The sequence below is a fragment of the Siphateles boraxobius genome, unplaced genomic scaffold (genome assembly GCF_051911475.1).
Source record: "Siphateles boraxobius isolate OS27281-9 unplaced genomic scaffold, OSU_SipBor_1 2, whole genome shotgun sequence".
Classification (NCBI taxonomy): domain Eukaryota; kingdom Metazoa; phylum Chordata; class Actinopteri; order Cypriniformes; family Leuciscidae; genus Siphateles; species Siphateles boraxobius.
This window is the reverse complement of record NW_027508810.1, coordinates 180,598-252,686: the sequence shown is the minus strand read 5'-3', so window position 1 is coordinate 252,686 and position 72,089 is coordinate 180,598. Positions and strand designations below refer to the sequence as shown.

Here is a 72,089-nt window from a genome sequence, read left to right as displayed (position 1 = left end):
CCAGGGGGCCCTAACTCTCAAAAATGATTTGGAAGATGGCGGAGAACACAGGTCACATGTCACGCAGCCACTCCAGACCAAAACGTCCACAAGATAAAAAAATCTAAAAACATTTCATTGTTGATTCTTGTTAAGTTATGCAGAAGAGTTGTATGATTAAAATGATATGCACATTTGACAAACTTTTGTAACAATAAAGATTATGCTGCTAAAGTTGATGTCCACATATGAGGACAATGGGACTTAGCTTTGTTGAAATTGTATAAGATGTTAGCAAAAAAAAAAAAAATTTAGTTGCATTGAGCTTCGTGACGCACACTGGCTCACTCACTCGACGCGCACACACACACACACACACTCAACGGGGCTTCAGTTCACTCACGATCGCACGCGTGCGCGCGCACACACACAGACACACACATACATACACACACACACACACACTCTCTCTGTCTCTCTCTCTCTTGCTCGTCGCTCGCTCGCGACACACACACACACACACACACTCACTTTGCTCACTCACTCGGACACACACACACACTCTCTCTCTCTCTCTTTCTCTCTCTCTTGCTCACTCACTCGCGATCGCGCTCGCACACACACACTCTCTCTTGCTCGATCGCGATCTCACACACACACACACACACACACACACACACACACACACACACACACACACACACACACACACACACACACACAGGATATGAATTGTTGATATCAACAATTCAATTGTTGATATCAACAATTACATTTTTGATATCAGCAATTTAATTATTGAAATCTAGAATTATTGATATCAACAATTGAATTATTGATATCAACAATTGAATTGTTGATATCAAGAATTGATTTCTTACTTGTAGAAATATAATTTTTGATATCAATAATTACATTGTTAGGCTACTAGTAAAATGTGAATTCCTGATTTCAATAATTCAATTGTCACTAGTTGAAATGTCTATTCTTGATATCAACAATTAAATGCTACTAGTAAAAATGTTAATTTTTGATATCTGAAAATGTATTTCTGATATCAATATAATTTCAGATATCTAAAATGGCTTTCTTACTAGTAAAAATTACATTCATGATATCAGAAATTAACATAGTCACTAGTGAAAATGGAATTATTGATATCATAAATGAACATTGTTACTAGTAGCAATTCAATTGTTGATATCAAGAATAGACATTTCAACTAGTGACAATTGAATTCTTGATACCAAAAATAAAGGTTTTTACTATAAGAATTGTATTTCTGATATGTGAAATTGGAATTTCAACTAGTAAAAAATCAATTCTTGATATCAACAATTGATTTTGACTGGCAGCCTATGGTGACATTTCACTAGTGAAAATACAATTACAGATATCAAGAATTATAGTTTTAGTAGTTGAAATTCAGTTGCTGATATCAAGAATTATAATTTTAACTATAGTGAAAATTTAATTGTGGATATCAAGAATTAGCATTGTTACTAGTGGAAATGTAATTTCTGATATCAAAAATTGCCATTGTTACTAGTAGAAATCTAATTCCTGATATCAATAACTATTATTTTAACTAGTGAAAATTGAATTGTTGATATCAAGAATTCATATCCTGAAAATGAATAAAAGTTAAGACGGCTTGCCATAAACCCCAAAAAGCTAGAATAAATCTAAAATGTACGCCAAACCAAAACTCAGGTCTCAGGAGGATAAAGTTAAGATAGACCCACTGTCCTTGCATGAGGACATCATTTTATGCAAAAACTACTTCCTGTACAAAAACAAATTTTAGTTATTATACTTATTAGGTCCTACTTATACCAAATAGCAAGAACAATTATAAAATGCACCAGGCAAACTCTCGGGTCTCAGGAGGTTAAACACATTCAGTTAGGTCTTCAGTGAACATAACAGCTGGGAAAGTAACCGAATGTTTGTCAGTGTATTAGGTCTGTGCATTCGGTCTTAAAGTGACAGCAGCCTAATAAACCCGCTGCTCTCTCTGTCACTAATGTTAATCAAACAACAAAAGAAAACTAGAGATTCATTCACTGCTCTTCACTGAACAGCATTAGAAACTTTAATAAGAATCAATGTATATGTAATTCATACACGGATGACTATGCAATGTTCTATTTATTTTATTTTATTTTTACAGTTGATTATTTAATTTCTGTATAGTAAGCTATTATTAGTACTCGGCTGAATGGTTAATTTCATGCATATCTTTTTTGTTGTATTTATCCTACTGTTTTTTATTGTATTATTGAACATGTTTTAGTCACAGTTGTTGGTTGACTGTGAAATTGCTCTGAAAGAACAGATTAAGGGGTTTGGGGGTTTTGGGGGACCCCCAGAAGTCTAGAACCAGCACTGGTGTTCAGAATACTATTTTTGATTTTAATTATCTATTGCTCATGCACACAAATGTCTCCTCATGGTCAAAAATATAGCAGAAACATTTTAGGTTTTATATTGCTTTGTCTGGACCTGTTAATATAGAGATACAAAACGGTGTTTCATTCAATTTATCCCTCGTCAGGGTAAGAAACAATAGCAATTATCTTCCATATTAGTGCATGCACGTAATATGGAGGCTTGTTTACGCCACTGAATAAAAAATACAAAAGGTTATTGCAACTTTTTATCTCACAATTCAAACTTTTTTCTCAGAATTGCAAGTTTATATCTAGCATTTCCAAATGTATTTTTTCACAATTGCAAGTTTATATCTCCCTCAAGTCTCTCTGATGTTCCGGTCTCTAGATATGACTTGGATCCTCCTTCAATTTAAAGATAAAATAAGGGGATTTCACTCATCAGTTGTATTGTCAACCAAGTGGAAATGAAATCTCAGAATGCTAATATTACGTCTCCCATCAGCAATCCATGTCATTTCAGGTTTCATTTGTGTCCATTGGACGAACCTGTGCAGGCATGTTTAATTTAGGTATAGGGGTCTGTTCAAATCACTGACTTCGAGTATGTGCGATAATAATAGCGATAGTCATCTTGGAAAGCACCACTTAAAGATTTTGTTGCTTTTAAAAGCTTATAGTTTTCACTTGATGATTGGAAATTTTACTGCAGCTGCAGCTAGAGAGGTCAGAGATTTATTATTTTCTTGTACTTGAATTTTTTTTAAATGAACTATGATTAATTTAGTGAATAATAGTTAATTTTTAGAAATTAATACAAAGTTGGACTGGGGAGTATAGATGGTCTGCACTCGCTTTTGGACTTGAGGGCCTTAACTGGAAGGATTGGAGCATTTGAGCATATGCATTACTCTCTTTCTTCCCTCCCTCCCTCTCACTCATAAAATAGTTTTAAAGATTATTAGCTGCAGTATTGCTTTGAGGGCTACAGTATCCACTGAACAGACATACAGGAGATACACAGTAATTGTGCCCACAAGGTAACACACATTAAATAGAGCTAATAGCACATGCTCTAAGGTGTTAGGAAGCGATCTCAACCATGACAAGCTAACGGCGCATTTTAATCTTATTAACCTTATGTACTGTGCCAACCCAACTGCGACGACTGCACACAAACAATAAAATGATCTTGCAGGTAATTGCATGCAAAGGAAGGGAAATAACTGCATGTTTGAATGTTACATATTAATTGAAGACACCGAAGCGGTCATATAGAACTAATATGTGTTGAGTGATGCGTGGATTTAATAATTGTGAATGACTTCCCATGAGACAAAGGCTTGGGTTTGAATGTTATCTTCATTTGAAAAGAGCTGGGGTTTTAAGATTAATGCATCTATCCACCTCACCAGAACGTATCAGCACTCATTATTTTTAGGGGCCAAGTACCGTAGGTGTGTAGGCACCTATTGTAATTGTTAGTGTTATTATCATTATTATTCCACTTGCAGAAAAGTTATCAAATTTGGCACAAAGATAGAGGACAGTCTGAACATTAACCACTGCAAATTTGGATTATCCACATCAATCCCTCTAGCGCCACCAACTGTCCAAATTTGATCTCACATTTATGCTAGTAACTTTTGAGCCATAAGGACTAGAACAAACATATTTTTCCTCTGATTCCTTTGACGCCAATATGAATGTGAGGCTATATCTCTGCAATGCTTTAGCGTATTCAGACCAAACTTGGTGTGTGTCATGAAAACCATGACCTGAGTATACCTGCACAGTTTGGGCACAGTGTCACCTAGTGGTCAGGAGATATGAAAAATGGTTATGTTTGCTTAAACCTTTTGAAAGATTTGGTAAAAAAAAAAAAAAAAAAGGTCTTCAGATTTGGTGCAGCGTGCCGGGTCAAATGATTCCCAATTTCCCATATTGACCATTTTGGGCATTGACAATTTATAATTTAGTTGAAAATACTATTTTTTACGAATGAAAAATAGAAAATAGAAAAGAAAGTGTCCTAACAAAATGTTTAGGACAGTTCCACACTTTGATCAAAGATTATAATGAAATTTTGAAAAATGCTAATAGGTTTTGATTTATTTTGCCTATTTTATTGAATCTGGTCGTTCTTGATTCCTTGAATCATGATATCAATTATGCCATAGTCGGTCTAACATTCTGTCCATCATTTTAATTTATTTGAAAACATACTTTTTCTTATTCCTCTTAGACCGATGCCAGCAAAAAAGTTATAGATTTTGTGTTGATAGACAAAACTGTTGTCGTTTAACATATCAAAGAATTTGATGGCGGGATGCCAAACAGAATCTGAGGCTGTTTCTCTGCAAAGCTTTGCTGTATTGACTTCAAACTTTGTGTATGTCATTGTCACCGGTGATAGTGCCACCTATTGGTCAAAAGTGATAAGCTATGAAATCCTATTACAAGTGATTTATTCATGATTTTCAGCCATTTTGCCTAAAATAATCTACAAATGTCTTGAATTAGTAAGTTTTGCATGTTCTTAGCCCCTTAATCACTGCTTTCCTGTTATATTTGTTATTATTATTATTAAATAATTGTTCAATTTTGTTACGTTCTGAAGTGTTCAGAAGAATTGAATAACAATTTCCACTTAAATCCTTTCTCCATTAGTTGTGTAGTGTGTATATCTCTGACCAGGCCTCTTCAGCAGTCTCCTGCTCTTTCTTTCATTACCTTCAGATGGTGTTCTCTTTTTTCTTCAAAGTAAATGGAGTGAGATTTAATACCTTGAACAGACGGTCCTAACCTCAGTGCTATTATGCTAAAGAACAAATATCATTATCATCATGTCATTATCTCTAATTTCAGGCGCCTTAGAGCTGATTTGAGAAAGTCTTCCCTAAATGAAATCCATAGAGTGTGCCACTGAAAAGAAATGAATTTGGCCCTAAGTAAAGCTACATTTTCAAGCATTGCTCTCTTGATTCATTTTAATCTTTATTTTTTTGTTTGTTTGTTTGTTTTTCAAAAGAGTAATAAGTGCTTTTAATATGCATTCTTTGTGTTTTGAACAATCCAGGCTCATTGGAAAAACGTGCCTGTGGCAACATTTCAGCAAAATGAATCATGAATCAATGAATCAATGAATCATTGAATGTTGCTTGTTGCACATTTGGTGACACTTTCAAATATCCAGAAAGTGGGGCTAAAAGCATGTGCTTTTATTACATTGGTTGTTGTACGTATCACTGCAGTTCAGAAATGAAATGCCCGGTGAGTGGCAATTAAAGGTTATAGCTTAAATTAAAGGTTATCACATTTGAAAATGACTTATCACCTCTAAACCTAACCAATGGTTTTAAAAACTGCCATTGCACCAGGTAAGCTAACAAGCTAGTTTACTTGGCCTATATCAGAAAAGCAATATGTTAGGAGCTGATTATGTGATGCAAACGTAAAAATGTGTTAGGCTGAACCCGAAATCGCCCCATAAACCCTCATTAACTATTCCCTACGTTAGTCCACTAATACCGTTCACTTGAAGGAGTGAATGAAAATGAGTGAGTAAATTCGGACAGGCATTAAGCGTACATCGGTTCTACACACGTTATTGCATGTGGGATTGAATATTTGTACTCAATAACGTCCACTATGGTTTCGGACACAACCACAAATGGCTGTCCTCTCAAATGGGTATAGGGGGCAATTTCATATTCAGCCTTAGTTTACAAATCACGCACTATGGTGTTTTGAGGTCATAACATAGTATTGTGTGGAATCACGAAAAAAATAAATCTTTATTAATTGATCATTTACCCCGTCATCATAATTTGTGTGTACAGGACTGAAAGTTGTTGGTGTTTTACTGTCTATAGTGTTCAGTTCAGCTTTTCAGTTCAGTTTTTGCAGTATTGCGAAAAAGGTAGACACTTTGTTCCAGTGAAACTTAGTTTTTTTGTCAGTAGTCAACTAGAAAAATGTTGTTGTTAGTTGAGTCGCATCTGCACATTATGTTTCTGTATTATATATTGTTTTGTTCAAGCTCAAGATTTGATACGGTATGATTTACTCACTTTCCTCAGGGATGATGAAACCCATAAATCATGAGTACAGTCTGTTCGACTTACATTACACATGCATTTTTTGTTCTATTTTTTCAGGGTATACATTCTCACAAAGTCTTAATTTTATTGCAGGTTTTTAAGAGGTTTAAGATCAGTTCAGTCATCCTCAGAAGCCAAAATCAGCTTTCTTTTGCTTTTCAGTTATTTTGGATGCATCTAAATTTGGAATCGGAGCAAGGTTAGCATGCAAAAATAACATCCCTGTGCTTTTTATTCCAGAATATAATCTGCTACAGAACAGATTGTATAAGTATGCTCCCAGCTATTTGAAGTGTTTAAATAATGACTAAATGAGCACTACATTTGTTGTCATCGATCACAGAAGTATTCTATAAAATCATAATGGCTGAATGCACATAAATCCATGACTGACATTATTTACTAGGTTTAAATTCATGCTTACAATTTGTCCTTGTTGAAAGAACTCAGAACAGCTGCTCTCTGAAATACATGACCCCCGGCAATCAAAAAGGTCTAATAAATTATACATGATAGCCTCTTGTACCTCCAGTAATATGGTATGGATTGAAGAAAAATAGCAAGCTGGCCTCTAACCGCACAACTGAAAACTAGCCCCAATTTAAAATATGTCTCCTAATCTGGAAATGCATTTGTGTGGCCCTCGAGCATGGGCTGGATATGAGTCAAGATCATCCAGACTTTCTACGACCCAAGCCATTATTTTCACACTGTGTCACACATTGCAGTGCACTTTCAGAGTCTCCGGCATCGTATGTAAAGGGATAGATCACACAAAAATTATTTTGTCATCATTTACTCACCTTCATGACGTTCCAAACCCGTACGAATTTTGTGTTTCAAACTTTGAAACACAAATGAAGATATTTAAATTAAATCTGATAGATTTCTGTCCCTCAATTGACAGCTGCGCAACTACCACTTTGTATCTTCAAAAAGTTCATTATATTATTAGTTGAGCGGTTTAGTCCTCATTTTCTGAAGAGAATCTATCGCTTCATATGATGAACAGATTTCATTTCGATTTTATTCACATATAAACATTCATCAAAGCGCGCATCAGGTATGGTGAATGGAAGAACAAGCATGTTCGCTTGGCGTGTGAGAACCAATGAGCTTCTCTCTCTCTCTCTCTCTCTCTCTCTCTCTCTCTCTCTCTCTCTCTCTCCACGACAGCTGGTGTGTGTGTGAGCGCACAGGCCCGTTGTACTGCGGCTGCCGTCGCATCATCCAAGTGGATGCTCACACGGTGGTGGTTGAGGAGAGATCCCCCGATATGATTGTAAAGCACTTTTGGTGTACAGTAGTACATGAAAGTGCTTTATAAATGCTTCATTCATTCATTCATTCATTGTAATGTTACGCATCACGTTTGAGCTTCCTCAAGAACCAATGAGGTTCACTCTTCTGTTACGCATCACATTTGAGCTTCAGGAAGAACCAGTGAGGTTCATTCTCGTGTTACGCATCACGTTTGAGCTTCAGGAAGAACCAATGAGGTTCTCGTTAATCAGGTATGGTTCAGCTTCTGTTTTTGCAGATCAAGGTTTATATGAGAATAAAAGCCTAACATATGTTTATCATATACAGTGATCAAGTCTGTGTGTGTGTGTGTGTGTGTGTGTGTGTGTGTGTGTGTGTGTGTGTGTGTGTGTGTGTGTGTGTGTGTGTGTGTGTGTGTGTGTGTGTGTGTGTGTGTGTGTGTGGGTGCGTGTTTGTGTACTTGCGTGTGCTTATTTTTCTATCGCGGTGGGAACTTAAACCTGAATGCATTCTCATTAGGACTTCTGTCACCGTGGGGACCTAAACTGAAGACAACATAAGGAAACAAGCTTATAAATCATACGTAATTATTTTATTTTATTTATTTTATTTTATTTAATGTAAAAATGCAGAAAGTTTAGTCTAGAAATCATACTTTTAAATATGTTTCTAGGCATTGGGAATCTTAGTTCATTGACGAAAGTTGAGAGAGACATGCAGTTAGAATAATAAATATCTTGATTTGTAGTTAGTTTGCAGACTTATTTTAATTCATTTTAAGTCATCTTGAGGCCCCTAGTGGGCCCTAGACCCCTGCTATAGTGCCACTGCTCTAGACTCTCCTGCAACTGAGAAACAGGAATATTTTCATTAAAATCGTTTTATTAGTATTCAGAAAATCCTTTTTATTTTTTATAAAATACAGCTTTTTAGAACTGCATTGGCAAGTTTTGGCCATCAGATGGCAGTGATACAAATGTTTTAAGAATCTAATACGTATCAACTGTAGTCACTACAGGAAATATTTAAGGGGAAAAATTATTCTGGCCTGTATTAGATTATTTAATAGTATAATTTTGAAAATATTTTATTAATTTTATAGCTATCAAAATGAGTAACCTTAACTAATTGGTTAAAATCTTAAGGATAACATAATGAGTACAAAAGACCAACATTCTTTTGCAGTGAAGTTTACACAAACGATTTCCTTGCTCTTTCTTGTTCTTCCTGTTCCAGATAAAAGCCTTTGTGGAAGAGTGATTAAACATTTGTTGATACATTTATCTGTTCTCAGAGTAGTATTTCGTGCCATATACCAATTCTGTTAACACTGGAGTGTTGACAGATCGGATCAGGACTTGTGTGCACTTCATTCCAGGAAAAGAAAAAAGAGTTTGTACTGTTTGTTTGAGAGTTACCTAGGCTTCCGTGGGGCCAATAATTGGTTTTGTTGCCATAAACCGAGTGTAGAACCTTGTTTCTTGGTCTACTTCTTTAATCTTTTGTTGCATAAGCAGTATGTGTAGCGTAGTGTTGCCCTATCTTAATGCAATCATTGCACACTGCATCTCTCTAGGGTGTACTTCATCTTCAGCAAAGCATTGCATCAAACAGATGCCAAGCCACTGTAAACAGAGACACCTGAGGGGGAGGGGGGGGGGTGTATCTTGTGCATCCAAGATGCACAAACCACGCACACTTGCATACATTCTAATTAGGCAATCAGCGGAAGGATGCTTGAAAGCACCTGTTTTCTTCTGCTCAACATGCTGTCGAATCCATCCCTTATGTGTCTATTTGAAATGCAAAACAGCAGAGGAGCAAATATGTCTGTTTTTTATCAACAGAGGTGGACATTGTCACAGCAGTAGAGGGTCTATTCGTGCTGCAATCCTCAACTGTCCCTTCCAGACAAATCTCTTTGTATATTCAGAGATGTGATGCAAGAGACCCAAGGCTTCATCTGGGACTGTCAGCTGTCAAACTGTTCATTTAAGAACCAGATTAGAATGAACACACACTGTGTGCCATAAATCTGTGTATGGACTACTTAACCATCTGACTGAAGGTTATATTTATATTTTGCTAAGACGATCTGACTTACAATTTTAGAATGGTGGACAAAAGAGAGGGGTAAAAAATCCCACAGATTTAAGCCATATCTAGGGATCAGAATATTACAGAGACCTTTATGTCCACAGCAATGTGCAAACACTACTCATAATTTTGCAAGAGGAAGACGTTTTTCTTGAGAAAATGTAAACTTTGGATACTCTTACACCGGAGATACTGCCCTATTAAACCTGTAAAAAAGTACTATAAATGTTTTAATGGATATATACAATTAGAAGATGTTCTATATGGAACCTTGAAGGGTTCTTTCAGGGTTCTGTGTGTCAAGCCCATCTTGTCCTCCTGATTATTGGTTGATTTGGCCCACCTGTCCTCCCTCGTTCCCTGCTTTGTGTGTGCTCCCTATTTATCCTCCATGTGTTTGCAGTCCTGTGCTGGTTCGTCGTCGTATGTACACCGTGTGTTTCCCTGCTGTCAAGTCATGTTTTCCCCTCGGGGTACTTTTTCTCTGTTTGTTTTATTTCTATGATCATTAAATACCCACTGTCCTGCACTTGAGTCCTCGCTCCTTTCACCTACCCAAAACCTGACAGCTTCATATACAGAAACTTTTTGAGGTTCCCATCATGGGATTCTTTTATGGACCAATTTTTTAATTACAGTTTTCTTCGATTACTAAACGACACTGAGCACAACTGGAGCTACATGTGCAACACTCTAACTACAGTCTGCACTACAAACAGTCACCTGAGCTAAACAGTTCACATCACCTGCAAAACTCATTCCAAGCAACATAAGTCTTAACACATGGCTCAAAACAGGCTCTGTGCAGCCAAACACTACACAACCCTCACTGAGATAACAGACACTGTCACTCAGAACACACTGAGAGTAAAAACACTACACAACCCTCACTGAGATAACACACACTGTCACTCAGAACACACTGAGAGTAAAAACACTACACAACCCTCACTGAGATAACACACACTGTCACTCAGAACACACTGAGAGTAAAAACACTACACAACCCTCACTGAGATAACACACACTGTCACTCAGAACACACTGAGAGTAAAAACACTACACAACCCTCACTGAGATAACACACACTGTCACTGAGAACACACATAGAGTAAAAACACTAGGATCAAATACCAATACAGAAAATACAAACTTTTCATCTTTACAGTTTGAACAATTTCAGTGACTTCCATACAAAGTAAACTTTTCTTCAAGGAAAAGAGTGACATTCTTTCACAATGCTTCAATAGTATGTAGTAATTTATGGATTTACAGTAATGAGGAAAAAAAAGGTAGAAACCAAAAGTACATACTGTAATTCGAACAAATAATTGAGGAGCTAATCTAGCATCAGGCCACAGGTTTTCATCAACATCACATCTAATGTTCTCTCTTGCCATGCACCTGGGGAAGAAGCTTCTGGAGTGTCTTATCCATCCCTGGCAGTCCTCTGGACTCGTGTCCTCACATCCGGCACGCATGGCTTCCAAAAGAGACATTTGGTCATGTGGGTGGTGATCAAACACTTTCCACCTTCCAGGCAGAGAAAAACTCCTCTATTGGGTTGAGAAAGGGTGAATATGCAGGCAGGAATATGCAGGCAACTGTGATACTTTTTATTCTCATATATTTATATTTATATTCTTTATTCTTATGATTTGTAGTATTATGTTTCATGTTTCTTGTTGTATTTGTATAGTCCACTGGAAGCCTCAGCACCAAAACAAATTCCTTGTGTGTGCAAGCACACTTGGCAATAAAGGTCTTTTTGATTCTGATTTCTGATTCTGATTCTGAGGTACAAAACCATAAATGTGCGATGTGCTGCAAACCAATCTGTGACAGCTGCAGAGTGGTGAAAACGTCTCAGGTTACGTATGTAACCCTGGTTCCCTGAGAGGGAACGAGACGCTGCGTTGAGACGCGGTGGGAACGCTCTGCGTGATTGCGTCGTGAAGCACGTGTATAATCAGTCCAATGGAAGAGCGAGACGTCATAGGCGGTGACGTCATAGACCAGGAAGCTATAAAGCACACCAGAAAACAGACCGCGACAGCTTCTGAAAAAGCCTGAAGCAAGTTGATCAGGGCATGCAGGAAGTATGGCGGGAGAACGCAGCGTCTCGTTCCCTCTCAGGGAACTAGGGTTACATACGTAACCTGAGACGTTCCCTTTCAAGGGAACTCGAGCTGCGTTGAGACGCGGTGGGAACCCCATACCCACTACGCCATAAGACAAATGCCCGTTCTGTGTGAAGTCCTTGCGCACACTAGAAGCAAGCAACCTAGCCCCGGGAGTGGAGAGGTGTAGGTCATAAAATCTGACAAATGTATGAGGTGAGGACCAGCCTGCCGCATTACAAATATCCTGAAGGGAAACACCCGAAATTAAAGCCTAGAGGCAGCCATACTCCTAGTAGAATGGGCCTGAACAGCCACAGGTGAACGCTGTCCGGCCGCTTCATAAGCAAGTGAGATAGCCTCAACTACCCACTTGCTCATTATCTGTTTAGATGCAGGGCAACCTGTCTTGGGTTACCCGAAGCAGACAAATAATTGTTCTGATAAACGCCACTGAGCAGCTCTGTGGACCTAAGCATCCAAAGCCCGGACAGGGCATACCAGATTTAAGATTTTCCTGATCTGGGGTATTAAAGGTGGAGGACAGAAGGCCTGGAGCACAAATGACCGCACATTTAGTAGGGACCTAGAAATACAACCCGATCTGGGGTGAAGAAATACTACCACCAACCAGGTGCAAATCCAAGTACGTGCAGGCCTCAGCCTCATGTACCACGGAGAAGACGAAATTAGGGATCTCTCCTCAGAGATAGCCCAGCAAAGAAACATTCATTACAGAAATCAAGTACTGTACCAAAAAGGGCAGAAACGAGATTCAGAAGGCGTTCTCTGCACCAGGCAGAGAACAGCATATTAGTCTTCTCGTGGAGGGAGCTCTAGACTGGAGTATGGTCTCCACGACCTCGGTCGAGAAACCTGAATCTATGAGCTGGGCCCCCTCAGAGGCCGAGCCCACAGTATCCACAACTCCAGAGCTCCCAGGAGCAAAGATATCGGGAAAAGCGTATAGGTGTAGTGGCAACCACACCTATTACATTACATCCAGTCCAAGCGGAGCTGGATGCGTGAGGGAGAAACACAAGGGCAATGCATTGTACAAGCGATGCGAAAGGTCGACTTGTAGTTTGACCGAAGTTCTCCCTAAGAAGCTCCACCACCTCGGGGTGAAGTCTCCATTCCCCGGGCCACAGCCCCTGCCTCAACAGGATATCTGCTCTGATATACGAGACCATCAGTGTGTTGTCCGGACCCTTCGTCGACCAACCACTCATGATTGCCCCCGACTTGTGAGGGAAACATCCGTCGAAATTATGCGTCGACAAGAAGCCCCCAACACTGGGCCTGGGCGAGGAACCAAGGTTCTTCCACATGACCGAGGCACGAAGGCATAGCCGCGTGACCTTGATCATGCGAAAACGGATTTCCCCTCGGAGAAAGCCCCTTGGTCCCGAGCCACCACTGCAGGGGTCTCATGTACAGAAGGCCAAAAGTAACTACGTTGGACGCAACTGCCATGAGCCCCAGCCAAAGACCGTTCACCGAGCGGCCACTCATGACCGCCCCCCATCCTGTGAGGGAAGCATCCGTCGATAGCGTGACGCGTCGACAAGAAGCACCCAGCACTGGGCCCTGGGCGAGGAACCAAGGTTTCTTCCACATGACCGAGGCACGAAGGCATAGCCGCGTGACCTTGATCATGCGAAAAACGGATTTCCCCTCGGAGAAAACCCCTTGGTCCCGAGCCACCACTGCAGGGGTCTCATGTACAGAAGGCCAAAAGTAACGTCTACGGTTACGTATGTAACCCTCGTTCCCTGAGTAGGGAACGGAGACGTTACGTCGGATGACGACGAATGGGGTTTCGCTTAGAAAGCCTATCAACTTCGAGTATTACAAAACGAGCCAATGGCAAAGAAATGCCATGGGTCTGCGGAATTTGCATGGCGTAACTCCGCCCCACCTCGTGGGTATAAAAGGAGGAAGCCGGCAGCAAGCAGATATGTTTCTTCGCTGAGGAGCCAAGACTGAGCTCAGGCGATCCCCGCGGTACAGCGGAAAGTGGCAGGCAGACGTAACGTCTCCGTTCCCTACTCAGGGAACGAGGGTTACATACGTAACCGTAGACGTTCCCTTTCGTTGTCACTCCGAGTTACGTCGGATGACGACGAATGGGGTTACCAGTCTAATCACGCCACCTTCTCAGCTGTCTTCCAGTGCCCTGCGTAAATCGAGATCCCTGTCAGCCTGGACAAAGGACTCCATATAACACAGGAATACCAAGGTACACTGGGAAGCATATCCCAAGCTAGGGGAAGTATGCAATTAATGCCAGCCCGGAGGGGGGGGACTTAGAGAATACACATATGACCCGAAGGAAGCATATGGGAAACACTGGGGTGTCCAGCCGCAGGTGGAATATTTCAACCCCAGGGGTGGCAAGGTGGCTTGCCAAGGGAAAGACACACGCTCAGAGAGGCTTACAGTGGAAATACACATGTGGGGGTCGCTCAGAGGAGGGACCATGCACACGGGAGGCACCTAGCCGACGCACAGGCAATAGACACTGGCGCCGACGTCAGGAGTGCTGGAGGAGCTCAGGGCTTTCGGAGAAGCTCACCTGAGAAAAATATCGCACGTATCCAGTCCGTGGAGTGGAATGGCGAGCAAGCGAAGACACCTGAGCGGGTCCGGTACTAGCTGGTTGAAGCGAGTACACGAGAGGACACAGGCTCCACTCGGAGATTATAGAATCTGGCGAATCTGTTAGGTGTCGCCCAGCCTGCAGCTCTGCAGATGTCTGTTAGCGAGGCGCCATGCGCTAGAGCCCAAGAGGACGCCACACTCCGGGTGGAGTGGGCAGTCACACCAAGGGGGCACGGTCGACCTTGCTGCTGGTAAGCCAAAGCAATGGTGTCCACTATCCAGTGAGACAACCTTTGCTTGGAGAGAGCCTTTCCCATCAGCTTCCCACCATAACAGACAAAGAGCTGGTCTGAGGTCCTGAAACACTGCGTTCTGTCTACATAGGCGCGGAGAGCGCGTACTGGACAGAGCAGTGCCAAGGCTGGGTCTGCCTCCTCCGAGGGCAGCGCTTGCAGGTTCACCACCTGGTCCCGAAAGGGAGTGGTAGGAACCTTGGGCACATATCCAGGCCGGGGTCTCAGGATCACGTGAGAGGAAGCCGGCCCAAATTCCAGGCACGCTTCGTCAACGGAGAATGCGTGCAGGTCCCCAACCCTCTTGATGGAGGCCAGTGCAACCAGGAGCGCTGTCTTCATAGACAGGAACTTAAGCTCGACTGATTGCAGGGGCTCAAAGGGAGCACTCTTCAGGGCAGTTAGAACCACTGAGAGGTCCCAAGAGGGAACGAGAGGAGGACGAGGAGGATTTAGTCTCCTCGCTCCTCTCAGGAACCTGATGATCAGGTCGTGCTTCCCTACCGACTTACCTTCGATGAGGTCATGATGTGCGGCAATGGCGGCAACATAGACCTTCAGGGTGGAGGGAGACAGCCTTCGCTCCAGCCCCTGTTGAAGGAAGGAAAGCAAAACACTGATCGAGCATCTCCGGGGGTCTTCTCGGTGAGAAGAGCACCAGTTGACGAAGAGGTTCCACTTCAACGCATAGACGTGTCTCGTGGACGACGCTCTAGCGGAAGTGATGGTAGCCACCACCGCTGGTGGTAGGGTACTCAAACCTGCCTCGTCCCATCCAGGAGCCACACGTGGAGGTTCCAAAGATCGGGACGAGGGTGCCATAGGGTGCCCCGTCCCTGAGAAAGAAGGTTCTTCCTCAGAGGGATCGGCCAGGGAGGTGCTGTCGCGAGGAGTACTAGTTCGGGGAACCAGGTCCGGTTGGGCCAGTAAGGGGCAACCAGAATGACCTGCTCCTCGTCCTCCCTGACCTTGCGCAAAGTGTGCGCAAGAAGGCTCACTGGGGGAAACGCATACTTGCGGCCCTGCGGCCAGCTGTGCGCCAGAGCATCCGTGCCGAGCGTGCCCTCGGTCAGGGAATAGAACTGGGCGCAATGGGTCGAGTCGTGAGAGGCAAACAGATCTATCTGCGCGTCCCCGAACTGGTCCCAAATCAGCTGAACCGACTGGGGATGGAGTCGCCATTCTCCAGGGAGGGGCTGAAGCCGTGAGAGCTCGTCGGCTGCACAGTTCAGCGCTCCGGGAATGAAGATGGCTCGAAGCGACCTCAGATGCTTCTGACTCCATAGGAGGAGGTGGCGAGCGAGTTGTGACATACGGCGGGAGCGTAGACCACCTTGATGGTTGATGTACGCTACAGTGGCGGTATTGTCTGAGCGGACTAGTACGTGTTGACCCCTGAGCAACGCCCGGAAGCGGTGCAGGGCAAGGCGTACTGCCAACAACTCGAGGCAATTGACATGCCACAGCCGCTGGGGTCCTGTCCAGGAGCCCGCAGCAGCATGTCCATTGCACATGGCGCCCCAGCCCGTGGTGGAGGCATCTGTTGAGACAACAACATGCCGGGAAGCTCGTGCCAGGGGGACACCGGCCCTGAGAAAATCGAGGTTCGACCACGGGGTGAAGAACTGACGGCAGGTCGGAGTAACTGGTACTCGGAACGTGCCGTGTTGCCATGCCCACCTCGGGACTCGGTCGCGAAGCCAAAGCTGAAGCGGTCTCATATGAAGCAATCCGAGCGGCGTGACCGCGGCTGCAGATGCCATATGCCCCAGGAGCCTCTGAAAAAGTTTCAGTGGAACCGCACTCTTGCCCTCGAATTGTCTTAGGCAAGTCAGCAGTGACTGCGCGCGCTCGCTCGTAAGCTGCGCGGACATGGCGACCGAGTCGATGTCCATACCGAGAAAAGAGATCCTCTGCACGGGGCAAAGTTTGCTCTTCTCCCAGTTGACCCGAAGGCCCAGACGGGCTAGGTGCCGGAGCACTAGGTCCCTGTGTTCGCAAACCTGATCTCGAGAGTGAGCTAGGATCAGCCAGTCGTCGATATAACTCAGGATGCGAACCCCTTGCTCTCGAAGGGGAACAAGGGCCGCCTCGACGACCTTCGTGAAGATGCGAGGAGACAGGGCTAGCCCGAAAGGGAGAACCGCGTACTGGTATGCCTGCCCCTCGAAAGCAAACCGGAGGAACGGTCTGTGTCGAGGAAGAATGGAGACATGAAAGTAGGCGTCCTTCAGGTCGATCGCTGCAAACCAATCCTGGGGCCGTATGCATTCGAAAACGCGTTTGGCGGTGAGCATCTTGAACGGCATCCGGTGAAGGGAGCGGTTCAGCACGCGCAAGTCCAGGATTGGCCGTAACCCACCGGTTTTCTTGGGGACAATGAAGTAGGGGCTGTAGAAGCCGGACCACATCTCGGCTGGAGGGACAGTCTCGATTGCACCCTTCGCCAGCAGGGTGGCAATCTCTGCTCTCATGATAGGGGCATTGCCACCGACCAAAGTGGAGCGGACTCCCCTGAAGCGGGGAGGAGACCGTGCGAACTGAATCGCATAGCCGAGCCTGACGGTACGCGCGATCCAGTGGGACAGACGGGGAAGCTCTAGCCAGGCTCCCAGGAACTGAACCAACGGGATCATGCGAGCCACAGGCGTCCCCCCGGAGGGGCAGCGAGGCGGAGTAACTGGCCCAGATGTGGACGGCATAGCGGCCCGGAGAGGGGGCACAGTTAGCAACCGCACCCTGGCAGAGGGGGCCAGGGGAGGACCAGGCTGGTCGTCCCGCGGGGGCCTGCTCTGCCAGGGGTCTGGCGACAGAGGGGGACAGGGGCGAAGCGGTCCGTGGACGGCACGCCGTGTCAACCGCCTCTGGGACAGAGGGGGGCGAGGAGAGCACGGCTTGTGGGCGGCGCTCTGTGTCGCCCGAGAACTCTGTGAGCTCAGGGAAGAGGGGATTGTTTCTGTCTTTAACCACATTAGGGTGCTGCCCACCCGTGGGTGAGCAGCGGGGAGTGGAGAACAAAAGATTCTCCCCCGGCCCTCCACCGGGGGAAGGAGTGGTCCTGCTACCACCTCCTGAGAAACAATCATCATCCCTGAGCAGCCCGTCTCAGGAGCGCCGCTTGGCCCGGCGTTTAGCGGGGGGCGGGGCAGGAGAGGGCTGTGGCGCCTTCTTACGGCTTCCTCCGCGACCGGCCCTGGGTGGAGGCTGCTGCGTGGTCCGGGCGGGAGGGGCGGGAGCCGCAGGAGGGCGCCCTCGGCGGGAAACAGGTCGAGGCGTCTGCCCGGCCGGCAAGGTGGAGGCAGCAGCGGGCCGGCGGGGCAGAATGTGTTTGATGGCCTCGGTCTGTTTCTGGGCAGTTGAAAACTGTTGGGCAAAGTCTTCAACTGCACCGCCGAAGAGGCCGGCCTGGGACAAGGGGGCGTTAAGCAGACGGGTCCGCTCAGCGTCCCGCATGTCAGCCAGGTTCAGCCACAGATGTCGCTCCTGGACCACAGCTGTGGACATCACCAAACCCAGGGAGCGCGCGGTAACCTTCGTCGCCCGGAGAGCAAGGTCGGTCGCGGCGCGCAGCTCATCAAAGAGCCCTGGGTTTGTCCTACCCTCGTGCATGTCTCTGAGCATCTGGGCCTGGTAGACCTGCAGAGTGGCCATAGCATGCAGTGAAGCAGCCGCCTGTCCCGCCGCTCTGTAAGATTTCGCCACCAGGGTCGACGAAAATCTACAGGCTTTGGATGGGTGCTTAGGCTCGCCCCGAGAAGAAGCACTCTGAGGACATAGTTGCATGGCAACAGAGCGTTCAACCGGGGGAAGCCCAGTGTACCCACGGGCAGCTGCCTCATCGAGGGGAGGAAAGGCGGATGAGACCAGCGAGCGGTCCCGAGAAGACAGGGGGGTCTTCCAGGACTTCGAGATCTCATCATGCACATCCGGGAAGAAAGGTATTGGGGTTTGCCGAGGACGAGGGTCGGCGGCCTTACCCAAAAACCAATCGTCCAGCCGCGAGCGCTCAGGACAGGGTGGAGGCCTCCACTCAAGTCCGATGCTCGCGGCTGCCCGGGAAAGCATGGCCGTCATCTCCGGATCAGACTCGAGCACAGCCGTATGCACACCGGAAGGTGGCAGCTGTGACGAGCCCTCACTTCCAGAAGAGTCAAACCCGCCTAGTGATGCTGCAACAGACATGGCATCTTCCTCTGTAGCTTCAACTGAAGCCCGCGGGCCACCAGAGGGTAGACCCGCGGGAATCAGCAGTTCACTAGCGGGCACCGTCATTGAAGAGGGGGGCTGGGGTCGCGGACACATAGTCGGCGCCTTGTTCCAGACCGTAACCCTCAGATCACCCTGGCCACCAGCCGCAGGACGGGGGGTGGATGAGGGGACTCTCACTCTTGCGAGTTCACGGAGTCTCGACCGTAATGACGCGATGGTCATGTTCCCACAGAGAGAACATGAGTCATCCACGAGCGCTGCTCTAGCATGATCAATGCCCAAACATACTATGCAACGCTCGTGCCCATCAGAGTCCGATACCAATCTGCCGCAACCAGAAGTACACGGGCGAGACATCTTTAAAAAGACGTGCCACGTGTAAGCTCTTTTAGTGAGAGAAAACTCAAGTGTTGAAGCACCCGGGGAGAAACGCACCGACTGGCAGACCACTGCAACAGATCAGCAGGAAGCACGCTCTCGCCGTAGATCGCCGTCACACCAACACTCGAGGTACTCGTTTGTAAAGCTGACAATTCAGAGATGGCTTGTGGAGAGAAGAATACACTTGGCTCCGAAGCGAAAACATATCTGCTTGCTGCCGGCTTCCTCCTTTTATACCCACGAGGTGGGGCGGAGTTACGCCATGCAAATTCCGCAGACCCATGGCATTTCTTTGCCATTGGCTCGTTTTGTAATACTCGAAGTTGATAGGCTTTCTAAGCGAAACCCCATTCGTCGTCATCCGACGTAACTCGGAGTGACAACGAAAGGGAACTACGTTAGACGCAACTACCATGAGCCCCAACAGTCTCAGAGACTGTTTGCAGTGAGTGACTGACCTAGTTTTACATTCTTTACGGCTGTGAGAATCGCAGAAATACGTGCAGGAGACAGACGTGCTTGCATTGTTGTCGAATCCCATAATACACCTAGAAAGTGGTCCTCAAGCTGGGAGGAGTACACTCTTTTTGGTGTTGAGCCGCAACCCCAACCTCCTTATGTGGGACAGAACGACATCTCGATGTTGAACTGCCAAAAGCTCGGACTGAGCTAAAAATCAACCAATCGTCGATATAATTTAATACGCGAATGCCCTGGAATCTCAGAGGAGCCAGAGCTGCATCCACGCATATTGTAAAAGGTGTGGGGTGATAACCTAGGCCGAATGGAAGAACCCGATACTGGTATGCTTCGCCCCTGAAAGCAAACCTCAGGAACCTCCTGTGATGAGGATGGATAGATAAGTAAGCGTCCTTTAACTCTATTGTGACAAACCAGTCCTCGGACTGAATCTGTGACACAATCATATTTAGCGTAAGCATAATATGCTGTTTAATTGACGCAGGTCTAGAGTAGGACGCAACCCCTCATCCTCTTTCGGAACAATGAAGTAATGGCAGTAAAACCCTGACTGTCTGCCGGGAGGAGGAACCCCTTCTACAGCTCCTTTTGCAGAAGTGTCAGTACTTCCTGCTCCATAACCAAAGCCTGCTCGGGGTCCACCACAGTGGGGAGGACCCCTAGAAATCTGGGCGGACAAGAACCGAATTCTGAACCCCTTTCTATAGTGTGCAGGACCCACCGAGAAATATGTGGCAGTAGTTTCCACGCTGCCAGAAATTCTACTAGGGGAACCAGTCTCTCAAGACTGGCCTCTGGATTTGGTTGAACAGTCAGTACGGTGCCCTGAAGCGGCGAACCGGCAGGGAACAACCGAACTGACCGTTCTACGACCCTCCTCGGAGGATCGTATGGGGACGCTGACACCTCGGTGCCCTGAACGGCGAACCGGCAGGGAACAACCGAACTGGCAGCGCTGCGACCCTCCTCAGAGAGTCGCACCCCAGAGGGCGCCGAGGAGAAACGATTTCTCAAAACCGTCCCTGCCCCGGAGGAGCCCTAAGAAGCTTTATTAGAGATGACAGTCCTCAGATCTTGCCTCCCTTTAAATAACTTAGTTCCAATGACCCTCCTCGGAGGATCATTGGAAAAAGCAGGCACCTCGGCACCCTGAAACGGCGAACCGGTAGGGAAACCGAACTGACTGCTCTACGACCCCCCTCGGAGGATCGTTTGGGGACACTGACACCTTGGTGTCCTGAACGGCGAACCGGCAGGAAAACCGAACTGGCAGCGCTGCGACCCTCCTCAGAGAGTCGCACCCCAGAGGGCGCCGAGGAGAAACGATTTTCTCAAAAACCATCCCTACCCCGGAGGGAACCACCCTTTAGAAGCCTGATAGCCTCGGCATCAGGGCTTCCTATTGTCCAAGCTTTTTTAGAGATAAAATAGTCCTCAGATCTTGCATATCTCTAACTGGTTAGACTGCTACCGCCACCCAAGTCCCCTTTGATTGTGGAGGAGCCCAAATGGCGATGCTCGCTGTGCTGCGAGGAGCTTAGTAGACTGAGACTGCTCCGCCCAGCAGTCTCAGGAACATAGATTGGTGAGGAAGAAACCTCTGGAACGCCGCTGAACGGTTTATTCTTAGTTTCTTGAAAGCGGAGCATCCAGATGAACAGACATAATTTTATCTTATTTTTCTTTACTTTTAAATCAGAAAAACGAATATATATATATATATATATATATATATATATATATATATATATATCAGTCCGTGACCACCAGCAGGAAAACAACCGAACTGGCTGTGTGCGACCCTCCTCAGAGAGTCGCCACCCAGAGGACGCAGAGGAGAAACGATTTCTCGAAACCGTCCCTCCCCAGTATAGTTTATCTGTTTTTGCACGACGCAATTCTCGAATAGCTTCAGTGCTGACAACCTCACATTCATCCATGTCTTTATAATTTACCCACCAGCGTTGCCTAAAAATTTTTTTATTTAGATGGCTGGTGGGTAACGTCGGGGTTAAAAATTATGACGCCGACTCGGGAGAGAGAAAGCTAGCAAGCGTCTCTTTAACCCGAGGCACTGTCATACCATGATACTTAATACCCATAGCATTACTATAGTTAGACGTAGGGCATTAAACACATAAAATAGAAACCGACTTATTCCACGATCTTGACACCTCAGTGTGGTGTGGAGATAGGGAAAAACGGCAGTCCCCGACGAGGAGGCTGAGATACAGAGTTCTTCTGTTTTTAGATTTATTTCATCTAATAAACTCCTTATCACTCTCATAAAGTTCAGCTGGCCAGAAAATATTTAACTAGCAACAACACTAGATAAACCTCCTTTTAAAGCTCCTCTTTATTCAACAGAGTTATGAGCTGACTTATTTATTCATTTATTGAAAACTCAAACATCTGCCTTTTCTTAATATCTTTATTTGTTTTGTTCTCTTTTTCTAAACAAAACACTAACGATACCAATTCCTCGGAACTGGAAATCGCCAGCACTGGATCTGGCAGGTGAAAGCTGAGATAGGGCAGAGCCCGTCCCAACCCCCGCTGTCAGATCCGTTTGCGAACCCCAAAATGCGAGTCGCCGCCGTGCATCGGCAACAGCGGGACCCGCGCGGGGAGCGCGAACCGAACCGTCCTCCTCGAAGAACGCCCGGCGGGAGCGGAGCGTCCTCACGGACAGTTTCTCGCATTGCTCACAGTCAGCCCCCTCGAGAACTGACTGTGGCATGCTCCACTCCCAAATAGTAACAAAAAGCTGATGTGTGTGTCCCCAACCGTGATATAACGTGGGCAGGGAACAACACAAAAGCTGCTTGCTCTCTTTTGCCATAATATATATATATATTGCAACTTGACAGACAACAATAAATATGACAAGGACAGAATACACAGATCGCTTGCTGAAGGCAACAGAAGCTGTCGCGGTCTGTTTTCTGGTGTGCTTTATAGCTTCCTGGTCTATGACGTCACCGCCTATGACGTCTCGCTCTTCCATTGGACTGATTATACACGTGCTTCACGACGCAATCACGCAGAGCGTTCCCACCGCATCTCAACGCAGCTCGAGTTCCCTTGAAAGGGAAGCAACGTTATCGCAAACTATGACAAAAACTTGGGGGCTCCCCCTGTTCTGCTGGCACTAGCTGAGCATAGAGCTGCTCTAGGAAAGCTATGAGCCTTTCTGTGTTGTATGAGTCAATGATTGGTGTGTTGAGAAGCAAAGCATCATTGGCCATTGCAGCACACATGGTGATATTTCCCCCCCTTCGGCCTGGAACCTCCACAGTGGCCTTTTGACATAACATTCCTTCGTCTGCGCCGTGTTTTGGCAAGGTTAAATCCAGCTTCATCGATAAATACAAATGAATGTGGTGTTTCCAGTGCTTCCACCTCCATTACTCTCTGAAAAACAGTAAGTGCACAGTTTTACTGTAGTAATTCTAGTTTTTTTTTTACTGTAAATATTTTTTATAGCTGTGTATATAACCTCAGACGTCTTACCTGGACATATTTGTATCTTTGCTCTTTTACTCGTTCACTGTTTCTCTCGAACGGTACAGTGTATAACTGTTTCATTGTAACTTGGTGTTTCTGTAGGACTCGAGCAATAGTTGTTGTGCTGACAGAATAACATTTTCAAATATATCATTATCAGCCAGCACTCTATCTTGAATCTCCCGCAGTTCTCTTACGAGAGGTTCTCTCGTATTGCGTAAGTTTAGCTTACGCTACGGGAAAGATTCATCTTCTCGAGATACTGAAGCCAAAAAATTATCCTTAATTTTGTATTCCTTGTCAACGCAGTGCAGCAGCTAGCAGACCTAGAGCAGGCCATCTCGCGTGCTCATTGGCTGCCCTGCGGGCAACTGCTGCAGCCTACCAGTGAGCCCGGCGTGACGTCACGCCCAATGAAGGGCGCCCGCGCCTTCATAGCGTCACAGCCCGCCAGAATGGGCGTGGCTTAGCGTATAACACTAGGGGCTGTAGGCTGACTTCCCTGATTTTCGTCTCTTCAGCGAGCTCTTCGCATCGCTGGATCTGAGAGAAGCCACCGCCGCCGTCGAACAGCGGACAGCCAGCTTAGGAGAGCGCTGAGGAAGCCGGCCATCTTCGCCACCTTCAGCCATCCGTGCGAGCTACGCTATACGGCGACGTATCCTTTACCTTGCTAAAACCTATTCTAAAACCTATTCTAAAAGAGCAGCGAGTGTCTTTTTTAAGACGCCTCGCACTTCCGGCTGTGAAGCGCTTCCGCTGTCGACCCTGCGGGCTCGACTCGAAGCCTTCAACACCCCCCGCCTCTCCTCACCGACGCGCAGCTGCCGCTCACGAGCCTCACTGCCGTCGCATCTGAGAATGAGGCAGAGGGACACGTACGAGCACGCGGCTAGCTCTCTTTACGTTACAAGAGAGCTACCCCGCCCTCGTGTCCCCGTTCGCGCGTCATGCAGAGCCCTCTCGAGCTCTCTGCATGACCCGGACGGGCATCATCTGTGTTACATGTAGGTCCCTTGCCCACTACTCGTGCGCGCGCCCTCGTACAAACACTGTTCCAGTTCTACTCGACCACCGAGCACGCGGCTAGCTCTCTTTCCGTTACAAGAGAGCTACCCCGCCCTCGCGTCCCCGTTCGCGCGTCATGCAGAGCCCTCTCGAGCTCTCTGCATGACCCGGACGGGCTTGCGCGCCGCCGTCGAAATGTCTCGCCATGTCAGTCCCCTTAGATAAGGCTACTGCAGTGGTGTATTTGGCAGCCAACGAGCCGGTAATGCAACCCGCTCGCCTGCACACATCCGCCGTTCTCGCGGCGACCCAGAGAAATCTCAAGTGAGTATAATGTCAGATTAAGAATGTAAGTTACGTGCCCGCTCACGAGCGCTCACGCTTACTAACAGACACATCGCCTCCGAAAAGACGTGCGTGTTTAAGTTTATTCCCTGTCAGTCCCCTTCAAACAGGCTACTGCAGTGGTTCAATTAGCAGCCAACGAGCCGGTTTGTTGACCCTCTCGCCTGCACACAAACGCCGTTTTCACAGCGACCCAGAAAAATCTCAAAAAGAGTATTTAATGTCTGGTCCGGCTCATGCCGTCGGTGTTGTAAATGTAATGAAAGTGCCCACGCCCCAGTGTTCACCACTACACATAAGCACTCCGAACCTCGCAGAGCACACTCTCATGAAGCGCAGAAAAGCCGCTCGAGTGTTGAATGTAAGAAATGTGTCCACAAGTCTGTGCCCACTATCTGCCCGCTCTGTTACACGATCAAGAAAGCAGGTTATGAATGTAAGTCTCGTGCCCGCCAGAGTGCTTTCACGCTTGCTAACACAAACCTCCCCCCGGACTCCGCCCGCGCGTTTAAGTGTTATCACAAAACGCAAGGCATTAATAAAACGCTTCCCATCCATTATGATCGGGGCGTCAAATACACTTGTAAGTCTAGTGCCCGCGCTCACGCTTGCAGGAAGCTTTTCCGCCCGGAGCGCTGCTCGCGCGTCAAAGAGTGAAAAAAAAGAATGTTCCCCATCCCTTATGATTGGGACATCTCACATAAATCAACCGGTCTCGGTTTTCAGCTAGCCGCCATTGCCCAGAACCGAGAGCGCGCACGCCACGCTTTCGGCTCCGGGTCAGTTTCACAAAAGAAAGCAGGTTATGGATGCAAGTCTCGTGCCCGCCAGAGTGCGTTCACGCTTGCTAACACAAACCTCCCCCCGGGCTCCGCCCGCGCGTTTTAAGTGTTATCACAAAACGCAGGGCATTAATAAAACGCTCCCCATCCATTATGATCGGGGCGTCAAATACACTTGTAAGTCTCGTGCCCGCGCACACGCGCTCACGCTTACAGGAAGCTTTTCAGCCCGGAGCGCTGCTCGCGCGTCAAAAAGTGAAAAAAAAAAAAAAAAAAAAGAATGTTCCCCATCCCTTATGATTGGGACATCTCACATAAATCAGCCGGTCTCGGTTTTCAGCGAACAGCCATTGCCCAGAACCGAGAGCGCGCGCGCCGCGCTTTCGGCTCCGGGTCAGTTTCACAAAAGAAAGCAGGTTATGGATGTAAGTCTCGTGCCCGCCAGAGTGCGTTCACGCTTGCTAACACAAACCTCCCCCCGGGCTCCGCCCGCGCGTTTTAAGTGTTATCACAAAACGCAGGGCATTAATAAACGCTCCCCATCCATTATGATCGGGGCGTCAAATACACTTGTAAGTCTCGTGCCCGCGCACTCGCGCTCACGCTTACAGGAAGCTTTTCAGCCCGGAGCGCTGCTCGGGCGTCAAAAAGTAAAAAAAAAAAAAGAATGTTCCCCATCCCTTATGATTGGGACATCTCATATAAATCAGCCAGTCTCTCCTTTCAGCGAGCAGCCATTGCCCAGAACCGAGAGCGCGCGCGCCGTGCTTTCGACTCCGGGTCAGTTTCACAAAAGAAAGCAGGTTATGAATGTAAGTCTCGTGCCCGCCTGAGTGCGTTCACGCTTGCTAACACTAACCTCCCCCCGGGCTCCGCCCGCGCGTTTAAGTGTTATCACAAAACGCAGAGCATTAATAAAAAGCTCCCCATCCATTATGATCGGGGCATCAAATACACTTGTAAGTCTCGTGCCTGCGCACACGCGCACTAAAGCAGGGCTATACACTTCAATTCATTCGCTGTCCCCCGCGCTTTCAAGCCCGGACCGCGACGATAGTGAATGCGGAAGAGGCACACCTACTTCACGCAGAAATAGCAAAGCTGCTGTGCAAAGGGGCTATAGAAAAGGTACCGCCTTCTCTGAGCGAGTCAGACTTTTACAGCCGATATTTTCTCGTACCCAAGAAGGACGGAGCCTTCAGACCTATCCTAGATCTGAGACATTTGAACTAAGTGCTTGCGAAAAGACCGTTCAAAATGCTTACGACCAGGAAAATCCTCGCGCACGTTCGCCCGAGGGACTGGTTTATTTCTCTAGATCTGAAGGATGCCTATTTTCAGATTCAGATAGTACCCCGTCACAGGCAATTTTTGAGATTCGCCTTCGACGGTCAGGTATATCATTACACCGTCTTGCCGGTCAGCCTGTCCCTGGCACCCTGTACATTTACAAAGTGCATGGACGCGGCGCTCGCCCCCCTGAGAAGTCAGGGGCTGCGAATAATGAACTATCTGGACGATTGGCTGATATTGGCACAGTCAGAGACAGAACTGCTATCTCACAGAACAGTGCTTCTCAGTCATCTGGAAAGCTTGAGTCTCACGGTCAACTGGACCAAGAGCTCATTACTGCCCAGCCAGTCAATTTCCTTTTTAGGAATAGCACTGGACTCGGTGACCATGACGGCTCGTTTATCGACACAGCGCACGCGCCGTGTTCGCCACCTAGCCACATCTTTCCAGAAGGGCAGCTTTCTCCCTTTGAAAACATTTCAAAGGATGTTGGGCTGTATGGCATCAGCTGCAGCGGTGCTCCAGCTGGGCCTACTAGGCATGCGCCCGCTCCAACGCTGGTTGAATGCTCGCGTGTAACGCCGGGTGTCTGGCGGCCAGAAAATCAGAGTGACTCAGGCCTGCATAGCAGCTCTGCAGCCCTGGTTAGTGGCCGACTGGTACCAGCAGGGAGTAATGATGGGAACCATCTCTTATCGTAAAGTCATCTCGACAGACGCGTCCAACTCGGGTTGGGGCGCACTGTTCGAGGGCAGACCGGCCTTTGGCCAGTGGTCAGACCAGGAGAAGGGTTTTCATATAAACTCTCTGGAAATGATAGCGGTCGAGAACGCGCTGAAGTGCTTCCTCCCGTTCATACAGGACCAGCATGTTCTTGTCCGCTCGGACAACATGTCTGTGGTATCCTATGTAAACCGTCAGGGCGGTGTCAGATCCAGAAATCTCTGCAATCTGACAAAACGCCTCCTTATTTGGTCTCAGATGCACCTACGCTCGCTGAGGGCGGAGCATGTGCCTGGCCATTTGAACGACGGCCCAGACAAACTGTCCAGGGACAATGTTCCCCCAGGGGAATGGTCCCTGCACCCCAAACGGTCCAGAAACTGTGGCGCCTATTCGGCAGAGCGGAAGTCGACCTATTTGCGTCAAAAGACAACGCTCAATGCCCGACTGTCTGTTCGAAGGACGAGGACGCGCTGGCCCAGGTTTGGCCCAGCCTCCCGCTATATGCTTTCCCTCCGGTCTCTCTGTTGCCACAGGTGATCAAGAGAATCAGGGAAACGCGCCACTCGGTGCTCCTCATAGCCCCGCGTTGGGAGAATCAGATTTGGTTCCCGGAACTAGCAGGGCTGTCACATACAGCTCCGTGGCCGAATCCGGTGAGGGCAGATCTCCTCTCTCAGGCTCGCGGCACGATCTGGCATCCCAATCCAGAGCGCTGGTCTCTGCATGCATGGTTGATCAACGGGTACTCGTTGCCCTGCCAGAAGGAGTGTTGAACACAATCACGCAGTCTAGAGCCCCTTCCACGAGAAGGCTCTACGCGTCTAAATGGTCGGTTTTCTCTGGATGGTGCACCGACAGAGGTCTGGACCCGCGGACATGCGGGGTGGCGCATCTGCTCACCTTCCTACAAGAGCTGTTGGATAAGGGAAGGTCCCCATCCACGCTCAATGTATACGTGGCGGCCGTGGCAGCGTTCGCAGACGCACGGCCAGTCATTGGGAAGACACGAGTTGGCCATCCGCTTCCTAAGAGGAGCTAGAAGGATGAATCCGCCGCGCCCCCCTTCGGTTCCCATGTGGGATTTTTCATTGGTCCTCGAGGCCCTGAAAGCTATTCCATTTGAACCATTAGACATCGTGGGGTAGAAATATCTATCACTGAAAACCGTCTTTCTGACTCTCCATTCAGAGCGCAAGTTATTTCGTTGTCAGCTCTCCCAGCATCTAACAGCGAAGGTGATGTGAATCTCCTCTGCCCTGTCAGAGCACTGAGGTTTTACATTACGCGCTCCGCCTCCTTCAGGCGTTCGGAACAGCTTTTTGTTTCGTTTGGTGGGCGCACCAAGGGTCTCGCCTCCTCGAAACAGAGCCTGTCCAGATGGATAGTAGACGCTATAGCGGCCGCGTACGCGTCAAAAGGTCTGCAATGCCCTCTGGGCATCAGGGCTCATTCCACGAGAGGCGTGGCCTCTTCGTGGGCATGGTCCAGTGGAATTTCTATCCATGACATATGTGTAGCGGCGGGCTGGAGCTCCCCGTCTACCTTTGTCAGGTTTTATAACCTAGAAGTTCCTGCCTTGCAGGCTAAACTGTTGTCAGTCTGAAGGAGAGGTGTATTCTGCCCAGATATCCTGCTCAGATGACTCTCACATGACTCAGCTCTCCTGGTTGAGCTCCACTAAGTAGGGTATGTGCCATGTGCCTATACAGACCGGCGCGCTGCTCTGTATTCCCTATGTGTGCTTATGTACAAGTGATGGCCCGCATGGCTGGCCACCTTATTTTTTCCACTTATGGGGTTCCCCTGAAAGCTCGGGGTCTCATGTGGATGCTTGGCGCGCACGGCGTTGACAAAGTGTTCCCGTAGCGTAAGCTAAACTTACGCAATACAAGAGAACCTCTCGTAAGAGAACGATACTCGGTTACTAACATAACCTCGGTTCTCTCTAGAGAGGGAACGAGTATTGCGTAACCGGCCGTGCTCGCACCACGAGCGACTTCGCTTCAGTCGACGAAAACCAGGGAAGTCAGCCTACAGCCCCTAGTGTTATACGCTAAGCCACGCCCATTCTGGCGGGCTGTGACGCTATGAAGGCGTGGGCGCCCTTCATTGGGCATGACGTCATGCCGGGCTCACTGGTAGGCTGCAGTAGTTGCCCGCAGGGCAGCCAATGAGCACGCGAGATGGCCTGCTCTAGGTTTGCTAGCTGCTGCACTGCGTTGACAAGGAATACAAAATTAAGGATAATTTTTTGGCTTCAGTATCTCGAGAAGATGAATCTTTCCCGTAGCGTAAGCTAAACTTACGCAATACTCGTTCCCTCTCTAGAGAGAACCGAGGTTACGTTAGTAACCGAGTATCGTTTTATTGCATTGTTGACAACAACCATGTCAGCAATAGCATTTTCCTGAATAATTCTCCAAAATATTTTTCCTCCTGTTGGGGGCAGCTTTTGGGTCCTGTTGTAAAAATATATTTTACAGTCAAACTTCCTGTAATATATATTTGTGTAAATATGATATAATTGCAATACAAAATAAATTCCTGTAATGTTTTCATTTACTGTAAGGATGTAACTCTCACCTGTTTGTATGAGGGAAAATTCACATTACAGATGCCACTGTGGATTTTTGCAGATTGGGTGGCACCCTCATCCCTGCCTCTCTCAATGAGAGACCATGGTTCACGACATGGTCTATAAGTGTAGCCCTTATTTCATCTGACATTTTTTGTGTTCTTTGTGTTCCTCCACGCATCCGCCCTCTCCCTGCCACCCTTCTCCCTCCACGAACCCGCTTTCCTTGTTCCATTTCAAAAATTAGTCTTTCTGAGATCTACCTATATATATATATATATGTGTGTGTGTGTGTGTGTGTGTGTGTGTGTGTGTGTGTGTGTGTGTGTGTGTGTGTGTGTGTGTGTGTGTGTGTGTGTGTGTGTGTGTGTGTGTGTGTGTGTGTGTGTGTTTACTAGCAAGTCTAAAACAAGACCTGCTTAGCCTTTCAGCTGAGGCACAAGGCAGAAATCTATTCTGTTTTGAATGTGTGGTTCAGAGTTTTGACTGCAGTGTATTAGCATTTGAACAAAGTGCTTTAAATCCACAGTGTTGTGCAGGTTGTGGTTAAAGTCATGGGATAAGTGTGTAGAGTTTTGAAAACTGTTCAAGCAATGAAAAATGAACTTGAGTTCGGTCCACATGATTTGCTGCTGTGCAGACTGTAGTTAGAGTTTTGCACATGTAGCTCCAGCTGTGCTCACTGTCGTTTAGCAATCGAAAAAAACTGTGAATGTATTTAACTTTCAGACCTCTGTCAGTTAAAAGACAAAACTGCATGTATTTTGTGGAAGAACGTTGTTTTGGTTGTGCTTGGGCTCTCTGTATTTATGGATATGACGAGACACGTATGACATATGTATGCAATTTCCCATCAGGTCTAAGATATAAACACTTATAATAGACTTACCATAGTGAACCAGGGTAAGAAAAAAACACATTATAGAAGAAGGATTGCAGATGTAGTGACTCATTATTTAAATGTAGTTAATTTTAGAAGTTACATAGTGTATCTACAGTCATGGTAAGAATTAATGGCACCGCAAAAATCTAACCTTTCATTGAAGTAAAAGAATTAAAAGTGGGGGGGAAATCACGTTATGAAATAAATGATTTTCGCCAAAACACGTTGGCCACAAATATTGGCACCCTTTTATTAAATACTTTTTGCAATCTCCTTTTTTTAAGATAACAGCTCTGAGTTTTCTCTTATAATGCCTGATGAGTTTGGAGAACACCTGACCAGAGATCAGAGATCATTCCTTCATGCAGAATCTCTCCAGATCCTTCAGATTCCCAGATCCATGTTGGTGCTTCTTCTCTTCAGTTCACTCCACTCATCAGGTCAGGGACTGGGACGGTCATGGCAGAAGCTTCATTGTGTGCTCCGTAACACATTTTTGTGTTGATTTTGATATTTGTTTTGGATCGTTGTCCAGATGGAAGATCCAGACACGGCCCATTATTAGATTTCTAGCAGAAGGCGTCAGGTTTTGATTTTTTATCTGTTGATATTTGATAGAATTCACGATGCCATGTATCTGAACAAGAAGTCCAGGACCTCCAGCAGAAAAATAAGCCCACAACATGAAAAGATCCAGCGGTATATTAAATTGTACACATGGGGTACTCTTTATCCTTGTGTGCACAAAACCCATCTAGTGTGTTTCTGCCAAAAAGCTCTTTTTTTAGTTTCATCTGTCCACAGAAGCCTGTGCCATTTGAAGTTCCAGTCATTCTAACAACTGAATATGTTGGAGTTTGTTTTTGGAATAGCGAGAAGGATTTTTCTTGAAACCCTCCCAAACAACATGTGGTGATGTAGGGGTTGTTTGATTTTTTTTTTTTTTTAAATAAGCTTTCTGACCCCCAAGACTCAACTAATCTCTGCAATTCTCCATCTGTGATCCTTGAAGAGCTGTTGGCCACTCAAACTCTCCTCCTCACTGTGCACTAAGGCAATATAGACACACGTCCTCTTCCTGGCAGATTCATAACATCTTTAGTTGATTGTAACTTCTTAGTTATTGCCCTGATGGTCAAAATGGGGATTTTCAAATCTTTAGCTATTTTCTTACAGCCACTTTCTATTTTTTTTTTTTTTTTTTTTTGATGCACATCAGAACTTTGGTTTTACTCATTGTGATGGATGAATAAGGGAATTTGGCCTTTGTGTTTCCTCATATTTAAACTCCTGTGAAACAAGAAGTCATAGCTAGACAGTTTCATGTTCCTAGTCACCCTGGTGTGCTAAAAAAAGGTAAACATTAATGGGAATATACTTCAGAGATATTTTACTCGTAAAAAAATTCTAGGGGTATCAATAATTGTTGCCAACGTGTTTTGGAGAAAAACATTTATTTTATAATGTGATTTCCCCCCCACTTTCAATTCTTTTACTTCAATGAAAGGTTAGATTTTTGGCAATTTTTTGAATGAAAGATCAAAAGGATAAACAATGCAGATTTATTTTTTACAGCCAGTTTTGATCATATTTACCAGCGGTGCCATTAATTCTGACCATGACTGAATAATCTATTTTTAAATTGTATGAATGAAACCGCTTGTAAACACGTTATCACTTGAAAAAATTAAATAATTTGCAATATGAAATATTATGCAATTATTTAGGACATTTCTCCTTATTTAACCTTTTTGCCATAAACGTTTCCTTAAAATTAGGTCAAGTAAGTACCCTATATCCCACACTTTTTTCTAAAGTTTACAATTCAGCCAGTTTGAAGTAGACTGTGAAGAAAACGGTGTGGTTAATACTTTGGCTGTAAGGTCTAACCCAGTTTTCACAATCAGTCTTTTTGATGTCACTTTTCTTCTTCACAGGACAAAGTGTTATTTACTATTTTCTCAGCTCACACACCCATCGCAGGAAGCTGTAAACACTGTGTGTGTTTGTGTGTGTGTGTGTGTGTGTGTGTGTGAGAGAGAGAGAGAGAGAGAGAGAGAGAGAGAGAGAGAGAGAGAGAGAGAGAGAGAGAGAGAGAGAGAGAGAGAGAGAGAGAGAGAGAGAGAGAGAGAGAGAGAGAGAGACAATGGCAAAACTGCTGTTTCTCTCGACCCGTAACACATCCACTCACACTGCAGTTTTGACAGTCAGGACATTTTGGACCATGAGTCTATTACCAGGAGCATAACTGTGTCCCACAAGGAAGGAAACAAACTGAACAAAATGTCTTCAGAAAAACTTCTCTGTCTTTTTTTTTTGTTGGGAAAAATTAAAAAAATGTAACTGTCTCGAGTTCAGTCTGACACGTTCTATGACACTGTGGGAAACATGGAATTACATACATGAGATTTCACAAATCCTACCTCTGATGGAGTTTTAGATTCTTTAAACCCGTTCACTGGTGACGTAATAATCACATGCTTGGAGCATTTATTGTAATAATAAGTGTTCTCATAAACGTCTGGAGCAGTGATTGTGTCAGCACACGAGACTTTAAATCAGAATAGCAGAGGCACTGGGAAACAGTGCAAAAGTGGAAAGAGGAATTTCACAGTTTCCACTGTGACCATAAGACGTGCTTTCACTCGTGCTCCGTTGCATAATGTCTCACATCTGCTTCATTATGTAATATATGAGACTACAGTCTGCTAAAAATGAAGTTACAAAAGTACCCTGTAGGTACTTACTGTACTGTAAGGGGGAAATTTTAATTCATACAAAAAAATTTTGGACACTTAAAGGGATAGTTCACCTAAAAATATCCAGTCTGTCATTATTTACTCACCCGTCATGACTTTCTTTCTTCTCTGCAGGGTAAAATATACAATAGAAGACAATAGTAACTAAAATGCTGGTTATCAACATTCTTCTGAAAATCTTCTTTATATGTTATGTTTCCCAGAAGGAAAATCATACAGGGTAATTTAGAGTAAATTATATTTTTAAAAAAAATATTTAAATTAAAAAAGCATGGACGACAACCCATTAGATAAGAAAGCAAGTATAATATACAACCTGTTTGATGTTTTCTCTAATGCTGTAACATTCATGCATTTCAAGTGCATTCTCTCTTGTGAAAATACCGCAAACAAGAAAAAAACAGTGCTGGTTTCGACTGCAGTGCAGCTTCAGTTTCCTCTTTCATCCGCTGCAGAGCGTCTATACATATCTGTGCACTTCCTTTTCTGAACAGAGATGGTTTCACCAGGACCATGACCTGAATCGAGAGCTGCAACTGTACAGATACAACTAGATCATGCATTTGAGATACACTCAGTCAAGCAAGAACTCTATGTTAGAGTTTAGGGCTGGGCTAAAAATATCGATTTTAACTCGATTTTCTGTTTAAGGAACCGATATTAATCATTAAAGTCCCCCTGTAGTCAATCATTATCCCTTAAAACTCATCTTTGATCACCAAAATTACATATTTAAATGTTTTTTCCTTGAAAATAAACTCGATGGCCTTGCCTTAATTAGTAAACGCGGTTCTATGAATATGCAAATGAGCCCCGCCTCCACTCACTCACTCCCTCACTCAGAGATCCACTCATTGACGATCACACATTGATCTGATTGGTTACAAGGTAGTTTGTGACGTCAGAAACACCAGCGATTTCAAACCGTGTTTTTGAGACTGTCTTTGGTTCACTGCAGTTTTAAGCAGAAAATACTCAGCAATGCTGTCGACTTATGAATGTACTCATGGTTTGTCTTATTAAAGCATATTAAAAACACCACATAGACATATAAACATTATTAAACGCTTGATTTTCACCACAAGGGGATTTTAAATCCGAAGAATCGATCTTTCTATTCTGTGCTGTTTTCAGTTGATGTGTGAACAAGTGTAACTCCTCCCATCCAATTAATCGCAGTAAGATTTGTAGTTTGTTACTTATGATATGAAACAAAGTTTCAACCTTCTTCAATTTTATTATGAAATTCAAACATTAAATAATGTTTTGGTGCTGCTTACTGTATCGTGACAGATCACTGTAACGCCTCAATTGAACCGATCATCTCTTCCGCTTTACTGCTATTTACAGCTTGAAATAAACATCAATGAACATCAGAAGAAATAATGAAAGATACAGAACAACTTACTGAAATCAATCGTGTCTCAATATAATCGATTCAGCGTTTCAACCGCTGAAAGACGTCGTGAAACAGCTTGTAAACAACGTCATGTAATTACATTTACCTCAGAAAATGCACTATATTGCATAATCATTGTATTTTTACTTAACCAGCCACCATTTAAATATTTAAATTAAAAATGAGTAGAAACATAATTAAGTAATTAAAAATGTATTATTATAACGTGGTTATTGCAATTTAAACATCAGTGATGTAGCAACTGGGGTTCCCTGTATAGTTTACAGCATTAGTTGAGATCTATTTCCATGTGGAATTGTGCCATGTACAGTACCTGGCATAATATATCCCAATTAATCCATATTGAATCGAAATCGAATTGAATCATGACATTTTTTGTCAATGCTCAGCTTTAGTTAATAGTTAGGTGAATCTCACTAAACTTGTCCAGGTCATATTTCACTGTGAAAATACATTTTATTAAGATTTTTTGTATTATGACTTTCTCTTGTCAGATATACCTAATTACCCTAAATAATTATGATGTAGTTATTCCCTACATTAAATGTGTTTAGTTCCTGATATAAGAAAAAAAAACATTTATTCATTTTTAATGCAAAAACCTTTATTATTTAAAAATTCTTTACAAGGTGAAATTAAAATTGCACATTATGTTAAACATGGTAACACTGATATTTTTACAAAAAAAGTAATAAAAAAATAGCTATATCAACAAGTCTTCATTATTTAAACAAAATTGTGCTTTTTTATATAGAAAAAATATATAATTATTTATTAAAATAAAACATCTACTGAGAAACTTGGAAGTTTGTGACAAATGAGAAAGACACAGTAAGCTCGGTTTCCTTAGTGAATGTGGGAAAGAAGCCTTCAGTTTCCTCATGTGGAAGCAGAGATTCTTCAGGTGCTCCGTCCTCTCCCGTCAGCTCACATCTCTGTCAGACACACAAGATTGTGACAGCTCAGGTCAGGGCGTGAGAGATCATGGATCTGGGGAGTTATGATTCATGACTGTCACTCCACTGATAGTGGAGCATGCTGGGAGTGAGCGCTGTTTAACCACTGGCCTTTGTTAGCAATAAGCATATTAACATTATCGCACTGATGGACATTTTACCTTTATTTGTCAAGAATGATGTTACAAAAGTTTGTAGGTCTTTCACTAAGCACAATGTGACAAACAAGATAATGGGTGTTAATCCCATCCAGTTATGCCAATTGTTTTCTGTTATATTATCTACTAGTAGATATCATATCCAGTTATATTGCAGAGACATATGAAAGTAACTCTATAGTCCCCTCGGGTCCTGAGGTTTGTTATCGCCACAACACTCGCGGTTGGTCAAACATTCACTGCGTAGAGAATACTTTTGGACTTGTAAAAAATTATAAGTTATCATCATAAGATATATAAATATGTGTTTTTACATTGCTTTAACTCATCAAGTTAAACTATTTTTTTCATAAGCAATACTTTTTTTTAAGTCAGTTTAATGTAACTTAAGTTGAAATTACTTAAACATCCAAGTTGATTGTACTTAAAAAATTAAGGCAGCAACTTTTTTTTTTTACAGTGATATACTATGGGTGTTTTGATCTAGATTAATACGATTCTACACTGTAATTCTGATTATGCCACATCATGCTTTCAAAAGATACATTCTTGGGAAAAAAGGTCCAGCGAGGGTTTATATAGAACCCTGCGGTTCTTGACTCAATTCTGTCCGGAAAAAAAGTTCTATATAAAGGAGAAAATTTCTTAAAATTTACTTGGTACAATTTTTTTCTAGCAATGAACTATGTTTACGAGCTTTTTAATTCAGAAAAAAATTATGAAATAAAAAATTAAAACAAAATTAATTCATTACAACTAAATCCATTAAATGAAACGTTGAAAGGTTCTACATGTAAAGCGCCTTACGGAACCCTTTGAGGTTCTATATAGAACCTTTTCTTCTAAAGAGTGATTGAGTTGCATTTTCAATTTTAATATAACATGTGACCAAGCACCAAACGGTGTTTATACCTGCAAGCTCTCTGTCCAGGTTTTCAATGAAGCTCTGTAGGTCGCTGGTGTCCCCGAGCCTGGCTGTAAAGAGCAGAGAGAGAGACAGAAGACGTGAGCACACTGGAACGCTCCAGACTCCGTGGAAAAGGCATTTCCTCTGGAACATTCCAGCCAGAACGAAATGTGACCCTCTGAATTACGTAAGGCAAAACAATAGAGTTTCCCTATGCACGATAAAACGCCACGTTCAAATGGTTTTAATAAACCAAGGTCACAGGTTTGATTTTGACATTGGTGGGTACATACATTAAACAGCTCTTATTTCAGTGTTATTGTTAATTTGGTGGATATTTCAGAAAACCATTTGCATTCATTCTAACAGCAGAAAGTATAGAAGATGCTCCTGCATTTTAAACGTTCACATTCTGTTTTCACTCCATTCCTTGAATGAGTGGGGTTTACTAGCGTATTTACTCAAGCTTCTCAGGTAATGTCATTGGTATGACCCATTTCAGGTGTGAACAAAATTACAATCAGAGCTATAGAAATGTCTATTCACATTTACAAGCATCAACTTTCTATAACAAGCCTTAATTAGAAGAGCAAAAGAGATTGTTAATCTCAGTGTGGCCCAATAAAGGTTAGACACAGATAGACAACAGTGGATATATATGAATATATTATAATTGTTAAAATTATTGCTGGATATTGGCAAGGACGTGTCCCCAGCATCCCTAATAAATAAAATATAAATTTTAAATAATAAAAATAACACAACAAAATTAGAATTACACTAGTAAAACGCATGCATATAGATCATATTGCACTGACTGATTGATTCAACTGGTTTTTAAGATGTCTTTTCTGGTTCACCGTCTTATTATCATATTCAATTCCATCACACCAGCATTCATGCATTCTGTAGCCAGATCAAAAGCATCAAAGAAGAACAATCCTCAAACAAGGCTAGAATAAGACGGACGGAAAGAGCACACAGGGGTTCGGGCCACGGGAGGAAACACCATGTTTAGTAAATGTGATGGCGCCTACTGGGGTTTGTGATGTTAATACCTTTTGGTGCCGAGGTCAAGCTTGCGATGTGGAGCTCCTCTTGACTGGCATTCAAACTGTTTGCCAGCGAAGCCTCACTACCTGGAAAGACACAGAAGGGTTAATGTCTGCCTCATACATCTGAATGCAAGGGTGGCTGAGCCACACAAGGGGATTGATATCTCAAGAATAAAGCTTTCTTACAATCAAAGGTTAACTAATGCATTTATTCTTTTACATGCGGATCAAAACAAAGAGAGATGTGAATCACATTAGCAAAGCTATAGAAGTGTCTCTGTGTGTGGGTCGGGTCTTTATAAGAGGCAAGACTGCCCACAGAGCCAAATCTAACAAAGACAATGTTTGTTTTTTCAAAAGTTCAAGAAAGTTTTATTTTATGATTAAAGCTAGTCTGCATTAAGTATATTTGAAGCTATTGAAGTCTATGGTTTGTCCTCATTTAGTGAGAATGTGGGTGTGTGTTTCATAAAATGAGAGAATCATATAATCCGTTGAACTAAAAAAAGTTCTCTTTAGATAAAGAGTTTTTACAGCAAATTGTGAAAATAGTGACTGGTGATAGAGAAATATGAGGAAAACATCTAATATATTTTAAGTAGTACAATAAAAGGCTCTGTGTATGTGCATTAAGTATGCTGTGCAGTTTGACAGGTAGTGTACTTACAGTAGTCTGAATCATCTCCATCACTGGCTCCTGTGTGTCTCTTCACATCTCTCAGCACGTGTTCAGAGCTCAACTCCTTCACAACATCATTAAACTCCTGCAGCAAGTCTCCCAGCTCCAAATCCAACTCTACAATGCACATCTTACATGTGAGAATTGCTGAACAAAATAATGAGGAATCATTTTCAACTATTTATGACTCTACATGAAGACTGTAAATACATACAATAATTAATCAAATCTCCTTGATATATATCACATTTGAAATATGGAATTTTATACAAGAAAAGCTTAAGCTTACCAGAATGATTTGGTGTAGACATCGTGATGTTCTCTATAGTCCTGGAAACTGATGATTCTTCTTAGACGAATGCCAGGGGTCCTCACGAGTGTGTATTTAGACTTCGCCCAGCACACAGTGTGTCGACCAATCACAGCACGGCGTGGTCTCCGTGGTCACAGTAAAAAAAGTTTCCCTTTCTCCTACACACATGACGTCACATGCGGAACGAGAGAAAGCGAGTTTCCGATCACTCCTTTCACATCATTATTCACTGGAAGAGAGCATTTCTCCCTGACAAACACTGTCCAATAAAAGCAGACAGGTATACTTAAAGATTCTACTCAATGACTATGCAACCAACTTACAAATTGCTTTTATTGTTGATTTCTCTAACTTATGTTTATTTTGCTTAATTTATTGTACCATTGAAATCAGGTTATATCTTTGGGAGAACTTAAGTTATCTTTCTCCTTTTATAAAATGTGATTTAAACACTTCATTAAAATATACATTTCTTTATTTTTTTCTGGGAGTGACAATGCTATTGAGATTGTTGTTTATTTCTTTGTGTGGCATTGTAATAAAAAAATAAAAAAAATCCACAAAAACAGATTTCTCAAGACTTTGCCTAGATTTTATGTCTTTATTGCTGAGATGTCCCTTATTGTAAAATATCTTAAACTTGTTGATAACAATAAGAACAGGTTCTTACGAATTAGCTATTTCTTACACATTTTTCTTACTGGTTGAGGTGCCATATTTTTTCTGTTTCTTTTCTTGCAATTAAAAAATAAATACATTTCCGACCTCTCCTCCAGTCTACTCACCCACTTTTAGTGCAGTTATGAACCTTTAATCATTTCCGAAATGCAATGCCTCTTTAAGTGTTAATAACTTTCCTTTCCCTAAATTATTTGTTTTACTATAATTAACTAGATGGTTTTTTTATGACCGTGGCTGTTACCATAGTTGCGGAAATTTTGGCGGAAACTGAGGTTAAGTGTTAGTAGGAGTATTTTTTGTAAGGGCTGTTATCATTCTTAATGTATGCATATCACTTTTTATAGCTTTTCTTTTTTCAGTAGTTCCACCATACACCAAAAAAAAAAAAAAAAAAAATGACGCTGGCTTTACAGAATATTAATGGAATATAACTATGTGGCTAGAATATGAACATGAGAGCCATCAGATAAATGTGATATCACGGGTGTCCTCACGATGGCGTCACTGAGACATAATGACAACATAGCAATAATACAAATATAGAAGTGCATTTTGTATTGAAATCCTCAGTTCCAATTCATTTTGGTTCGGGAAAGCAAAACTGAACATCAACAACTGAAATGAAAAGGTATAACTACTATAATCTCTCCTATTATAGTTTAGAGTGAGTGTGTTATTATAAAGCATTACAGGGAGCTTATATGTTGAATGGGGGAAAATGCTTAACCGCAACCCATCTATCATTAAAACGCATTCAGGCAGAAAAACATCCCGTCAGACCAGTATTTTCCGCTTTCACCCAACGGCTTTATAATCGAAGGTTAATCTCGAGCTGCTCACCTGTCGCACAGGTACGCGGCGCACTCCCGACGCATTTCACGTGCGCTCTTCTCGTGCTCACAGAGCTCAACATGTTCCTGAAGAATGGACAGCTCAAAACCACTACATTATGAACTGGACTACTCTACAGGTCAGTGTCATATACAGGACTTTACTCGGTATTATTATAGTATTATTATATTTTCAGAAAAAAAATATTTCGCTTATTTTGGCGTTGAACGCTAAGTCTGTCAGGCGTTACACGGAGGTAAAGTCCACAAAAGTCAGTCTGCATTCAGTGTGGGGATTAACTAATTATTTCATTCGGTGGTTTCAAATAGACAGGCACATTAGACTACTGTATACAAAGAAGCAGAAAATAAACGTCTAACAGTTTAAAAGGACAAAGTCTAATAACCTACTCAAAATGTGTTGCTGGCACTTTCCATGAATAGAGCACAAATTGGTGTCCCATATTTTTATTATATATCATGCAATTTTTGAGCTTAACTATTCAACCCTGTTAGTTTTTACATAATTAATTATTTGGGAAAATATATGCTTATCAAACATACACATCTGTTGCAGAACCTGTTAAGCCCCTTAGTGTACATCTGTCACCCTGCTATTTCCTTGAGAACGTTTAACCTTTGGATTTTATTAATGTTTTACAGGATGGTTATTTCTAGAATATTAAGAAAATAAACTATATATATAGAAACAATATAGAAAAGGCCTGGGGAAAAAATGACAAAATATATTTTATTTAATTTAATATATTTAAAGGTTACTAACACTTTTATGGTTACACTTTATTTAAGGTGTCATTGTTAGTGTAATTATGTGTTTAAGTACTGAGTAATATTAAGTAACTACATGTATTTACTATAGGGTTAGGGTAAGATTAGGGTTGGGTTGAGGGTTAGTTGCATGTAATTATCCATCGTTTACTGTTATTACTATGATAAGTGTAACAAGGACAATGTAAAATAAAGTGTTACCCACTTTATTTTAGTGTCGTTGTTACACACGTTAAATGTTACTAGAGTAATTACTATAAATTGTGCTTAACAACATGCAACTAACCTAAACTGCACCCTAATCTTAACCATAACCCTATAGTAAATACATGTAGTTAATTATTATTACTCAGTACTTAAATGTATGATTACACTGTAACAATGACACCTTAAAATAAAGTGTAAATAAGTACTGAGTAATAATAATTAACTACATGTACTTACTATAGAGTTACAGTTAGCATTAAGGTCTGGTTTACTTGCAATAATTATGCATAATTTACTGTTATAGTAAGTACATGTTGTAACGTGTAACTACATCACTATAAAATAAAGTCTTACCTATTTAAATTGTGGAAGAAGATGCATTGTTGGGGGATGCATTCATTTTTTAAGAATTCAAGACCTATTTTGTAGTCTGTTTATGCAAAGTATGCAGGTTTTTTCAAACTTATTTCAGATTATATTCTAAAGTAAACTCTCTTGCTGCTGGAACATCAAGTAAGTCTAAAATACAGCCTTTGCAAAAACGCATTCAACAGGGGAAAAAAAGACTGGCTTGGTGGTTAAGGATTACACAGTGTGGTTAAACTTTCATATGGAAAGAAGGGTGTTGCTTTCTTTCAAGTAGTAAGTTGCTTCTCTTGTTTTGCAGTGGGTGCTTCTCTTGGCATCTGCAGGGCAAATCCAAAGCCTCGGAAAACTGTATTTTACCGTCCTGGAGGAGCAAGAAGCGGGCGTTAAGATCGGAAGCCTAAGCAGGAACTACTCGGCTCCATACCAGCTCCGCGACGAGACGCACATCAGGGTGGACGAAAGCACAGGCGATCTGTTCACTAAACAGCGCATCGACAGAGAGACCTTGTGTCCAACACATCAGGACACGGACTGCACTTTTCCGAACACTGCACTCGTGGGTCTTAATTTCGATTTGGTGCCGATAATAATTGTTGTGGATGATGTTAACGACAACGCTCCTTTTTTCGAGAGGAACGAGATTAATATAGGCATACCTGAAGATGCATCAAATGGGACGGGTTTTCCACTGGATGACCTGGCACAGGATAAGGACACTGGCAATAATGGCTTGATACATTACCATTTAAAAGGCTCCGATGGCTTTTTTGGCATTAAACAAAACGGGTATGGACTTGAGCTGGTGGTACAAAGTGAACTGGACCGGGAAACTCAGGAAAACCACTTTTTGGTTCTTGTAGCAGTAGATGGAGGTTCAGTGCCACTCAGCGCTACAGCTAATCTCATTGTAACTGTGACCGATGTTGATGACAATTGCCCAGAGTTTGACGCCAATAGCCCCATCATAGCCACTGTGGCCGGATTAGGAATCAAGGGTGCTGCGGTGGCACAGCTAAAAGCCACAGACAAAGACCTGGGCCAAAATGCCCAGATCACTTTCTCCTTCAGCCGTCAGATCTCAGACAGGGCCAAAACGCTCTTTCACGTGGACGGACACACAGGTCTGATCAGCCTAGCTGTTGATGTGCAGGTTGACAGTTCTGAGAAGCACATGTTGAAAGTCCTTGCGAACAGCCCACTTTGCCCCCCTGCTCAAACTCAGGTAACCGTAGACATTAAGCCGCTGGCGAGTCCAGAGCCGACCATAAAGATCAGGTTTGTCGCAGAGCATAAAAACCAAGTGATTGTGTTACAAGAGAACGAGCCCCCCACCGTCTTGGCCCTCTTGGAGATACAAGACACCTCTGGTGATAAAGGTACTCTGTCCTTAGAAGCAGACAGCATGCCATTTTCTTTGAAACCGCAAACAGGCAGCTATTTGCTTTCAACTTCAAAACCTCTAGATTTTGAAAAGTGCAGGGAGTATGATGTTACAGTAGTTATTTCTGATCCTCACGGGACACGGCTGCAAGGAAGGAAAGTCATAAAAGTGGTGGTTGAAGATGTGAATGATAATGCCCCGAAGTTTGATCAAACACGATATGAAAAGGACATTAAGGAGAACAACACGCCTGGAATGTTTCTGCTGAAAGTGCAGGCGACAGACGCAGACGCAGATCTGTTTGGCAAAGTAAAGTACAGGCTTACAAACGAGGGGCCTTTCAGTATTCATGAAGAGACCGGCGTGATTTCGGTAGCAGAGTCGTTGGATAGAGAACAGCAGGAGACGTACATCCTGAGTGTTCTTGCCCGGGACGGCGGCGATCCTTCACAGGAGGGCTTTGCTCTTGTGTCCGTGAACGTACTGGATCTGAATGACAATCCACCTGCCTTTTCAACCCCACATTTCTATTTTTTTGTGTCTGAGAGCCTTCCACGACTTTCCCAAGTTGGGAAAATCCCAGTAAGTGATGCCGATGATGGAGACAACGGAAGAATAATGGATGTGCGTATTTTACATGAAAAGGTCCCTTTTGCTATAGACCTGGCACAAGGATCGCTCCGCAGCACTGGTGAGGTCGATCGTGAGAAGCAGGATCGCTATGAGCTTCTGGTTGTAGCCGTCGACAGCGGCAGACCGGCTCTTTCCACTACGGTGAAAATTACCGTTTTTGTCGAGGATGTCAATGATAATCAACCCCAGGTCCTTCTTCCTAGCAGCAACCTCTCCTGTCTGACCATATCTCCAGCTACACAAGCAGGGAGCATGATAACAAAGATATACGCCATTGATGAGGACTCGGGAATGAATTCGGACATCTCTTACCAAATTGTTGCGAGTGAACCGGCTCTCCAAAGCCCCTTCCAGATTGACCAGCAATCAGGAAACATCACACTGGTCCAGCGCCTGAGCGGCGAGGACTACGGCATGCACCACCTCTTCGTAGTCGTTCGCGATGGAGGAAAGCCAGACCCGCTGCAGACCACCGTGTGGGTCAACCTGCTGGTCAACGAGACTCTGGAGAAATGTCAGGTGAGCGCAGTGCCAGAGTTCCTGCCAGCGACGCTGCCGCCTCCGATGCCACTACCTGTCAAAGACTGCAGAGGCGAACCAAACGCCTGGCTCCTCCTTCTCTGCGGCCTGGGCATGATGATCATATCGGGCGGTGTTCTTCTGGTGCTTGCAGTGGTGTTTATTAAGCACAAACACACAAAAAGGAAAGTGAGAAAAAAGAATACATGGGAAACTGGAAATATCTGTGAACTGAAACCTTTAAACTAGAGCGATATACCAGTTAAATGATTATGTATAAAAATATAACAAAAGGTGTGTGGGGGGGGGGGGGGGTATGGGGGGGGGGGGGTAACCTGCAAATAGTTTTAACTGACTTGTACTTTTGGTTAGTATTGTATAGTAAGCTTGTTTCCGCCACAGAATAAAATATAAAAGGTATAAAAGGAAATTGTGACTTTTTATCTCACAATTCTGACTCTTTTTTTTTCTCAAAATTGCATGACAAACTCACAATTGCGTGTTAAAGTCAGAATTGGGTGATTTAAAGTTGCAAATGTAATAAAAATGGGTTAAGTTGTGAGAGAAAAAAAAGGTCAGAATTGCAAAAATTCTGAATGTATAACACATTTGCAAGTTTATATCTCAATTCTGACTTTATAACTCACAATTGTGAGTTTATATTCCGCAATTCTGAGAAAAAAAATTCAGAATTGTCAGATAAAAAGTCACAATTACCTTTTTTATTTATTTTTTATTTTGTGGCGGAAACAAGCTTCCATAGTATTATAATAGAAACATGATACTAATACTAAAATATAAATATATTAGTATTCGTTTGGCATAATTTTAGAGTCCTACTTCCTTTTTCTAAGTTAATGTGTTTATTTAAAATAAAATAAACTCTTTACATTTTCAATATGAAGATAAAGGACTGTGTTCTGTTAATTCTCTGGCATCAATGGTGTGACTGGAAGTAAAATGAAAATACTTACTGGTGCAGTCTTGCAGAAAAAAGTGCACTTGTTTGGATTGTTCTCTTGTTTCTCGTCTTGTGAGTCATTGTGTCGCCGCCGTGAGTTTATGAGAGGTTGTGCTGTATAATCTGATGCATTCAACATCATCTAGATCATGGAGCAATATAACTGTTTGTCTGCTACACTGATTTAAACCATTGGCTATGAATTCAGCCATTCCAAAAATGAAAATATTGATTGACCTTGTTTATTTTCTTAACACCAGCTCTTATTGTGACTATTTCATGTTCACCAAAAGCCACATAACATTTTAGGCATTGTTCTAGTCATCACATCATTCTCAATTCGTGGCAGCATAGTTAGCTAAATCCATAATGCTGATTGATGTTAATGAAATAAACAATGATGGCTGAATAAAGAAGCATTACCATTGGGATACATTGAGATGTTCTTGAGTGAGCTTGAACTTTATCCTTGATGACCTTTAGCTTTACACATTATAAAACAGACACAAAATTAGAGATTGACCGATATTGAGTTTTTATAACTGATTCCAATTATTTACATGTTAACCGATAACCGATATACAGAACCGACATTTATCCGGTTAAAGCTGCAGTTCGTAGTTTTTCCTCTTTGTCGCCATCTCTGTTCGAAATCTGCAATTGTAGTTTTTCGCGGAATTATCAACTTTAGTGGGTTGTGCTTGGGCTTGGCACAGCGTGGATGAATCCAATGTTTCGAGGAGAATGTGCGGCTGTCAGTCGCCGCGCCGGTGTGGATCCTGGCATTCACAATCACAGATTATACTTTTTAGAAGTATGACCAAAATAAGAACTTTCACCGGAAAATATCATCTGAACAAGTAACATCCACTTTTGTTCTGACAAACTAAGGGGAAAAAAGCATTGCAGTAAATTGCGCTGAAGTGTCAACTAGTCTCTCCCTTGTGAAGGCCTCCTTCCCTTTAGCTCTGTACTGATAAAACGTTGTCGGGATAATTCCGATTCACGTGGCAACGCGGAAACGATACAAAAAAATTCTCAGAGCACTGTTTTATGCAAATGAGCAGCCGGATCGCATTTAAGAATTTTCTGTTAGAACGGTGTCGTGTTAGCGGCCCCTAAGTTAATAACTAATGATCGTTGCGACGGAAGTGAATCAATCAAAACTAACTTTAGCTGGACAATAACTTTATTCTAGAGTTGTTGTAAAGCCAAAACAATCTCTGTTACTTTAATTTCCTATTATCACTGTAAAGCTGCTTAGAAACAGTCCATATTGTTAAAAGCGCTATATTAATGAAGGTGACTTGACTTGACTTGACTGGCTGATTATATCAAACGATAGCTTATCATATCACGTTAAACCATGCAAATTATACTTTCTTCTCAAATTGTTAATGTTAACAACATCAGCATTGCGTGACTACATTTAATGCCCTTCTGATATTATCCTTGTTTTCGCATGGGCCCGGTTGCAGTCTCTATTTTTCTTTAGCCACTCAGAATCCGAAGTGTTTTGTATTTTAAAACGGGTGAATCTCCAGTTGTCACTGCTGATTGTCGTTTGATCCTTTCTGGATCCGCCATCAAATTTATATGTTTAATTATAAAAGGTGCTTTGAGAAAAGGCTATAAATCTCCTCATCCAACATCCTCACACTCATAGTCTACTAGCCGAGACTCTTCTTTATGTGTACAGATGTGACGTAATGACGCAAAGACATGCTCGAATTTCCCTCTGAAATCCACCAGTACCACTGGAATTAAAATCATTATTACAAGCTTACCGTTTTGAATCGAGCTAAGCAGAGAGTTTTGAACACTGGCTGGTTATGTACTTGCTCAAAAATGTATTTTGGATAATTTTTAACCCAAAAAAGTTACGGACTGGAGCTTTAATTTAGCACTTTTTTTAATACTGTAATTTCTGTTATTACACTCCTTCCTTGCATAGAAATCACACACTTCTAATAGAGTGTGAAAGAGTGCCAAAAAATAAAGAGCACTGTAACTAAAGTGTATTTTTAAAGGTAAACAAATTGTGAACAAATAAAGCATGTAAAAAATAATTCTGACAAATTTTTTTTTAAAGAAAGCATACAACATTCTAAACCGCCTGAATAAATAAAACATTGCAAACAATCAAGTCCTGCCACTTTTTTCTGTGAATATTAATGTTTCACTTAGAAATATGCCACATTAGGGAAGCAAAATGGGTTTTGTGTTGATTGATTTTAAGTCCAAACTCAAATTTCAAGAGCTCAGCTTAGATCTATCAAAATTCAAATAAACTAAGCAATAATATGCACAATCAACAAATGGTTTCCATTGTGACTAACAGCACATGGAGTTTAAATCACTGTTTGATAGCTAATGCTGTGGATAAACCTCCTGAGAAAGGGTATGAAAATCTCAAGGAATTGTAGTAAAGGTTGTCATACATCATTCATCTCAAACCCGCAGGTTTCCTGTAGTGTCTTCCAACCAATAGTGCCTTTCTCAGCCCATTCAGGAGGTTCAGAGACTCAATAAACGTGCATGGAATGAGGAAACTGTAAATTATTCTCTTTTGAATGCCAGTGATTTGGACAAGATTATGCATGAAAGAAATTGTAAGAACTTTACATGTTTCTTTATACAAGTAAAAATAAAATAAGTGTCCAATAAAACAAGTTCTTGAAAGAAAACAAAACAGATACCATAATCATATACAGTTCCCAAGAAGACTTGAAAGGAGTTTTATCAATGACACAAAACCAAAAGCATGTTTAGGCAGGTCTGCTGAGTGCCGGTGGAATGAGAAAGCATTTCCCTAAAGAAGATATGAGTAAGAAAACACTGTCAGGTAACTGTCATGTTTCCACATACGGGCTAGAAAGATACTTCATGTATGATTCTTGAATTGCATTAATATCCATTGCTGCTCCTCTTCTTTAAATGCCTCAAGCCTGTTTTTGATCCTTCCACTTTTTACGGCCACTAAAAGATAAATACTGTCATAAAGATAAATCGGGTGTTAAATACTTTTAACTATTTGTACATATTTGATCTGCCCTCAGTTCAAATGAGCTCATGAGACAACGTTATATTTTCCAAAAGCATAAAGAGTTATGCACCTGCAAACATAACAATGTTTTAAATCAATGCATCAATAGAAGGATTTACTGTACTGTGTTGGTAGGTTGATTGGTATCAGATGGTAATACTGAACTGAATGCTTAAAATTTAGCCTACCTTCAGGTATTAACTTCAGCATATTTCAAAAACACTATGACTGCCATATTGAAAAAATAGCACCATGTTTGGTACTTATTAACTCACATTCCCACAAGTTAATATGTTGTGGCCTCAACATGCTATGATATTATGTTATGGCCATGACAAAAAATAAATGAACAGTGGAATGTAACGCATAGGAATGAATTTCACTATCACTGAATGATGTTTTAATTTTTTTAACTAGCATTTGTTATTCTAATCAGTGCTGGCAGTAACTGATTACATGTGATCTGGATTCAGATTCCAAAAATTAAGTACTTGTAATTGGATTGTTTTAAAATACTTTTTTTTAAAATACTTTTTTTTTTAAATACTCATAGTCAGACAACAGTTACTTTTTCATTGATTACATGATTATATGTTATTTTCACAATAGCAGTAAATTATTCATAATTTATTGATTCTCCCTACTACTTCCAGGTTTGTGAAATTGCACACACAGACCAGCCACTAGTGTGGTTGTGACTGGTCACTATGAAAAATACAGTATTATAAATGCAATACAATACCCATGTGAACTGTAACATGATAAATTCTGTCAGGAACGTCTCCGGTTACTTAACTGTAACCTTGTTCCCTGAGAAAGCGGAACGAGATGCTGCGCTGCTCAGCGCATTGGGAACATGAGAACGGCGGGGAGCAGAAAGCCTCAAGAGTGACAGGATGTACAGCCGAAAATGGAACCTTAGGCAGCTAATCAGGATGTGGATGCAAAATCACTTTTTTTACCATTCCTGGGGCAAAGTCTAAGCAGGATGGCGAGATAGACAGAGCCTGCATATCCACAATTCTTTTCAATGAAGTTATTGCCATTAGAAAAAAAAAATTTAGAGTCAGAAGTTTATCAGACGCATAGGTTCAAAGGGGGTGTCAACCAGGCCCTCGAGAACTATAGCTAAGTCCCAAGAAGGGATCTTGGTTCTTACTGGAGGCCTCAGTCGCCTGGCTCCCCGAAGGAAGCGAGAGAGCAGAGGGTGTCTGCCAAGTGGCGCCCCGTCAACTAAGGCATGGCAAGCCGAAAGAGTGGCCACGTAAACCTTAAGAGTGGCAGGACATGTGCCTGTTGATAACTTCTCTTGCATGAAGTCCAGCACTGAAGCAATCTGGCAGTTAACTGGATCTACATTGTGTTCAACACACCACCTTTCAAAAACACCCCATTTACCGGCATAACTTTTTCTAGTGGAGGAAGCCCTAGCACTCAGAATGGTCTCAATAGCATCCGGCGAAAGCCCAGTGTCTCTTAATTGGTACCCCTCAGGGGCTAAACGTGAAGATTCCACAGGCGGGGCCTGGGATGGAATATCGTGCCCTCCGCCTGAGACAGACGGTCTCTCCTCTCTGGAGAGTAATTAAATAATTTCCCTGAGTGTAAGAAACTTGCCCTGGGCCCAGAGAAAAATCTGCCTCGCTATTCTGTTCAGGTTGCGTGAGCGCAGACCTCCCTGGTGATTTATATAAGAGACTGCTGCTGTGTTGTCCACCCGCACTAGGACATGACAGCCCCTCAATTGATGGAGAAAATATTTCAGAGCCAGAAATATGGCCATCAACTCGAGGCAATTGATGTGCCAATCGAGCTGATGATCCTCCCATTCCCCTTGAGCTGGACAGCCATCTAACACCGCTCCCCAGCCCATCAGGGAAGCATCTGTCGTTAGCAGTCTGCAACGACACGGCGCCCCTAAAGTGGGACCCAAGGCGAGGAACCGGAGTCTAAGCCACAGAGATAGTGTCGAAGCCCGCGGCGCGTCACTTTTATTTGCCTTTGAGAATTGGCTCTTGGATGAAACCCTCTGGCTTTTAGCCACAATTGAAATGGTCTCATGTGTAACAGCTCCAGAGGAATCACCATGGATGCTGAAGCCATGAGACCCAACATTCTTTGATACTGACGAACAGTGCGAACTTGGCCTACCTTGACTTCGGTCATGGTCTGCCGAATGGTCTCGATTCGAGCGGGAGACATTTCTGCCCGCATCGTAATCGAATCCCAAACGATCCCGAGGTAATTCGTTCTCTGAGCAGGAAATGTTGAATTTCAGCCCTAGAGAAACTAGATGAGCTAACAAGATATCTCTGTGTTGAAGCGCCATCTCTCGTGATTGTGCTAGAATTAACCAATCGTCTATGTAATTCAAAATGCGAATGCCCCAGAGTCGCGTTGGAGCCAGTGCTGCATCCATGCATTTTGTGTATGTGCCGGGTGACAGGGCTAGGCCGAACGGAAGGACCCGAAATTGGTACGCCTCGCCCCCGAAAGCGAACCTCAGGAATTTCCTGTGTTGTGGAAATATTTCTATGTGAAAATATGCGTCCTTCAGAACGATCGTGATGAACCAATCGCGACATTGACTTTGCGACACGACCGTCTTGACGGTTAACATCTTGAACTTGAGCGCTTTGACTGTAAGGTTTAAGCCTCGAAGATCTAAGATTGGACGCAACCCCCCATCCTTTTTGGGAACTAAGAAGTATCTGCTGTAATAACCTGACTCCCTCTCTGGAAGAGGAACATATTCTATGGCTTCTTTGCTCAGAAGAGTTCGCAGCTCTTGCGACAGTACATGCATCAGCTCCGGTTTTACGGAAGTAAAAATCACGCCGTTGAAACGCGGAGGACGACGGATAAATTGGATTCTGTATCCTAAATGTACTGTGCTTAATATCCACGCAGAAATGCCTGGCAGAGGTTTCCACGCTGCCAGACTTTCTGAGAGTGGTATTAATTTTAATACTTCCTCTTGAGGGGATGTTAGATGTTCCACGTCCGGAATGACAGCCAGAAATTTGATTTTTTTTTGGGTTTGACTGTATGTGTGTATATTTCCACAAGTAAAAATGTCTCGGTTACATATGTAGCCCTCGTTCCCTGAAGGATGGAACAGAGACGTAGTCGATTGATTGTGATCACGCTTAGGGAGCCTGTCATCTTCGAGTATTGATAAAATGAGCCAATACTCGGATTCAGTCTCCTCACTCCCCTCTGGAACCTGACGATCAGGTTGTGCTTTCCCACGGATCTCCCATCCACTGCATCGTGATGTGCGGCAATAGAGACTGTGGTAGATCACCTAGAACCTCCGCGTCCCGTCCAGGGACCAGACATGGAGTTTCCAGAGGTCTGGACACGGGTGCCATACGGTGCCCAGTCCCTGAGAGAGAAGGTCCTTCCTCAGAGGAATGGTCCAGGGAGGGGCTGTCGAGAGGAGCACAAGTTCGGGGAACCATGACCGGTTGGGGCAATAAGGGGCAACTAGCAAGACCTGCTCTTCTTCCTCCCTGACTTTGCACAGTGTCTGTGCAAGAAAGCTCACTGGGGAAAACGCATACTTGCAGAGGCTCCGGGCCCATCTGTGTGCCAGCGCATCCGTCAGGGAGTAAAATAACTGGCAATGGGACGAATCTGGAGAAGCAAACATATCTATCTGTGCAGCCCCGATCAGCTGGACCGCCTGGGGATAGAGACGCCACTCTCCCTGGGCCACAGGCTGTCATGAGAGCTCGTTGGCGGCACGATTGAGCAGGCCGGGAATATAAGTGGCACAAAGCGACCTCAGATGCTCTTGACTCAATAGAAGAAGGTGGCGGCCGAGTTGTGACGGGAGCGTAGACTACCTTGATGGTTGATGTACGCAGGCATCTGTGGTGACCATAGCATGCCTGGACACTTGTTCTAGGGGCACTCCGGCCCGGAGAAATGAAGGGTCTGACGACGGGCTGAGGGTTTGGCGGCAGGCCGGGGTGATTGTCACACCCACGCCCACCTCGGGACTCGGCCGAGAAACCAGTGCTGATGCGGTCTCATATGGAGCAAGCTGCGTTACTTCGGCTGCCATATACCCCAGGAGCCTCTGAAAAGATTTCAGTGGAACCACTGTTATGCTCTTGATAGTATTCAGGCAGTACAGCACCAACTGGTCACGTTCCTCTGTGAGGTGTGCCGTCTGTTGGACAGAGTCCTAGCCTGGTTAAAACCAGACCCAGTCGTAACTGAGTTAGGGTCTGAGGAAGGTTCATTGACAGCTCACTTTCAAAGGGGCATCACCAATGGACGTCACTAAAATGCCTCTGGGTGCAATTGGATAGACCTTAAAACCAATCAGATCGATCGTCATCTTGTAAAGCCCGCCTCAACGTTTGTGATTGGTGCCTCGATTTGGAAACATTTGGAATGAGCTTGAATGGGTTCTTCGCCAGACTGCCGGAAGTTCTTCTGGGTTTTCCCAGGCTAACAGAGTCCATCTCCATACCGAGAAAAGAGATCCTCTGCACGGGGGTGAGTTTGCTCTTTTCCCCAGTTGACCCGAAGACCCAACTGGCTAATAAAGTCCCTGTGTTCGCACAACACAACTGCTCTTGAGAGTGAGTTAGTATCAGCCAGTCGTCAAGATAGTTGAGGATACGAACACCAGACGTACCTGGGGTGGGGCAGCGAGGTGGAGGACAGGGACCTGGTTCAGGCCCGGCGGCGGCCTGAAGCGGGGTCTGAGTGTGCGGTACAACACTTACCTGTCTCCATGTGTTGGCAGGGGGTATGGGAGAAGGCGTAATCGGGTCCTCCCGCACCTTGCTGCCGGCTGGTGACACAAGAGGAGGCTGAGGGGTGCAAGGCTTTACAGGGTCGCACACCACCAGTCTGACCCTCTTGGGACCCAGGAACGGAGAAATTTGCTCTTTTGACAATTCGGGTAATGTGGACTCCGGGGAACAAGCAGCGAAACGGTAACCATCTGAAGACCTCATCCCCCCATTCCTGGGTGGCCTGTCCAGGGACACTTATTCTTACGCTTGCTACCTAATTTGGCAGCGCCTGAGACAGGCTGGGCGGCCTGCCTGTGGCTGGCTCCACTCTGAGGCCTGGGTGGAGGCTGCTGCGGAGGCCCAGCGGAAGCGGCAGCAGGGGACGCCCTCGGCTACGAGCAGTTGGAGAAACTGCCACCGGCGGCAGGGTGAAGCCAGCAGTGGGCTGCCGGGGCAGGATGTGCAGGATAGCCTTCGTCTGCGCTTGGGCGGCAGAGAACTGTTGGGCGCAGTTCTCCACCGCGTGGCGGAACAGGCCAACCTGGGAAATTGGGGAGTCCAAGAACCGAACCTTGTCCGCATCTGCCATATCAATCAGGCTGAGCCAACGATGGTGGCCTCCTGGACCTCCCAGGAGCACCTTATTCTATGCACCTAAGTCTAATCTACCCTTGTGCACGTCAATGAGTTCCCTGACCGGATAGACCTGTTGCAACGCCATGGCATGCAAAGAGGAAGCGGCTTGCCCACAGGCTTTGTAAGCTGTGCCTGTAAGAACGAACGGTCACAGTTATAAACAGGAAAATTATGCACTGTTGTTCAGCTGAAGTAGTGGTGATTAAGTTCTGTTGTAAGGATCATCAGTTATTACATTAGTTCATTTAATCTATAAAGCTGATTTCAGGGTTCCCATTTCCCATTTCAGGGTTGAAATCCTTGAAAGTTTGTGAATCTGAAATATTTTTTTTCTTGAAAGTGCTTGAATTTATTTTGTGCAATACGTTTTCAGGAAAAATGCCATTTTATTCCCTCTGGTCCGCTAATGTGTTATTTCGTCAAAACTTCTTGGCTTGTTCATAATAGCTTGCTTGATTTACCTTAGTTACGCGCATTTACGCATTACGTTAAGTGTCCACAAATCCACATCTCGAGTTTACAAGAAGAGATCACTTAAAAAATTTCACTGTTTAAATCCTTTTTGATCTCTGCCGATCAGCATAGTAACGATAACTGTAATTTTAAAGATGTACTTTATTACTGAAATGCTGGAAAGTAGTTACAAGAAATATATTTAATCACCCCCTCCACCTCAGTGAACAAAAAGGAGAAAGAGAAAAAACCATGTAAACATTTGACACGGGCCATTATTGTGACAGCAATATATGTTCTAGTTTTAAATTATGTAGGCTATTATGCACAACATAAAAAATACAAACCATGCATCTTTATTTTAACCATAAGAGGCTGCATTCACTTTTTTTTAATTACATCCTTTTGAAAAATGCAAGATAAGAACCATTTCGAATATGGCATACACACGTCTAGCTTCCTATTTTTAAAAATGAGAATTAAAAGATACATTTTTTTATTAAATAAAATAAAAATGTATTCATATTATTCCAAGCATATGACATTTTATTTACAGCAGACACTCATGTGACTGACCACGTTAGCAGCGTGTTCGTTTGTTCGTGGACTTACAAAACTCGCTCTGCCACCGTCTCTAAATTGCCGTCCTAATATATGAGTTTTATCACTGAGGTGCCATGCATGATGCAAATTTATTTTTACAGACGTCCACAACACATGAGAAACAATGAATGTCCGAATAGGACTTGTACATTGTTTTCAATAAACATAAAACATTTGTGATAATCTGTTGCCCAAATATTTTATGTAATGTTGAATTGGTTCACTTGTTAAGATAATGTAAACCCATTGTCATGATTCTGCCATCATGTCTTTGATTTTCCCTGGTCTTGTGGCAGGATCATGACAGACCCGTGTTTTGTGTGCAAGCACATGGCCTTTTGTATGGGCCATGTGCTTGTGTTGTCTCGCTACGTAACCCCGCCCCCTTGTTATCCTCGTCTTGTCATTACTGTCTAGTCAGTTTCACCTGTCCTCGTCATTAGAGTTCCCCTATTTAATCCCCTTGTGTTTGTTCATTGTTAAACCTGCTGTGGTGTTATGCTCTGTGAAGTCCTGCCTGCGATTGCTCTAGTTTTGTGTTGAGTCATTAATTAATGTTACCTGTGAGTATCGTGTCTTAGTTACGTGTCCTGTGAAGATCCTGTTCGTTTGTTTGCTGTTAGTTAGTTATCTTCTGCCTTGTCTTGTTTAACCCCATCGTGGGCATTATTTTCCCGTTTTGTTGTCAATAAATTGTGTGTTTAGTGTACTCTGTCTGCGCCTGGGTTCTCCTTTTCCACCATCATAACACCCATGAGGCAAGAAAAACTTGAAAGCTTATTCATATAACTTAAAGGTGCATTGTGTAATATTTAGGAGGATCTGTTGACAGAAATGCAATATCATATACATAACTATATTTTCAGAGCTGTATAAAGACCTTAAATAATGAACTGTTATGTTTTTATTACCATAGACTGAGCCGTTTCTATCTACATCGCGGGTCCCCTTACATTGAAATACCCATTTTGTGCCACCATGTTTCTACAGGAGCCCTAAACAGACAAACGCGTTTCATCACTATGTTCTTCGTGCAAAGAAGCTAGCTAAAGTCCGCAAATAAAACACTGACAAAATGATGAACAGGTAACAATAATTTTCGCAATAACATTTACTTTTACTGAATAATTAATCTCTTCATTTATCTTTGTCTCAGATGACCATAACTAAGCTCTTTTCATTAAAATCCATGCAAAAGTTAATATACCTAATATTCTTCAGTTTTATACAAAACAGAAAATTAGGAGAAATAGAATATCAGATATGTCATATGGCCAAAAAAATCTTTTTTGCATAGTAGTTTGACACTAACTGTAACAATGTATCTTAGAATGTACCACGATGTAACCTTGCTCTCACTTTAAATGTGTCCCTACATTAAGTCCTTGAATTTGAGGGTATTGGACCTGTAAAGTCCTAGAAAGATCCTTGAATTTGAAGTTAACCAAGTTGTGGGAACCCTGAGATCTGCAACAAAAAAAAGACGTCATTGTCCAGCTCAGTTCAGTTCTCATACAGCAACGTCAGTACAGTCGGTACATTCCACACATACTCATACATTGATACTATATAAAAAAGACACTTTTTCAACAGTAAGTTCTTCATCAGTGTTGTTCCTACTCTCAGAGGCGTCATGCCCATTCAAACCCAGGGTTCAGCATTTTGAAACAAACTTTCAAAACACAAAATTAAATATTTTTTTATTTTCTATGATTATTGTACAGTAGTTATACAATTAATAATAGTGCCTCACAGCCGTTGACTTTTGGTTAATTTTGGTGTTCTGAAGCTAAAGTTTTGTAGCTAAAGGAGTGATTCATCCAGAGTTTTGAGTGAGGGTGGTTTGGGGGAATCTGCTAAAAAAAAACAAATCTGAATTTGTCAACATACCTCACCCAAAGCAGTATTTAGTATTTAATGAGGCTAGCCTTACATATCAGTTGAAATAACAGCCTTTTGTGATAATGACTGAGAGATCTAGGGAATCTGTTACAGATGCGGTGCATTTCTCTAAAGGACTACAGAGAAATAATGCATGTTCTTGCTTCGGTTCATAATTCAAAAGTAGACTATATAAGTCAGTCTGAAGACATGACTGTATTTATTAAAATGTTATTAAAAAAATCAACTGTTTTCCACATGAAATGCAGGTTGATCACCGGCAGTTGAGTTCACTTGCAATTTTGCTTGATTCATTATAAAAATGTATATAATATTAGGCTTTTACCCCGGCCCTCATACATACTTTATAATAACACCACTAAACTATAATGGTAATGTAAGAATCTGCCCAGGTTTTATTAGTACTAGAGAGTGACGTGTCTGTACGTAACATGTACAGTTAATACAGGTAATACTGCAGATTCGTCACATATTACAGTGTTCATGTTGTTTTGCCGTTCAAGAGTTGAAAGGGCAGAAACGAATCAGTTCACGTGCCGCTTCATATTTATGAGCCATTCCAACATTACATTGAGTATCAGGATTCATAGTGTAGGAAGAAGAGCCAGAACTGTTACTTGTGCCCCTAAAAACACTAGTTGAATGACGTTCCTATATCTACTCTGGAAGAACATGATTTTGAACACAGCTATGAAGCGTTTACTAAAGAACTGATGAGTTGCATCAGTGAGTTTTATTAGGAAGAGTTCACAAATATTGGTGTGTTTCCAGGAACAGGGTTGGGAAACACTGTTACAGCATCTTCTCCTACACTACATGAGCCTGTCCAGCAGAGGGAGTAACACACACTCACACACACACACACACACACACACACACACACACACACACACACACACACACACACACACACACAGTTTAGCTCCTCATGCTAATCAAACACACGTCACCTAGATGTTCAGGGTTACTCGTAAACTACAGGAATGTGTGTGTGAGCTGAACTCTGCAGAAAGTTAGTTCTTCAGGAGTTGAACAACCCTGGTTAATAATTAGACTGTGTGTTGAATCATGGGTTTGACAACAACACTGTTAATACTTAAATGTCCTCATATCAAGTTCCTAATCAATGTACATTTGACTCAGGGCTAGAGTATATTTCAGAGAAAATCCTACAGTTGACTCTTGATATGAGAAGCGTATCATTATAACCAGGGAAGTGTTTTTTTGGTAACACTTTACAGTACGGGTGCACTAATAAGCATTTATTCATGTTTAACTAATGCACAGATAATCGTGAGTTAATGTATGATTCATGAAGAACTAAACCATTAATTAATTATTACTGCATCAGCAACTAATAAAGAGTCTATATGATTAATAGATTAAGTAATGCATGAATTGCTATTAATTCAATGTGTTATTGTGTATTAATTCCTTAATAACATATTTTATTAACTAATAGTGTAAATTAATGTGTTAATTACCACAATTAGTCAAAGCTATGCACTTCAACTTCCAGTTGTCTGCTTTAATTAATCATTAGCTAATGATTTGCAAAGGTATCATTATGTTATGACTTTACTAGTTGAGGCACGTGACTATTAACTAATTGTTAAGTAATATGTAATTATGGTTATTTGTTACCGTAATATTTTATGGAAATGTGTTTTTGGAAAGTGTTTAATAAACAGCTTTTATAAACTCTAGTGATGGGCATTAATGATAAATTAATCATTAGCTAATGGTTTGCAAATATATAATTATGTTGTGACTTTACTTGTTGAGGCACATCATTATTAACTAGTAATTTAGTAATTGTAGTAATTTACACATGAATTTGCACTAACAATTAAGTAATTAATCATGTATGAATGCATATTAGTGTACCTGTATTATCTGGAAGTTGAAATACAAGGCTTTGGCTCATTCTGGTAATTAACATATTAATTAACAATATTAGTTAAAAAATTAGTTATTAGGGAATTAATCCACAATTACATATTTAATTAATAACAATTCATGTATAAACTAATACATTAACCATACAGACTCTTAATTAGTTCCTAATGTGGTAATCATTAATGAATAGCTTAGATAATTATTAGTTACACATTAATTCAGTATTATCTGTGCATTAGTTAAGCATGAAGCATGCACCCGTATTGTAAAGTGTTACCGTTTTTTTTTTCACCAAATCCCAGCAAGCACTGCTGAGAACAGGTCCTGTTACATCATCAATGGTAATTTTGTCCTATTTATGGTATTATGACTTACTGTATATTTGTCACAGTAGTTGTACTTAAAATTCATTGAATTTCATCATTTTGCATCTTGTGAGGTGCTTTATATATATATATATATATATATATATACAAGTATAAAAATATAAACATTTTCAAACTGTTTTCAATAATGATTGGTTAAAGTAAAGTAACTCACTCTTACACATAATTTATCCAATTGACTCTAAGGCTTTTTTCCTGTTTTCTGCTTCTGTGTATTAAAGCCTAGCCTTAACAAAGACTGAATCATTTAATAGTTAAATGGCTCTGGGATAAAAAATAAATTGGCCGTTTAAATGAGTTTCAATGGGGACATTTTTGTTCTTAAGGTACAAACTTGAGTAACTATTTTGTGTACCCAGTGATTTATGAAAGGAAATGAGGGTGAAATAAGAAAATTACAGTAAAAATACGCAAAATTGAAGCAGTTGGCATTAAATACTTTTTTCCTGTGTTAATGCCAACTGCATCAATTTTGGCACAAGTGTGTATTTTTATTGGAAATTTGCTTACTTCCTTTCTGCATTTCCTTTCATAAATCACTAAGTCTTGGAATAACCACAGCAAAGAAAAAAGGAAAAATAGAGCCATCTTAACCCTTGTGTTTCCTTAAGGACTTATTTGTCTCTAATTCTTTTTTTTTCTTTTTTCTTTTTTGATAATGTTTCCTTTCTTAAAAAAAACCCTAAAAGAGATAAACATGTCCTCAAGGAAACACAAGGGTTCAGTTGGCTCTAAATTTTACATTTAAGTGTGATTGATCAATGAGAACCTTTGATTACGGTGTTATTATTGATGCGTAATTTGCTAAATTAATCTAGAAGCAGATTTAACTGTGATTTTCTGCTGTAATATTTTCTGCTGAGGTATTTGCTGTTAAAATAAAACACACACCAGACAATAGACTTAAAGAAATCCTTTCCCTTCCTTTGGTTTGATGCTGTGGTTATTCCAAGACTCCAATATGTATTGTCTCCAACCTCCACATCCCAGCAGTGTGTTCCTGAGTTAAAGCCCTCAGATCCCAGGACACATGGATACCTGTCAATCCTCTCTGGATTATCAGGAAGTGTTTTATCTTCATCACTGAACGACACACTGGTCAGATCAGCAGAGAGTGTGAGACGAGGATCTGCTGTGTTTGGATCCAGAGTCAACGGAGCTGCAAAGACAATAACATCAGATTACAGGATGAGATATGATGTATTAGAAATGTAAATGTAAAACACATAAAGACTTTGTCTTGAATTCAATGTTAATATTATTGTATAAATAATATGAATATTATTTAATAGTATACAATAAACACTATTTTATCCTAATTCATAAACACAGATAATGAGGAATAGACTTTTCATTACGAGTTCGCTGTATGATCTGATGATTTGCTGATTATTTACACTTTAGAAATTCAAGTGATTATTAAATATATTTCTATCAAATGTTGATGTTGTGTGTGTTTATATCTGAACTATCTTCTGCACTGCGTCAGATCTGCGAGACTCACTGTGTTGGACAATTTCCAGCATCTTCTTCCAGACTCTGAACGGCAGGTTACCCAGATAACGCGACACATGAATCAAAGCTCCAGAACTCATCCGTGGATCCGGCTGTGAGATCTGGACTCTGAGGAACATTCAGGAGTCAGAACTGCAGTGAATTTGAGTTCAGATCCACTGAGAGAAGAGATACGAGCAGCTCACTTACCTTTCCATCGTGACTTTATAGTTCTGGAAAATATAGAGTTTAAAAACATTTTAATATCTTATCAAACACTCTCACTGTCAATGAGTCTCTCTATACAAGTTGTTTTATGCACAAAGAATGAAGCCAGATTGATTTGTCACCTTTAGAAACGAGACGTCATTGTCTTTCATCATCTCCTCCATGTCTCTGATTGTGTGTGAAAGAGCTGAGATGTGTGTGTTCATCTCCTCCAGCTTCTCCTTCATCCTCTGCTTCTTCTGCTCCTCTTCCTCCCTCAGTGCAGTGATTGTAGTTTCTTCTTCGTCTCTGAGAAACTGATGAAGCTTCTCAAACTAGTAGCTTTAAAGTAGTTTAAAGAGTAATTTAAAGTTAGTAAGGTGTTTCTAGAGGGTTGCTAAGGTGTTCTGGGTTGTTGCTAGGTGGTTGCTAGGGTATTCTGGCTGGTTGCTATGGTGTTGCTATGCGGCTTCTAGGGTGTTCTGGGTGGTTCCTTTGGTGTTGCTAGGCGATTGCTAGGGTATTCTGGGTGGTTGCTATGTGGTTGCCAGGGTGTTCTGGGTGGTTGCTAGGCGGTTCCTAAGGTATTTTGAGTGGTTGCTAGGGTGTTGCTAGGCGGTTTCTGGGGTGCTCTGGGTGGTTGATATAGTGTTGCTATGGTGTTCTGGGCAGTTGCTATGGTGTTCTGGGTGGTTGATAGGTGGTTGCTAGGGTGTTCTGGGTGGTTGCTATGGTGTTGCTAGGTGGTTTCTAGGGTATTCTGGGTGGTTGCTATGGTGTTGCTAGGCGGTTTCTAGGGTGTTCTAGGTGGTTGATATAGTGTTGCTAGGAGGTTGCAAGGGTATTTTGGGTGGTAACCAGGACATTTCTAGGCAGTTGCTAGAGTGTTCAGGGTGTTGCTAGGCGGTTTCTAGGGTATTCTGTGTGGTTGCTATGGTGTCGCTAGGCGGTTTCTAGGGTGTTCTAGGTGGTTGATATAGTGTTGCTAGGTGGTTGCTAGGGTATTTTGGGTGGTTGCCAGGACATTTCTAGGCAGTTGCTAGGGTGTTCAGGGTGGTTGCTAAGGTATTCTGGGTGGTTGCTATGGTGTTACTGGCTGGTTGGTAGTTGTCACAGATGGTTACTATGGAGTTGTTATAGAGTTCTTAGCATGTTCTTGGCATCATTTTGAACTTAACTAATCGCTATTAGCATGTAGCTATTCACTGCTAGCATGTGTAGCATATTGGAAATGCTGTTTGCTAGCATGAGTCAAAAGAGCCAACCCTCACCTTATTTTTGAACGTGAAAGTAAATATGGGTCCAGCTTCTGTTTTTTGTGCAGCACTTTCGTTTCCTCGCTTCCCTGGGCTAACTAACTTTAGCTGAACTGAATTGGTGAACTATGTCGTGGGAACATTTCCAAAAATCGCTAAACAATCGAAATGGTAGGTCAGTGCCACACCCTCAAACTATTTTACTCAGTTTTACAACAGTTTTACTCAGTTTTACACATGAAGGTGATGTTTTACCATTTTAATAGCAATAGTGAATATAATTAACATGTATAATAAATTAAATGGCCTACAAATAATGCAATAAGTGAAATGTTTACATTTAGTGGTTTTACAATTTTAAAAGTGAATAATTGTAATTACATTCAATGTAAACAAATGACATGAGTTAATAAATTCCATTAGTGAAATATTGTATCTTCTTGCCAGTTTATGTACATAAAATACACTTTTTAGTTATTTACATGTGGTTAGGACAACATCCACTCAATCAAAATATGACTAAATACAACAAATTACATTAGCAATTAAAATTAAAATTAAAACAGATTAATACATTTAATAATACACATTTTAATTGGCCACAAGTTAAATATCATGTTTTTGTATCCATAAACATTTAAATAGTCTACAAATAAGTTGATATTATACAACACTTCAAAAGTTATTACAAAATTGAAAACATCAAGGTGTCAAACACAAGAACTATTTAGTATAAAACCTGAGATCCAAAACACATTCTTGTGCATTATAATTCCAATGGTTTACAGTTTAGTGTAAAATAACTAATCAGCAGTGCAGAATAGAGATACATAAAAAATAAAATGTTAAAGACTAATCATATGTGCAAATGATAGTACAATCAAGAAACTGCAGGCTGTCAAACAATTATTTACAAATATTAAGCTACAGTGGAAATCAGGATCTTTTTGACATGTAAACTTCATGCTCAATCAGGATCCTTGTGGAGGATTTCCCCTGCGTGTTTACAAGGGCTTCACAGATTCTGGGGATTTTGTCCATTTTGTGTGCCAAGTTGATGGGTACAGTCTGGGAGAATATGTTGAACACTTTGAGCCTCCTGATAACTCTTTCCACATGTATGTGCACATTTTCAATCCTCCTTGTGGCAGTTACACCTTATCAGACAACTGCCCTCCTTTATGAGTGAACAATGGTAGAACAAGATTAACCCTTCTCTCAAACAGCAGATCTCTGATGGTAAAGCCTCTGTCTGCCATCACTTCATCGCCGGGATGAAGATACTCCAGGAAGCCAGACTCCTGAGTGATGAACTTGTCGCTACACCTGTCTCCATAAGCAGGATAAATTAACATAGCAAGCCCACATGGGGCAATAGCAGCTAAATACTTTATAGTATTGCTGGAATAATAATGGCTGTATGACTGGTCTCTGGAGTCGAGATTGTGTGATCTCTGCAGTGTGGTCTCAGTGCAGGTGATGATGCAGGTGGTGTTGGGGAACTTCTCCCTGAAGCACTGAGGCATTGTGCTCCGTATTGTCTCCCGTGGATAGACAAGGAATGTAGATTCTCATGTGCTCCTCCATTGTGTCTATCCAGTAGGAGAGGACCCTGCTCCTCCTCATCACAGTGGCTGTCATCTGCCAAACACAAGACCACATAAGCCCAGAACCAGTTAAGCAAACAGGATCCAGGTTGTTCTTCAATAATAGGGCTGAGATCCAGAATGAATGTTTCCTCTGCATTAGGAGGAACTGGCTCACTTTCCTCTACAATCGTAGGCTCAACATCCCATACAACACCTTGAATCCCGTGCAGAGCTTTAGAGTTCTCACCTCCAACAAAGTCCAGAACCACATCTGTGTATTCACCTTTCTTAAAGGGGTTGTTGCCTGTTTTGGGTGTTTTTTGCATCAGCAAGGTCCTTGTTGCTCTTGCCCTCAGATACTTCCATCTAAATTTCACTTGCTCCAAGGTCCTCTTCTGGCTAGACCCCATTGCATTCACATTCTGGGTGATTTCAACCCGAATGTCTTTCTTCCTTTTGTTAGTCACCATTTCACCCGCAACAGAGCTTCCTACTATTGAGGCATAATGGCACTTAACACCCTCCAGCAGTGCATGGATTTCTGCGACAGTGAAATTTTGGTTCTTTTGGGTCCATGGTTCCACCTCATCTGTTGTATTGAACATAGTATTTATAGGCCTTGGGCATGATCGATTTAATTGAACACAAGCCACAGAACGTCAGCCAATTGGTGTGTGGGTATTTGACAGCCATCTTATATTCAGCCTTTCTCAGAAGAATTAGAGAGAGGCACTGACATGGCAGGTGTTGTCCATCGCTACCACCGTTTTGGTGGAAGAGAGGATATATCAAAGGGTGTATGTTGAGCGTGCACAACCACTGGAGCAATACACCACTGGAGAACTGTATGCTCGCTTTCGCTTTGGGAATGCTGATATCAAGTACATTGCATACCTTGTCAGGCCAAAACATCAAAGGAGAACCCGAAGGAGTCACAGTCTGTCTGAGGAAGAACAGGTCCTCATTGGTCTGTGCTTCTATGCATCTGGGACTTTCTACCAAGTTGTTGGTGACAATATAGGAGAGGACAAATTAACTGTGAGTGATGTAGTGAAAGCTGTGTCAATTGCAATGGCCACCCTGGTCAATCAGTTTGTTTCACTTCCAAAGGATGTCCAGATTGCCCAGACCAAGCACAAGTTTTTTTCTTTTGGGGAACATGGCCAATACTATTGGGGTTATTGACTGCACTCTTGGCATATCCAAGCACCTCATAAGACGGATTGGGAGTACATCAACCGAAAGGGGAGGCGCAGCATCAACATCCAACTTGTGGGCGATGCTGACCTCATCATCACAAACTGTGTCGTGAAGTGGCCTGGGTCTGTTCATGATGCACGTATCCTGAGAGAGAGTGCACTATACAAAGAGCTCCAAACCAACCGACCAGATGGCATAATATTAGGAGACAGTGCCTATCCACTCCTACCATGGATGATTGACTTCTTTTCTTGCAGCAACCACACCTGCGCAGGCACGCTTCAACACTGCTCATTACAAAGTAAATGAATTGAAAGTGGGGGGGAAATCACATTATGAAATAAATGTTTTTCTCCAAAACACGTTGGCCACAAATATTGGCACCCTTTTATTAAATACTTTTTACAATCTCGTTTAGACAAGATAACAGCTCTGAGTCTTCTCCTATAATGCCTGATGAGTTTGGAGAACACCTGACCAGAGATCAGAGATCATTCCTTCATACAGAATCTCTCCAGATCCTTCAGATTCCCAGATCCATGGTGTTTCTTCTCTTCAGTTCACTCCACTCATCAGGTCAGGGACTGGGACGGTCATGGCAGAAGCTTCATTTTGTGCACATTTTTGTGTTGATTTTGATGTTTGTTTTGGATCGTTGTCTTGATGGAAGATCCAACCACGGCCCATTATAAGATTTCGAGCAGAAGGCGTCAGGTTTTGATTTTTTATCTGTTGATATTTGATAGAATCCACGATGCCATGTATCTGAACAAGAAGTCCAGGACCTCCAGCAGAAAAATATGCCAACAACATTAAAGATCCAACGGTATATTAAATTGTACACATGGGGTTATTTTTATCCTTGTGTGCACCAAACCCATCTAGCGTGTTTGCTGCCAAAAAGCTCTTTGTGTTTGGATGAGCGAGGAAGATTTTTCTTGAAACCCTCCCAAACAACTTGTGGTGATGTAGGTTTTTGTGTAGGTTTTTTTTTTTTTGGCTTTCTGACCCCCTAGACTCAACTAATCTCTGCAATTCTCCATCTGTGATCCTTGAAGAGCTTCTGGCCACTCAAACTCTCCTCCTCACTGTGCACTAAGGCAATATAGACACACGTCCTCTTCCTGGCAGATTCATAACATCTTTAGTTGATTGGAACTTCTTAATTATTGCCCTGATGGTCAAAATGGGGATTTTTAATTCTTTAGCTATTTTCTTGCAGCCACGTTCTATTTTGTAATGGTCAACAATCTTTTAATGCACATCAGAACTATATTCTTTGGTTTTACTCATTGTGATGAATGATTAAGGGGATTTGGCATTTGTGTTTCCTCATATTTAAACTCCTGTGAAACAAGAAGTCATGGCTGGACAATGTCATGTTCTTAGTCACCCTGGTGTGGTAAAAAATGTAAATATTAATGGGAATATACTTGAGACATATTTTACTCGTAAAAAAAAGTTATAGGGGTGCAAATAATTGTAGCCAACGTGTTTTGGAGAAAAACATTCCTTTAATAACGTGATTCCTCCCCAGATCAGATCTCGCATTCCCGCGGAAAAAAAAAAGGATGGTTCCGGTGCAAAGTCGACCTGAAGTGGTGGGTTTTCTTTTAGAAACAGTTTTGAGTTGGGGTACATCTTACAAATCTCGCAAAATGCAACATGACATCATGACTTTGCGTAAACATACACGCCACTTTCAAGTCAAGTGGCGTGTTATCTATACGGATTTTGAGCTATCCGCGTGTATGTCCACGCCGAAATCTTTTGCGTGTATGTCTACGCCATTAAATGTCCGAGTGAGTCCGCGTGTATGTGTACGCCGTTAAATGTCCGAGCGAAACGAAGCAAAATCTATATCTACATCTGTGGAGCGATATTTTTTCATAGTAGTGGTAGTGGTAGTGTCATACATACGCCATTTCATGAGATCAGTCTGCAAAATGAGGAGGATGAAAAGGCTGCAAGTACTAATAATGTGGATAGATGCTGTAATGGAAACTGTACAGAGAAACATATCCGAGAACGTTGCCAGCTGTGGTGAGAAAAATGCGCGTTCTTTACTGAAAATGAATGGTTCTGCAACTTTAGGGTGCAAAAGCAAACATTTCAGTGTATTTGCGATGTACTTCGCACTCGACTGTAACAAAACCACACAGCTATGTGCAGCAATTCCTGGAGATAGGAGGGGGAATTATGAAAGTGGGGGGTTTTGTGTGACGTCCACCTGTGAATGCAGACACGATGGCTGGACTGCATTTACATTACACTGAGATACGATCACAATGCGTCCTCGACTACCTCCGAACCTGGACACGCTGATCGGATAACATTACGATCAGAAGCGCGTTTACACTTGTCTTTTCAATGTGTATGTGGACAACATCCAGATACAGGTCGCATGTTAATGCCAAGTGTAAACGCAGCCAAAGTTATCCAAATCCTACTGACAAGTTTTGAACAACACAAACTGAAGGTTTGATCCAGATTAAAACTATGATTGGATTCCATGATCTAATCTGTTTTCAGATTCCTTCTTTCCCTTTTGAGCAACCCATTTCCAAGATTTTATCCTATCCGATAACCAAAATCCGATCAGCTTACCTTTGAACAACTGGCCCATAGATGGTAAAACATGCGGTCCCATGAAAAAGTGAAAAGTACATGTCTTCTGCAATAGATCTGCTGTTTTTCCTATATTTCCTGTTGGATGCTATATCATATTTGTAAAATAAAAATTGTGGAAAATTTCCAGAAAACAATTGCAGTAGTAAATTGAGAACTCATGTTTAATGTAATAGTTTAATTCTTCCATCTACTATATCTATAATACAACATATTGTTCGTCCCGAGATTCTCCACATTAATACATAGATAAATAGATCCGCCAGCAGCTTTTGGATTCCCTAACGGTCAGGTGGTAGAATCTTTGTCCACGGATATGGGTATTACACACACAGAAGGAGACAACACAGGTAGATTCCAAGCACACAAGTATGTTTATTTACAAGAACTGAATCAAGTAGCAGATAAAGATATCAGGTGAGTATCAGAGCAGTCAGAGAGTTTGTGAAGACTTAGCTGGATGGTAACAGTTCTGTTCTGCGTTTGAAGATTAGAGATGATCAAAGGGGAGGAAGCGCTGAAGACAGTGGACGATAAAGCTTTCACAGGTAAGGGCCCAGGTAGATCAATGCGGATAGACAACGAGACTAGACAATTGTGGTGTGGAAGGTGACTGCTTATGAAGGGTGAGATGAGAGGTGCTGATGAGGGTAATCACAGACAGGTGTGGTGATTGAGAAGTGAGTGCAGGTGATGACCAAGGAGGATTGTGGGAGGTGATCGACTGAGGATTGTTGTTCTAATCCGCCCTCCTGTATTTTTTTATTCCTCAGTAAAATCAAAGATGTGCATAAATGATTGTATAATAAAAGCAGGGGCACAAGTGTGTGCATTTTGTTTTGTGATTTCATCAAAACAAATAAGATTGATGACAATTCTGGATTTTCCCAATAAAGCTGCAATTGGAACTTCAACCCAAGTCTCGGAGAAGTACAAAGACATAGGGTGCTTCTCATTTCTTATTTGTGCATCCTCGTTTCCTTTCCTCGCTTCCTTTCCTAGCGTCTCAGCTCCACCCCCTGGAGGTTTTGAGGGAAGGACGCAAGGAAAGAAAATGAGGACGGAGGAATCGAATGAAAGCTTTTTTTATACATTGGAATACTTGCTCACTCGAGCGTCACTTTCATAGCGTCATCAACAGCGCTCAAAGGATCTGCCCTTATGTTGTTGAAGTTTGTTTATTTAAGAAATTCATAATAAATAATAATAAAGCAAGATACCCTGTTGAAATATGTGTAATGTGTGGTTTATATAAACTGCAAAGGTAAAGTATACATTAAAACAGATTGTGATCGATATGAAGGGGGAGGAGAATGTATACGCGCGTCACGTTTAGTCGATAAAACTCTTCCGCATAGGATACACCTGTGTATCCTCGCTCATGACCCCTCTGGAAGCCTCCTCACTCCTCGATCCTCGCCTCCTCGCGGTGCAATTAGAGAATTGAGATGTCCTTCAAGATGGCTGAGCTCGATCGGTTTCCGGGTCATAGGATGGAGGACAGAGGAACGAGGAGACGAGGAGGGATATTGAGAAGCACCCACTGTCTAAACATAATGGCTATGTTTATGCAACTGGCCCCTGAAGACAGACTGGATTTATAGTTTTAACTTTAGGCCTATTTTATTTGTGCTTTCGAGCATATTCTGTACTCAATTAACTTAATAAAGAATCAAGTGAGAATCTGTAGCATAAAATAAAACATCATTATAAGATAAATTAAAGGGGACATAAATTGAGAAATCAAATTTTCATTGAGCTTTTGACATATAAGAGGTCATCATACAATAAGAATATCCTGTAAGTTTCAGAACTGAAAACTTCCTTGTTACTCCAAAAACAGCTTTTATTGTAACCAAGTCCAGAAAACGACTCGTTGTGGAATAGGCCTATCTATAGGTGAAAGACTGCCCCTGCAGAAGATGATCAAAGCCCACTTCTTCACTGCAACATTGGCTCCGCCCACTGGCGTGTTAATGAGATGAGGAGAGAAGAAGGATACACGATCACTGGACAAAAAATAACATTCCTTCCAAAGGATCCTAATGCTAGGAATGTGGTTATTTGTTTTCAACAATTTGAATATCTTAGTTGAGTATTATTATTTTTTTCGGTACATTTCATTGTGGATTATTTGGTAAATCAGTCACAATTTTGGCGCAAGCTTTGCAAACAGACTTTTACAATATAGACTCAACAGTATTGCCACAGCATGTAACCGTGTTAATTATAATGACCTATCTGTGACCAGTGATTTCTGATAATGATTAATGTACAGTCAGATGTTCTTTGTCTATGTGTCAGTAAATCAAACCAGTCAACTTCACATTGTTTCTCTTAGTAGGATGAAAATAATCCGTTATGTAAACTGTGATTAATTTATGTATAGAAAGCAATCAAAGAACGCTCACTTTACAATCACTGGAGCTGTCAATCAAACAGCGCAAGTTTATCAGTGACTGAGTTCTGGACTCTCGCCAAAACTCCTGTTATAATCAACAAATCCCTTACTTTGTGTTTTTACAATGGTTTGCACTGTTAGTCAGTGGTGGATAAAGTATACCTGAAAGCCACACTTGAGTAAAAGTATAGATATCTTAACAGAAAATGACCTAAGTAGAAGTTAAAGTCACTGTTTAGAATATTTCTTGAGTAAAAGTTTTAAAGGGACACTATGTAGTTTTTCAAACTTCATAATATATTTCCAAGACGTACGTAATGCGACGTACATGTAACTTTATTGATGTCATTTGGCATTTTGTAATGTTTACATTACACTAAAAAACACAAATGAAATAATACAGTAGGCCTAGGCTATAGGCTATTTACTTGTAATTTAGCTGCAATCATGTAAAAACATTATAAGCCCCCAGAGACACTCTCCGTGAGTGGTAGGCTATTTACGACAGTAACGTTAAATACAAGTACTCTACAGCGACTCAAAGGGGCGCTGTTTGACAAAAATTGAATTCCTGCATAGTGTGCCTTTAAAGTATGTGATATTTATTGTACTTAAGTATGGAAAGTATTTTTTTATATTAAACGTACTGAAAGTAGAAGTACAAGTAAATGCAAAATAGGAGCAAAACAATATTATTAAAAATAGTTGTATACACAGTTTGAGCAGCAAGAGTCTTCAGTTTTAACTCTGTTTCTTCCATTTTGTTTTGTTGAAAAAAAATGGCAAAATGTTTATTGTAAGTTTAAAAGAATAAAAAATTAATATATTAATTATACCTTGATCATATGATAGCTGAACATCTTAAACTTGCCAGTAAGAAACTGTGTCCTCTGGTGGCTATGTGCTACACAGTTCTCTTACGAGAGGTCTCTCGTATTGCGTAAGTATAGCTTACGCTACGGGAAACATTCATCTTTTCTAGATATTGAAGCCAAAAAATTATCCTTAATTTTTGTATCCAATTGTCAACGCAGTGCAGGAGCTAGCAGACCTAGAGCAGGCTGTCTAGCGTGCTCATAGGCTGCCCTGCGGGAACTGCTCGCACCTTCACAGCGCCCGCCAATATGGGCGTGGCTTAGCGTATATAAGCAGGGTTCGTAGGCTGATTCTCCGATTTTCATCTCTTCAGCGAAGCTCTTCGCATCGCTGGACCTTGAGAAGCCGCCACCGCCGTTGAACAAGCGATAAGCCAGCTGAGGACAGTGCCTGAAGAAGCCGGCCGCCTTCGCCACCTTCAGCCTTCAGTGCCAGCTACGCTATCCGGCTACGTATCCTTTTATTCTAAAGCGTCCAAGCATTAAAAGAGCACAAGCGTCTTTTTAAAGATGTCTCGCTCCACTTGTGGCTCGTGCAGAGCCCCGCTCAGCGTCGGAGACCGCCACGTTATATGCGCTCTCTGCCTGGGCCCGGAACACGCTCCTCTTGCCCTCTCTTCCGGAGGATGTGAGCACTGTGAAGAGATTCCGATGTCGTCCCTGCGGGCTCGACTCGAAGCTTGCAACCCCGAAGCTGTCACTCCGCCCTTTGCGGGACCGCTCAGAAAGAAGCGCCGTTCCCTAAGACGGCCTGAGCCCGCGGCCACTGCGACACGCTCGCCGGAGTCCCTCCCTCGAGCCTCGCCTTCACCGCCCACCCCTCACCGACGCGCAGCCGCCGGCCACGGCCCGCTCTGCCCCAGCGTCCGATGATCAGGCGGAAGCGCCAGCTGCAGGAGACAGTTGTTCCATCCTGGCTTCTGATAGTGAGGAATGGTCGAGTTCTCAGCACCCCGCCGCGTCCTCGATTCAGGAATCTGGCAGGACCCACGCCGGAGTGGACGCTGAGCTGATGCGCCTCCTTTCACAGGCCGCTGACCGCCTCAGGCTCGAGTGGTCGCCGCCTAAGGAGCCCGCGCACAACAGACTCGACGGCTGT

General features: G+C 42.7%; 3 protein-coding genes across 3 annotated transcripts; 1 reads left to right on the top strand and 2 right to left on the bottom strand.

Moving 5' to 3' along the window:
- Positions 1-35,806: 35,806 nt before the first annotated feature.
- Positions 35,807-39,409, bottom strand: LOC143744232 (regulator of cell cycle RGCC). The gene is made up of 5 exons (XM_077235617.1): positions 39,265-39,409; positions 38,964-39,092; positions 38,300-38,380; positions 37,247-37,309; positions 35,807-36,155 (listed from the first exon to the last, which is right to left on the bottom strand). Exons 1-5 carry the CDS (start codon positions 39,284-39,286, stop codon positions 36,148-36,150), a joined length of 303 nt encoding a protein of 100 aa, XP_077091732.1. The 5' UTR covers positions 39,287-39,409; the 3' UTR covers positions 35,807-36,147.
- A 1,389-nt stretch (positions 39,410-40,798) lies between these two features.
- pcdh20l (protocadherin 20-like) lies at positions 40,799-45,607 on the top strand. Its single transcript, XM_077235616.1, has 2 exons — positions 40,799-40,939; positions 42,463-45,607. Exons 1-2 carry the CDS (start codon positions 40,919-40,921, stop codon positions 44,944-44,946), a joined length of 2,505 nt encoding a protein of 834 aa, XP_077091731.1. The 5' UTR covers positions 40,799-40,918; the 3' UTR covers positions 44,947-45,607.
- Positions 45,608-60,149: 14,542 nt separating this feature from the next.
- On the bottom strand, positions 60,150-63,652 carry LOC143744166 (E3 ubiquitin-protein ligase TRIM35-like). The gene is made up of 5 exons (XM_077235582.1): positions 63,509-63,652; positions 61,185-61,376; positions 61,045-61,067; positions 60,845-60,963; positions 60,150-60,499 (listed from the first exon to the last, which is right to left on the bottom strand). Exons 1-5 carry the CDS (start codon positions 63,650-63,652, stop codon positions 60,150-60,152), a joined length of 828 nt encoding a protein of 275 aa, XP_077091697.1.
- Between the last annotated feature and the right edge of the window lie 8,437 nt (positions 63,653-72,089).

What these genes read in the sequence shown, in the direction of transcription:
- LOC143744232 (XM_077235617.1), bottom strand. Translation starts at nt 39,286, where the DNA reads ATGTCTACACCAAATCATTCTG. An exon ending in GTCTACACCAAATCATTCTG is followed by an intron (nt 39,093 to 39,264) that starts GTAAGCTTAAGC and finishes TGTGCATTGTAG; the next exon opens with AGTTGGATTTGGAGCTGGGA. An exon ending in CTTGACCTCGGCACCAAAAG is followed by an intron (nt 37,310 to 38,299) that starts GTATTAACATCA and finishes TGCTCTTTACAG; the next exon opens with CCAGGCTCGGGGACACCAGC.
- LOC143744166 (XM_077235582.1), bottom strand. Translation starts at nt 63,652, where the DNA reads ATGTTAATTTATCCTGCTTATGGAGACAGGTGTAGCGACAAGTTCATC. An exon ending in ATCTGCTGTTTGAGAGAAGG is followed by an intron (nt 61,377 to 63,508) that starts GTTAATCTTGTT and finishes TAAAGCTACTAG; the next exon opens with TTTGAGAAGCTTCATCAGTT. An exon ending in ATGACGTCTCGTTTCTAAAG is followed by an intron (nt 61,068 to 61,184) that starts GTGACAAATCAA and finishes TATATTTTCCAG; the next exon opens with AACTATAAAGTCACGATGGA.
- pcdh20l (XM_077235616.1), top strand. Translation starts at nt 40,919, where the DNA reads ATGAACTGGACTACTCTACAG. An exon ending in TGAACTGGACTACTCTACAG is followed by an intron (nt 40,940 to 42,462) that starts GTCAGTGTCATA and finishes CTTGTTTTGCAG; the next exon opens with TGGGTGCTTCTCTTGGCATC.